The following is a 72,089-nucleotide window of genomic DNA, read 5'->3' on the forward strand; positions in this document are numbered from 1 at the left end:
TTAGGGAAGGCAACCGCCGACCAACATGTCCAAAATACGGCGATTGTCGGTTCGCGGCATACGTAATTTCGGCGACGATAACGATGACGCGTTGATACGCTTCTCCTGCCCGTTGACTCTTATCCTGGGCCCAAACGGCACGGGGAAGACGACCATCATAGAGGCACTCAAGTATGCTATGACCAGCGAGTTTCCACCGGGCTCGGAAAAAGGGAAGTCCTTCATACATGATCCCATGCTGACGACGACCGGCTCGGTACGGCAGCTGCAATTATACATAGAATGTTTATTACATACTGTTTGTATATTTGTCTACTCTCTCGGTTGCATTATGCTTGCGATATTTATATATATATATATTAAGTGATATATTCATAATTTTTTATATATATAATATATAATTATACAAAAATTGAAGCTCTTCAGATATACAATCAAAGAGATGTACAATCAAATTAAATATAAGAAACAAGTAAGAACCAACGTCGATGGTAAAGCAAAAGTTATATTACGCGGTAAGATAAATCACTTAAAATTATAATTACAAACATTTTAGTCTTAAAGTTTAGACCGTCTTCAGTGTGTGCAAAATTATGAATGCAGTTATTCTACTCTAGCATTATGACTGAGGAGAGTCCAAACTTTATGCTCGAAACATTTGTAATTGTTATTTTAAGAGATTTACCTTACTATATAATATAACTTTTGTTTCACATTTGGCGTTGGATCTTACTTGCCTCTTATATTTACTTTATCCTTTGCATATAATGTTTTAGATAATCAAATAATTTGGATATATAAGAATTTAGATTGGAACCATTATTGCTCTTTTAAAATACATATTAAATCTTCAATTATCCGGCTTGAGTGAGCCTTCTATCTTTTGTGATTTTTTACTTTTGTGATCATAAAGTATCTCTTATTATTTAAATATTCTAAAGGGTGTTAGGAATAAAGACAGATTCGTTGTCGTAGGTGAGAGGCATGGTCAAGGCTGAAATAGTCGATTCTGAAGGTAAAAGCTATATAGTAGCCAGAACAATTGAGTTGTCGAAAGGAGGGAAAAGGAATAATTTTAAAACTCTCGACAGTACTTTGACTACAATAAGCAGAGATAAGAAAAAGGTGAATGGTCTGCTTTGGAATATTTACTGTCTAGTTTTGTAGATTGTTTTATTCGAATTCTTTTATTTCAATTATTTTATTTGCCTATCAGAAAGCCTCGATAACCAGTCGATGTGCCAACGTTGATGAGGAAATTGGTGTGGCGTTGGGCGTTTCAAAATCGATCCTGAATTATGTCATATTTTGCCACCAAGACGAGCTTAATTGGCCATTTGACTCAGGGCAAACGTTAAAGCAGAGATTTGACGATATATTTAACAGTACTAGATACAGCAAAGCCTTGGATACTATTTTAAAGCTTCAAAAAGAGTTACAAAGCGATATTCGAAGTCTAACGGCAGAGAAAAAGACTTTCAAAGTATTAGTAGCCGAAGTAGAGGATAAAGAGAATAAACTCAAGGATCAAAAGAAAAGGTTGGATACCGCAAAGGAGAAAATAAGCGATATTGATAAACAACTCGACCCTGTGAAACAAAAGCTTGAAGAAGTGCAGCAATCTCATTCGGAATATAAGAATGTCCAGAGCGAGGAAGGTAAGTTAAACAAAAATTCGTTAATATACAGATAACGAGACAAAACCGTTCTTTTCTTTTTCTCCAGAGAAAAAGAAGATGGAATACAATATGCATAAGGATCGATACGACAAACTGAAGGAAACCATAAAAAACATCTTTGATGGGCCGACAGAGGAATTAAAGGAGCTCGTGGGATCATATGACTCTACACTGAAGGAAAAAAACTTCGAAATTACAGAGGTATAAATAAATTCTATGGCTACTAGTATCTTTGTACATATAAATAGATACTATGGCTATTAGTATCTTCGTATATATATTACATATTGGTTTATTGCTTCCAGAATGAAGCCGAGGTCAAAGGTATCTCCGAGAAGGGAAATAGGATCTCGAATATTTTAGCGACGCGAAGGGAAACGGTAGGCACATTGAAACAACAAGTAAAAGATCATGAAAAAAGAATGGTTCGTCGCAATCAATTGCTAAATGACGCACTGAAAGCTTGGAATTTTGATGCGGTGGAATCAGATGTATCTGAAATAGGTACTTATAAACTCAATTTCAAGTAATTTGTCGAAATTAAATTGCTTCATTCTTTTTCTTTCTGTATTGCTAAATCATGCAAAAATTTTTTGTGCAGAGGTGAAGGCTCGTACAAAAAGATTGGAAGAAAAGATGCGGACATTAGAGAAACAGGTAGAGGAAAATAGATTGACCATGCAAAGAGAGGAAAAAGAATTACAGAAGGAAGTTGATAAGCTGCGTAGCAATTATTCGAAGATCGAATCGGAGAAAGTTCTTAAAGAAAACGAAGTAACAGAGATAAGAGACGAAATAGACGCAATTCGAAAGCAGATAACACAGGTTAATAATATCTCATTAAGAATTCTTATAATAGAAATATTTAGTTTCTAAAAAAGTAATTTATATAGATTTTTTTTACTTTAGATTGGTGCAGCGGGAAATAAGTTAAAGTCCCTCGAACAAAAACTTCAAACGGCAAAGCAAAGAATTGACGAACTTAGCAACGCACTGGATGTAAATTCCGTTAAAGCTGATATTGGAGACAAGATAAAATCCAGGGATAAGATTGAAGCAAGTTTAAGCGCGATCGACGACGAAATTTCTTCTTTGCATAAATTAAGCTCGTTAACGGCGGAATTCGAATTAAAAAAGTCGGCATTACAAGCTAAGGAAGACGAGCTGGAGAATTTGAAGAAAAAGCACGGAGATAGCATCAAAGTATTGTTAAATATTCAAGAATTAGAAGAAACGAAATTGAAAGATACTTTGGAACGTGTTCATCAGAAATTGGTGTGTGATTTTAATTTTTCACTTATGTATGTTGTGTGTTTGTGAAATTTTACTGTGATCGTAAATTTCAGGAAAAAGAAACAAATTCGTTAACGCGAGAGATTCAAGCGCAAGAACGTAAAACTACTGCTCTTGAGACAACAGTACGGCACATAGAATCCGACATTAAGAAAAAGACGATAGAACTGCGCAGTAAGAAATTCTATATATGTACTTTTTATAATCGTAATAAATTATAAAATTTTTCTAATTAATTGTAACATAAAATTTTGTTCTTTTTTAGACGATAAAGAGAAGATATCTACAGTGTGCGATTATAAAGATTTCGATGAGACTTTGTTACTGCAATCTACTAAAGTAAAGGATCTTCAGGACAAGAGAGGAATCTATGCTTATCAAGCTACAGCCTACAAGGAATATGTCAAAAAATTATCCGTTAAGGATCCTTGTTGCCCTTTGTGTCATAGAAATTTTGAGGAGCAAAATAAAGTTGCAGATTTAATAAAAGAAATCGAAAGCGACATAATACGCAATCAACCTAATCGTTTAAAGTTGTGTGAGCGGGAACTAGCGACAGAGCAGGAAAAATATGATAATATGTTGCAATTGAAACCTATCGTTGAAAAAGTTATTCAATGTGAAGAAAATGACTTGAAAGTATTAGAGTGAGCGAGCTTAATTGTATATTATATTAATAAAACTTGAGACTTAAAAGTTATAAATTTTAATATACTTTTCGTTCATTTAGGGAAAAGTTAAAGAAGATGAAGAACGGCGTGGCGCAGTCAAAAATTGCCGTTAAGGATCTAGAAGCGTCGAAGGCAGAGCCTGAGAAGAAGTTGTTACTGTATAAAAATATGATCGGTGATATTAAATTCTGGGATCGGTGCATAGATGAAATACAGCAATCGAAGAGAGTAGTTAGAAACTTGGAAATTCAAATGGCCAATGCTGGTAATGTTGTTTTGATATTTCAATAATTTATGATTATCAATTGATGTTTCTTTCTGTATAAAGGAGTTAAGACCGAAAGGACTATAGAAGAAGCGCAGGCACAGCGAGAGTCCTTGAAAACATCTCTTAAAGAAGTTCGTAATCATATTGATGCATTGCAAATCAAATTGAGCAAGCATACCGAGAGATTGCAGGACGCTAGAGCGACGTATAATGGTTTACACGAGGAGCAATTAAAAATACATTCTGATATGCAGAAATTGAAACATTTGAAGGATAAGCAGGATGACTTGTACGCGCGAGAAATTACCGTAGGAGAAACGGTGGAGAAACTACGGAAGGATTTGGCACATGCTGAGACTCAATTGGATTCCAGAAGTCGGCAGTTGGAGAAGACCAAGGTATTCATAGTCGTTTCTTACGTTAAAAACTGTCTTAAGTACAATCTTGAGATGTCGTAAACCAATCAGAGTCATGTTAGCATCTTAAGATATTACTTAAGACGATCTAGAAATAAAATCTGACTTATAAATACCGATCCAAATTTTACTTTTCATAATATCTACGAATGGGATAATCGTTAATAAAATAAATTAAGAATATCGTACGCGAACATTTGGAACGTAAAAGGTTGAAAATATTTTTTTTTACAGACTGAGAACTGGCAAAAGCAAGAAGCCGATAGAAAATCAGTGTCCGAAAATGCCAAACGTTTGTCTGATTTGGATAAAATATCGGACGAGGTCAATTCTTTTGTCAATAGCAATGTACTCGAGAAACTCGCAAACTACGAGCGCGAGATAGAGACTTACAAGAACTCGCTAACGGAACTTATGGACAAGAAAAACGACGTAGAGCAAACGATAAGCAAGTTGAAGGAGGACATTGCCTCTCAAGAAATTAAAAAGCGAGAGTTACTTGACAATATGACGCTACGTAAAATTAAGGAAACGCTAGAAACCTTGAGAGAGCAATACAGAAAATTGAACGAAAAACTGAAAAATATGGATTATAAGGAAATGATGAAGAAATGGGAGCAATTGGAAAACGAGAAGCAAACATTACTTCGACAAGTAAGTAACGTGTTATAACTTGTTTTTAAGATTTATATATTTAATATTAATTAACGATTTTTTTTTTTTTTTTTTTTTTTGCTCAATCGCATTTTTAGAGGAACGTAGCGGTGGGAAATCAGGAAGAGTTGGAGAGAGTAATCAAACAGTACACGCATGAATTACGAAAAGAGGAATACCGATCAGCTCGTCAGAATTATACTAAAAAGTGCATTGAATTAACAGTAAGTATTATTTTGTATACGAAATATAATATACGTTATAATATCTTTTATATCGGCTTGTTACAGTGATTGAAAATGCTAATTGTGATTTTGAATATTAAATCTGATTTGCATAATTTCTTTTACTAGGTTCAAGAAGATACTATAACTAATCTGAAAGCTTACAACAAAATATTGGATACCGCGATGATCGAATACCACGAGGAGCGTATGTCGACGGTCAATACGATAATGAGAAAGCTGTGGAAGCACGTTTACAAGGGCACGGATACAAGCAGCATAGAGATCTGCACGGAACCTACAGAACAGGGAGCCAACAAAAGGAACTACAACTACAAATTGGTTCAAACTAAACACGGTTGTAAAATGGATATGAGAGGACGTTGCAGTGCTGGACAGAAGGTAATTGGTATTCGGGCAATTAGCGCACATGATCAGTGAAATGCACACACATTACAATTAATATCCGAATTTTTCATAGGTATTGGCGTCGATAATTATAAGACTCGCTTTGGCAGAAACGTTCTGCAAGAATTGCGGCATTCTCGCGTTAGATGAACCAACGACAAATCTGGATGAAGAAAACGCGAACAGTTTAGCGGATACGTTAACTAAGTACGTATGCACTTTTGTTGGGGACAATTGATTAAAATAATTGAATAACTATAAATGACGTAATGTAACGCATGTGTGTTGCAGAGTGGTCGAGTTGCGAGCAAAACATCAGAAGAATTTCCAGTTGATTATAATCAGCCACGATGAAAAGTTCCTACAGAAGCTTGCCAATTTGAATAATTACAAGCAATTCCACGAGCTTTATCGTAAACACAAGTACGTAATATGAGAACACGTGTTTTTTTTGTTTGTAAGAAATTAGACTGTTAGAAATAAAAAGCTGAACTCTTTTTCGTAGCGGGATGACCGCGATAAAGCTCTCTGCCTTCAACGAGCCTATGAGTTCTCTATTGCACATTAAGGATGAAGATGAATCTGACGATGAAGAGCGAGCTAATGAGATTCAAGAGTCGACCAGTGGTACATCTAGAGATACATCGAGTAAAAAGAGATACAATCTGGATGACAACGAAGATAATAGACCGCCCGCTAAAAAAAAGTATTGCTTCACCTAGTAATTTAAAATACACGTTCCGTTTTTTATACCAAACATATATTTCGTTTATATAACATATACATACATATATACATTATATGTATTTTTTTATATAATATATATTTTATTTTTCATATATGATAATGTTCCTGTAATTGATACAGTATATTCGTAACATGTTAGTGTGTATTATGAAAGAAATAACCAAACAAAAGTTATATGTGCTAAAAATACCTCAAGTAATATGATAAGAACATGAAAATTATTTTGTAATTACTCCGAAGGAGATTTAGTGTTGGTTATTAAATAAATTTAATTTTCAGATGATATTGAATTGTATATGTTATTATAAGTTTCGTGTTCTTCAAAAATATTGATGTTTTAAATTAATATTAATATTTAAATATAGTTATAATGCAATTATACGACTATTATACAAAGAAATTTTACAAGAAAGATTTCTCAAGGAAATTAATATGATAAACCGAGATAAAGAAAGAAAATAGTAAATTTGGAGTAACATTTGGCATGCTCGAGAAGTGTTGACTTTTTGCATTTGATAACAATAGAATTCGACATTTTCTCATTGCGTCTTAATTAAAGAGCCGTAAATTTTTTCTAATTAACGTGATGATTCATATCACAAACGTGACATTAATATTCTCATACCAAGATTTTAAAAAAATTTTCATTTATTTTTATACCAAATTGCTGTGAATGTAAATAATATACTATCGGAGCTTTACAATTAGGATATATCTCGAAGGGGGTATCGTCAGGGACGTTAAAAAGCGCCGAGTTTCCAACCTGGGACCGCCAATTGAAGCGGGAGATTCGTTCGAACGCGGTGTAACGAGAATCAATCGGGAAGTCGGCCGCGGGCGGGCATTCCAGTATTGTCTCTCTCCGGCGAGAGTCTCGATGACCGCTATAGTTAACGAGTTATCGCGAATCGAGTGCCTGGGGGAGGGGGAGCCGGCAACGTAATGGGCTGCTGCTGCTCGGGTAGTCGTAACGTCATAATAGAATAGCGATGTTAGTAATGCCATCGCGCGATACCGCCGCGACTGGAGGCAACCGACCGGGCGATTGACTGGCCCGGCGCGGCATACCGAGTCTATAACCAATTTGCATCGCATTGTGTACTCGTTACGGCCTCCATCTGCGCCCGCGCTCGCGCGCATACATCGCCGAGGCCGAGGCGACGGCGACGGGGAGGCCCCTTGGACCTCCTTTCATTAACGTTCCCTACTTTCCTTTTCTTCTCTTAACGGACATTTACATTTTTAATTATTCTCATCTCGTTACTTTAGTATTTTTCCACATTACGTATTTTTCTTCTTGAATACAACTTCCAGAAAATTATGAAACAAATATATTTCTTTAAATTTAAAATGTTAATTTTTTAAAAAGGATTGTCTGGAAATTGCTCCAAGAATTAAACGGATAGAGGAGAAGGATGGGGCGGGTTTGTTACGTAAAATAAAAATTGACCTCAGACTGATTCGATTGGGGTTGGGATGTCCTGCATTTAAATTAGCGCATCGGGGGTTTACATTTCGGCGGGCGGCAGCGCGGTAGCGATTGCCGGGCGAGAGACGGCGGCGTTCGCCGCCGTCGCGCTGAATGCCTGAATGCATTCGCATGCATCCCGACGGCGAAACCGAGCGCCGCACCAGTTCCAGCAATCAGCGCCCTGGGAGAATCGTGGAAACCGCGGAAACCCCCAACTCTATTATCGTTTCTGGCATCGTTATCGTTATTAGCCGCTCCATCGCCCGGCCATCCTATACCCCGGAGAGAGCGAAACTACCCCCGATGCGTTTTCGTTATGGATCTCGAGGCTCACGAATTAAGATACATAGTCGATATAATTTAATACATTTTTAATAATACTATATACACATAAATTTAATATAGAGTTATACATATAAAACTCTATATTAATAAGTCTATAATACCGAAAAAAATAAAGACGAAATGTTCAGCAGCTCTTTACGCGTTTCTTTCATCTCGCCCAAGCAGTTCTATTCACCTAGCATCCCTAATGATTTTCTTCAATATTATACTTCAATGAAAACAAAATGTTTGGCAGGATTTTATTGCGTTTCTTTCATCTTGCTCAAATTCCACTGATCCACAACATCCCTAATGATTTTCTTTAATGCTATAATAAGTTCGGATATTGTCATGATATATCCATTATAATGATTTTATAACTATTTCCATTTTGTATTCGCTCTTCTTTCGCGAATTGTTTCATTGTTTTCTCCGCGAGAAACAATGAAACATTCCGAGCTCGCAACAATGCTGGTAATATGATTAAACTAAAAGGTTTAATAATATTGTGATTGATATTGTTGCGCTATCGATACGCCGCGCGCCGCCCGTGTGATTCGCGGCCGGGCTATCTCGAGCAATTGAAGCGCAGAAATGTAACGAGAGGACGGATCTCCCCTGGCCTTCATCTCCGATCCGCTTTGATCCCTTTCTCACTCCGATCCCTCGGCGAGGAGAGGAAAGGCAGGCGGGGAATTTCCGTCCGCGCCCCCTCTTCAAAATATCAACTAAACGATAACCGTATTTATTATTCATTCGGCCGCCTCTCGTTCCTTCCCTTCTCGTGCCGCGTCCCCAATTTTACGAAGTAGTTTTTCAAAGAATTCCGCGGAGCCGGTCTGCATCGCCCATGAGACAGCAAGGGACGAGCGTGCATAGGGCGCGGAAAGTGCTTGGATCGGCGATAGAAGGGCCCTCAAACTCCGCGAGCTTATCATATCCGATACGATATCTTTAAGAAAAAGTGACGAGGACAATTATTCGTGCGTGTACAATGCGCTACAAAGAACGGTGATTATAAAGTTTGAGCCCAATCTCAGCGAATAAGAAGTCCTTATCGAAAGCACCCAGCACTGATAAAAAACGAATTAGGAACTTTGTCGCGGGTTACATTTTCCGAGACGCGTTTGCACGTTACAAAAAATAATAATAATGTACAGAGCTATCCCGATCGGAGTTGGGGAAGCGTTGTACGCGAGCAGCGTATTCGTCGGCGAAAAAAAAAATAAAAAAAGAACGGAAGAACGTAGTGTATAATCGAGGCGAGAGTCGAAGTGTACGCAATTTCGGCGGAAAATCGAGCCTGAAACAATCCCGGACAGACAACGAGGAGAAGAAAGACGTGATCGAGTTATCGAGATTAACGCGAATGCATCGAACCCGCGCACCATGATCTTCCCCCGCGTCAAAGCTCGAAAACGCACCCCCGGATCGGATTCACCGATATCAATTGCCCTCTTCGACGTCGCGCCGCAATATCGATGCGGATGTTAGACGCGCCCGGCGGCAGGCTCCGAGAATCTCCATTTGATCCTGATTCAAGCTCGCTTCGCGAGGCGCGCAACGAGATTCGCAATATATATCTGGTCTTCGCGATACACTTTTGAGGCCGGAATTTATTTTGTCGTAAAATTTAAGCGCAAATTCAATCGCGGGAATATAAAAAAATAAAGAATTAATATATATCTATTATAAACATCAAGATTTATATATAGTGTGTTATATATAATGCTATATAATTTAGGATTTATGATAATTCTCAAGATTTTAAACAAACTTTAAGCCATTTTGATATTACGACCCGTAACGCGTCACGCTGTCTGCAATTTCATTTCGCTTATTTTATTTCAGATATTTAGCAACGCGCGCGTCAAAGTGAATTCAATAAGTAAACGGCGAAGTGTCAATATCGATGACGTCGCCTGGTTTCCCGGATGTAATTTCGCTCTCGTCTTCATCCTTCACGATCTTGTTACTCCTCGCGCGTTACATCCTCTTCCGAGATCAGACGCCACTTTTCTTTTCCGTTTCCTATCGGCCCGCCCTCGCCCGCCTATGACCAAGTCCCCGAGGATAAAAGGGATCGGAGGAAAAAGGGGGATATGGATTGACACTCGAATTCCACCGGTAAAGGATCTCCCTCTTCCGGCCGGTCATTTTTCTTACCCTCGCCACACCCCTCGCGAGCCCCACCCCACACCCTCGGCCCGGCTCGAATCCCGCTCGCGGTTTAACAAACTAGATTCATCAAATTCGACACCGATCGTCCATCCGCCGGTCGGTCGATTTCTCGTTCTGGATTTCGCGTCCGTCAGGTCCCATACAGCGCGATAGGATGAATATATAGCGTAACTTGTCAGCGCAGCGAAATGTTTTTACGTGGGAATATTTCCCGCGAGAGATCCTAATTCATTTGGAATTTGTATTTCAAACGATGCATTATTTATTAATTTTGAGAAAGAAAGAATCTAAGAGAGAGAAAAAATTTATACACATATAAATTAAAAACACACAAGGATACAATATTAATTAAATTTATAATTATACCATATTTATTTAATTTGATTATATTATATATAAATATATGTATACGTTAAGGTATAGGTATATTAAAATATGTCGTATCTATCGTTTCTAGAAGCATTCACGCGTTGCTTTTTAACGTGCTGCACGAAAGGAAATTAATTTAATTAACATCAAATTGTTATTATATAACTCACGTCGCTCTTGTATCTGGATTAGGAACGGGACGATGGGAAAACGAGGACATTCGTGTATGGCCCACTTCGAGCGGGTAATTCCCCGTCTACGATGTTATATTGACACGGGGAATATCGGCGCTAAATCATCTGTCACCCTCGAGTTCGCCCCCGTAACATCACCCGGGAAACTCCAAAGTCTCCGGCTGTCTATCTGCCGTCACTCACGAAAGCCCTCGCGCCGTGTTACGAGGCATCGTCCCCTCGCGTGCCCTTCCTCCCTTAAAACAGGGTGTTTACACGTAATCGCATTTCGAAGGTTCAATTTATTAAAAAGACGCCGTCCGACTTGACGAGCCATTTTAACATCGACTTTTTACGGATGGCGTTTGTTAAAACCGATTTCACGGAAATCCTAAACAATCCGTTACTTTAAAGCGCGATGACTTTATCTCTCGCCGTCTCGACCAAATTAGTTTAGCACGAAGTTTACGTTATTTCGCTCTTCTCTCTCCTCCTCTCTCTCTCTCTCTCTCTCTCTCTCAGTCTCTTTCTCTCTTTCTCTATAAGAGCGCCCGATGTAATTCAATTTGTCCGAAACGATTAGCAGGTAATCTGGACTTATCGAGTAATCTAAAGCGCATGAGTTCGCAAGTTCTAGAATTTATCGAGTTATCGGATATATTGTTGGGCTACTCGAATTTATCGGGCGATCAAACGCGAAGCGCCGCGCCGTCGCATCCCTACAAAATTTAGGATTCGATATTTTGGTACACATTATATTATTTACATAATATACTATCCTTACGCGTAATAATGATTCGTTTTCGCATAAATCTGGTGATTACATTATTAGTAAGTTTCGTATTAAAATAAAATCGACGTTGTCTAAAGTTCGATTATTTCAATTCCTTTCAGTCACTCTTTTATAGTTTATCGGTTAAAAGATAGAGAAAATTCAATGTTTACTTTAATTACGTTAAGATACATACGAATATTTTGGCTAATCTTCGGCATTGTTACTACTATATGTATATAATTTTACAGTTCTATTAGATAATTAAATCATATATATAGCTACATTTTAGAGATTATGATAAAGTGCTTCGAACATCAGAGATTCAGCAGCGTGCTAACGATCAAATTTACGCAAGGGAGAGTCTTCGCTCTCGCGACGAAAAAAAAGAGATAAATCGCGGGCGAGAGAGCTGAGAGGGTTGACCTGATAAGAGATTATTGCGCCTCCGACAGTGGAAGGGAAGGGCCGAGGCATCGCGACGGGAAAGAATGGAAAGAGCAACAACAAAGTAGACATCGGAGGGCCAAAGTTGCCAGTCGATGCGGCACGTTGCAGGATCGTCCGCGAAAGAATTTCGCCCCCGTCGTTTCCCACTATCTTCCCCTTCAGCCTCCGGAGCACCCTCCTCGTGGATGTGTGGATGTGTGGAAGCTTTCTACGGCATCGGTGGGCACCACCACCATCATCGTCGTCGCCGCCACCGCCGCCGACGCCGCCACCTTCTACTCTTCTTCGTTTTCTTCCTCCCTCCCCCGTCCTCGCCACCCTCCTCTGTGTCCCCTTCCGTTCCTCGCAGGAGGAACATGGCTCCCAGGCAGGAGATCCGTCCGTCCACACCCTCGCTCTCGTAGCAACCCCGCGCGGTCCCCCCCTCTTTCCCTCCGGACACTTCCCTTCCTCTTCCTCGCTTCTTTCCTCCCTTCTCCGGTGCCAGTCTCTCCCCCCCTTCCCCCGATGCATTTTAAATCAAAGCCTCGGAGGTAACGCAATCACCAGGCATCACGACGCTTCCACAATTTTCTACTTTAAGCTACTTTATGTATTAGTACCCCTGCCGTGTCTCTCCCCCGTCCCTCTCGTTTCTCGTCGACGGCGCGCAGTACCCTCTCTCCCGTCACCCCCGCGTTATGTCAGTGCCCGTCACACCGGCGGCTTCGCAGCGTTGCTCTTCTGTCTCGGATCCCTCTCTCGCGCCCTCTCTTTGGCCCCCTCCTACCCTCAGCTCCGTCCTTCCGCCAACCAGGCTACCATCACCACCCCCTAGCACGGGACTGGTAACAAGGTTATTTTATTAAACGAACCTCCGCACCGCCCGCTCGCCAACGTCGCCGGAATTCGAGACGCGTAGCAGCTCGTCTAACCGCGAGCGAGGAACACCGTAGTCCTTGTAAAGGGAACGGGAGTGGGGAGAGCAAGTGCTCAGCTTCTTCGCGCGGTGTGAAGCAACGAGGATACTAAATTAGGTTGTTAGGAAAAATAGGGCGTGGAGGGAAAGAGCGATTCATTAATTTGAATCACTCATCTTTGTTCCCGCAAGAGACGTTGAGCGAGAGAAGCGGAAAAAATGGACGTAGGAATGACGAAACTCGATTCGTTAATTCAGTCGCCCGTTTTAAAAAGTGCTTTTTACAAACCTGTCGTAGATGGCTTTCAACCGTGCATATAATTTCATTTGGAAAATATTTCTTCTTATGACTACCGCCGATAAGAATAGAAACCGATCGGAGCGTTAATTAATGTTTGCCGAAGCCCTAAATTCACTCGCGCGACACCGCGACACCGCGACGAGGGGAAAAAAAAGTCGACTTTCAAATTCGTCAAAGGGCCCGTCGTGAAAATTTAACGCGATAGGAGCGGTGCTCTCTGTAAACTCGCGAGAATGAAATCTATTTTTCACGTAAACGAATAACGCGTTTACGTCTCTCTCGCGTATGCTCTCTCTCTCTCTCTCTCTTTTTCCCCCAGCCCTCTTTTTTACGACACGCGTCATTCCCTTCCCCCCCGCGAAAGTTTGCCGCGTCCGTTGAGGTTCCGGCCGCGTGAAACGACAGGAATTCGCTTAATGCGCTTCGCGCGGAAATGTCCTCGCGTCAACGCGCTTTATATATCCGCGCGAAAGAAAGCTGCCAGTGAATAATGAGAAGAAAAAAATATCCTAGGATAAAAGATTTATTTTCGACGGCATTCTCTTGCCCTCTTCCTTTCTCCACACGTCAAACGGGCTGGACGGTCGGATGACGTCCCGGGGTGGTTACTTATACCGGAGGGGGATGCACGTGTGTTCGCGGCGTGCAATTCGCAAACGTGGCGCGGTGTAATCCAGTCACCACGTAACGCGATTACTCTCCTAACTCAGCCTGTCGCTTTGTCTCTCTCTCTCTCTCTCTCTCTCTCTCTCTCTCTCTCTCTCTCTCTCGCTCTCGCTTTTTCAGAGTTCTCCCTCTTTCTCTTCTTCCCATCGCTCGCAGTCTCACCTCCTGTCGCAACTCTCGGCCATCCCTGGAGGCCGAGTAACGCGGAACCAGCGGGACGGGAAGCTGATGTAGTAGCGGGTAGCGGGTACCGTATGCGGGTAGTTACGCGGCATTAATAACGGGTTGGAGGAAATCTTCGGCGCGCGGGTGTCGTTATTTCCCCCCCCCCTGGATAATGGAAACGTCTATTATCGCCTCGCCCGCCGTTCGTAACGCGCGGCTTGAATTAAGATTAATTTTGACATTAACGTTGAAAAGCCCCACCGACATTTGCAGCATTTATACCTATGTATATTTTAAGAGGGATATTTCTCGATGCTCTCGATTAATTTTAATCGGTTACAAAATAGATATCTGTTACACAGATCGTTTCAGTATAAACGCACGTACACACGTTGTTTTATTTCATTATTTTTATACTTTGGAAAAAAGAACGCTCTCCGCCGTCCATAACGGGAAAATTCATCGTAATTCTCCATTAGCGGTTGAATCTATTTTTAAGCAGCCGTTCTTGTAATTTTTAAGACAACTGGAGTAATTAATCACTCTTTAAAACTGTACTTAAAATTATACGCTGCGTAGGGCGTGAAATAAAAATGAAATGAATTAAAAAGAAATATAAGAAAACCCGCGGTCAAATATTTTTTATATATTTTTCAACTCGAAAGGAAGGCGGTTATAAAGATGCAGATAATATAACGAGATTAATATATTTATTATAATTACTGGTCCCTGGCGGCGATTTAATAATTTTCGTAAATTATCGAGTCATTCGAGTCGAGAAGAATCGAAACGGGCTACGGAGAAAAAAAGATATTACATAACAAATGATATATCAGAATCGGCTCAAACGTGGAAAAGGGAAAGACGATGCAAAGGGGGAAGATCAAGCTGGAAAGGATACTTTGTACGGGCAATGTAAACCGAAATTACGTTATACTCTGTGCGTCGCCCGCATAAAGTGAATCGTATAGTAGTCCCGTCAGACGGTGGCTATACGAGGATTTGTGAGCTATTAATCGATAATTCTAATTCCCCTCGATGTTCTAACGCAACATCGCGGAAGAAAAATTTTATTAACATCTCAAAAAATCCATCCCTCCTCCAATACTTCTTCCCTTCACTTTTATACAAACTCACGGAAATTGAAAGAAACAATTACACCAATGTTACTTTTATCTTATATAAAGGATAATGATCAGGCCAGAGTCTAATCGTCTGCGCACGATTCTAAATCCGTGCCCGGTCGCATTTAAAATCGCGTTAAAAAAAGTGGATGTTATTGTCAAGGGCGGCTGTGGTCGCGAAGAACGAGCGAGCGTGCGAACGCGCAGAGAACGAGAAGCCGCGCGCGGCTAACACGCGCTCTGCCAAAGATCGCCATGGACTTGTGAGGGGCAAAGAGGAGGCTGAAACGCGATTTACACCATGACGACTATCGCCTCTCTTCTCGCGCAAAGTGCCTACGTGCAGCCGCGAAAAAGCGCGAGGTGGAGAGAAAGAGCACGAGAGAGAAAGAGAGAGAGAGAGAGAGAGAGAGAGAGAGAGAGAGAGAGAGAGAGAGAGAGAGGGAGGGAGGGAGGGAGGAAGGGAGAGTTGTTACGACACACCGGCGGGTGACAGGACTGACAGAAGATTCTGCGCTCCGCGGGAGGACGGGGCCGGGGGTGGCGGGGAAGACGGGAGGGCGAGAGGGATGAAAGTAGGGATGTTTGTCGTACGCGTTATTTGGCCAATAAAACCACGTGGCGGCGCACGGAGGGCATCGGGCGTCGCGCCGCCGTTCGCGGATAGACGATCGTCGGGGAGAGGCGCGCCGGCCGCCGCCGAAGCGACGACGGCGGAGGGTGCGAAGGGCGCGCGCGGAAGAAAGAGATGGGTAGCGGTGCACACGACGGTGCGTAGACCACGCCTCGCCGCGTGCTCGGCGCACGCGTGGTTCCGCCTATTCGCCGTGCACGCTTCCCGTCGCGGCCCGCGACGGAACGGCGACCGTCCGCGACTCCACCGCGGCCGCGACACGTCGTCGTCACGCGACGCACTATCGGCTTGGAGGTCCTGTCGCCTTGCGGCTCGCGTGTCGATATTCGGAGCAGGCAAAGAGAGAAAGAGAGGAGAGAGAGAGAGAGAGAGAGAGAGAAAGGGAGAGAAAAGAAGTCCCCGTCCTGTCATTCGCTGTCGCAGTGCTCCCCGCGTGCTCATCCACGAGAAACAACGAGATCAAGCACCACGCGAAGCTGGCTCCTAACTCGACTCGACTGATGCATCGGAATTTCACCCTGGATTCCGCCTTGGTCGCGTGGATACCCATTGAGCTGTCGCTCCGAAGAGGATTCCGTGAAGATCCAGTCACGGTTTGTCTCAAACACACGTAGGAATTCGTTCGTTTGTTCTCCTCTCGCGCGGAAGTGTTACTCAAAGAGAGAGGAAAACGTTCCTTCGGTTTCTCTCTACAAGTGTTTCTATCAACTTCGCGCCTTCGTCAGGATTCCTACGATACGCTTCGTCCTGATTTAACATACTGACGATAAGTTTTTTCGCCATCCGCGTCAATGTCGCTCGAAAGAACATCGTGATCATCGTTAAGTTCCTATCGCGTGTGACTGTCAAATCTATACATGACAGAAGCGAAACTCTCGACTGTTACTTTTGGCAGAAGTTCGACGTATTCGTACGCGACGGGTTGCCTGCTCGCTTCATCGTTCAGAACTCTCGCGAGAATTCACCGAGATCGACGATCTCGTGATCATTTTATCAATAAATAGATATATAAGAAGAAATACGCCTAATTCGTCTTTGCACGCAGAGCACACGTCAAGTGTTTCTTTTCGTTACTCCAAATTGTTGGTTACGACAAGCGCGGAACAGTGATCTAACGCCGCGATACACCCGGAAGGTATCGCCAACGTGATCCCGCAGGTTGAACCCCCGAACGAGACTTGCGAAAGGCACACGCATGCGGAGTTAAGGACAAAGTCGAAACAACGACACGAGGTCGGGAAAGTGTGGCGGGAAGTGGCGGGATCGGCGTATCGATCGGAGATCAGACGCGGACACTCTCCAGAGCGTCCGTCGACCGGCTGATATTCGCGGGGAGAGGGGATCCGCGGCGGTGCGGAAGAGATCGGGAAGGTGTTGTTCAGCCACGAGTCCAGGATTCTCACCCCCGGAGGCAGTGCCATCTCGCCCGGGGGCGCGGGGCCACCCGCGAGCCCATCGCCGGGACACTATCATCCCCCTGCGCACAGTCCGCCCCTGGTCAAGGTAAGCCCCTTGTTTTCATCGGGGATACCGAAAAACAAAAATCGGTTCGTGAATGAAACTGGCCCAAAGTGCGCTTGAACGAGTACGAAGTCGATCGAAGAAACTGTTGCATTAATTTATATCATTACTAACGCAGTAATATGTATTTTTATTCGATAATTATAATTAAATTGGTCAGTAACATGAATTTCTTCATCGATGAATGATGCCGATTGCGACATTTGCGAAAGTAATAATTAATTCTGCCCGCCGATTGTTGAGTTTAGCTATGATTTTTTAACGAAAAGATAAAAGATGTTTTGCACACACACACACACAATCCTAAATATATATATAATATATATAATTTATATATATATATATATATAATATATATATATATATATATATATATATACACGATCTAAATATACGAAATATATACACGATTTATAATTATGCGACGAAGTAATAGCTTGTCGGTGCACTGTTAAATGCTGCACGTATTCTGACGCTTTCATACTATATGTATGTACCTATATTAAATCACTCGATCGCGGTCTCGGGAATACTTGAAATAAATAAATGAAACACGAGCGCTATTTATTAAATTATTCATTTTGTCAGCGTGACAGATAACGAAGAGATTGAAACAATTGAATAATAGTGGCATGATTACAAGCAAGAGCACTGTTTTATCTGTAACTAACGCATTTCGGACGTCCGGCTTTTGAAGTAATATATACGTACTTAAATCCCGTCCGCGCACTTACAGATTGACAAAGTTTTTGCGATAAGCAATGTTGTTCAACGTGTTTTTACGACAGGGGGAGACGCGTTGAAAAATGTAATTCAAATTCTAAGAGGAAATTCTTGTTTTAAGAAAAAAGAACGAGAACGTTTATCCGGATAACAATCAATTATTTCACATAAATCGTTGAGTTAAATTAAATGGCTTTGTTATATTAAGCGCGCCTTGTTCATATTTTGGCTTAACAACACGGGTGCGCGCGCGGTTACATTTTACATGTATAATGCCTTACGATAATCGCGCTGAGAAATTATTAATGCGTCAGAGGTTTAAATTCGATCGCTGTTTCAAAGTCGATCAGAATTATTCTGTCACATTTAAGTGCTGGCCTGATATATAGGGTAGAGCGGACGAACGTAATGAATGCCATAAAACACATTTATGTCGTCACGTTAAATAATGAAGACAAATGTGATATCGATAGGTTTCCTTTGTGCTTTTCGCTTCGCTCAAGATTGCTTCTCCCTCTCGCAAATCTGATATTTTTTATTACATTTGTGAGAGACTCATATATTATTCATTCTTTTTTATATATTTTTACTTTTACATATAAATTTTGTTTTTTTAAACGGTTCTTTGTAAAAAGATTTATTGTTATTATTTTATATCATCTTTTAACAAATTTTTTGTGTAAAAAGATTTATTATTATTACTATTTCATATCGTGCGTACAATCGCGCGGGACTCGCGTCGCATTCGACTGTCACATGAGTCAGAAAAAATTATGTTAAAAATAACTTTCGACGATCATCGAATTAATTTAAAATTAACTATTAAGTACCGTATGCGAACTAGTACGTGACGTAATAAAGCTTTGAGTAGAAAATTGGTGCGATTTGTTCCCCGTTCTATTTTCCATAAATAGTTCGCGATGCGATCAGCGTATAATATGCATTAATGTATTAGGATAGGTATCTATAAAGAACGGAAAGTACCGGGATATATTCGATCTTAAACATGATAAGAAAAATAGGAAGAAAATAGTATTAATAACTATGTTTCTCATTTTGTGTGAATGGAGAAAAAAAGTATCTCGATGTTCTGTTCATTTCTTCATAACTTCAGAAATTATAATATCGAAGTAAAGTCGGAAATTAGTAAAAATATACGATAGAATGCTACAGGTTACACACTTTGCCTCTTTAAGTTCATTTTTATAAACGTTGTGACAAATAGAAGTTGGCGGTATTCAATGCATTATTTTTAACATTATGAAGAGACGATGTCGATCTCAAACGACAGCTATAATTGCCTACCAATACAATTCCGCGCGTCTCCGTAGTCTACATTGTTAACTGTAAGACCCCACGGCATCTGTTGAGAGTTACGCGCTTAAATTGTCACGGCGGAAACTTGTCAGCGATCACATTATAATCCAGGGATATATGTAGCAATTACGGCATTAGACCCGAATAGCCGATAATTCCGTTTTAGGTTTGAACTAGACTTTGCCGTAATAGGATTAGAATTTGCGGCACGTTCAGGTGACCGTCTATTCTAGACGCGCACCCTCCAAGCTACCCTGCGAGCTATATCAGCTGCATTTAATCCCGTGAATACTAATTTCAAGTCGATTTCTTTCTCAACATGAGATAATAGTTTCATTGAATCAAGATCGAATCTGCACCAACAATATATTTCTCTTTCGATTAATCACTATTAAATGAAAGACCTTAATGGCAAAATAATGTGAGTCAGTTTTCGTAAAACTTGTACAATTGTTCTGTACTTACGACTTTATTCTCTTTCTTGTTTCGATAAACGTCTAAATGTCAGAATGAAGAAAAACTGGGTTATATCACTATGCTTTTGTAACTCTTTAAATCCGCCTAAATAAATGAAATATCAACTTACGTTCGTCGTTACCCAACCGAGCGTTCTCTCCTTCTTCGTTTTATCGGCGACTTTCAGCCCCATCATCCGACATGTCCCGGATTTTCTCTCTCCCTCCCTCTCGGCGTTACTTCCGGAATCAAGTGCGATCTCGGAATTTGACGCGACAAGCGCAATACGATATCGTCCTCGGAAAAGCGACTGCTCTTTATGGTCACGTAATAACTGCGTGGGACTGCCGCCGAGCGGGGAAGCGGGAATGGCGGGGTTTCGCGAACCGTAAGGAAGGCAAAGGGAGGAACGGAGGTGGAGAGAGAGAGAGAGAGAGAGAGAGAGAGAGAGAGAGAGAGAGAGAGAGAGAGAGAGAGAGAGATCGATATAAGAGCTATTCCTCTAGAGAGATATCTATAGACTCTCGCTATCTAAGCTGCTATGCTATCTCTCTTCTTCTCTCGAATCTATCGCTCTTCTCTCTCTCTCTCGCCTCTCTGATCTCGCTCCCACTCCCCTCTTCCGATCCTCAACCGACGATGATGATGGGTGTATAAGGGCGGCTGTCCGAGCTCGTTTTCGTCAGCCGCCGCCGTGAATCCCTCTGGGGACTCCGCGCGGCAGCTGTCTACGGACTGCCGTTGGAGAAGCCCCGGTCGAAACTTAACGTGGAACGATTCCTGGTCCGTGCCCTGCTCCGTTGAACCGCGCGTTTATATCATTTCTGAATTAATAAAAAAAAAAAAAAAAAGAGTGATAGGGGAAAAAGATAGACGACGCATCCGATGTTAGAATGAATCTGGTCCGTAATCTACGAGGTATATTTTAGATATGCGCTTTCATATTTAAAAGCTGATCTTACGAGATCCGGACTTGATCCGTTTTAGCACTATAAATGTCCCGTGATTACATCTAAAAAAAAAAAATGAGACGTGCTATTATTACGAATTATGCATGGGCTCGCGGAGCATTATCAACGAGACGGAACATTATCTATTTCTATTCGCGATAAGCGGCCTTAATGCGCGATACGGACTTGTTAGCCTTAGAACGTGAGAAGGGAGAAGGGTGAAGGGCCGTGCGGCCCTGCTCGAGGACGCTCGCACGCACGCGCCCGACACTTTCGCTCCGATTAAGCTTAATTCATTCCGCCGACGTGGAGCGAGGCAGAGGAGAAGACGTTAACGCTAAACTGCTCCGAGAGCGCTCGCCGGCTTGCGCTGTCTGCCAGTCCAATCCTGCCAAGTTAACCTCATTAATAAATTAATTAGATATTATTGTGTTGGAAGCCACGGGGCGGCAGCTGCGGGTACGCTTTCCTCGTCCTCCCTGTGATCTCCCTCTCCTTCTTTCTTCTGCCGTCTTCTTGCTCTCGAATACGGCAACGGGGGAAGGGAGAGTGAGGGGGGTCAGGACCCGTGACGTCACTTCTTACGATGACAAAATGCGTGTTATAACCGCTCGCTCGCTACCCGCACATTTTTTTTCCCCTCGACGCGGAGTCTTCGAGCGACCGATCGATGACCATCCACGGTGTCTGTCCTCCAGTTTTCACGGTTTTTGATAAACCCCGTGATAAAATTTTCATTTTCGATTCTCCGACGAGAGATTTCCACAGATTCTAATTTTTTAAAATAAAAAAAGTTTTATCTGAAACTTTATTTCCACGATGCACTATTAGATTAAAGATCGAGAAGGCGCGCTAAGCTCTTAGAAAAAGATGCGTACAAAAAGGAAACTTTACCTCCGGCTGTAGGTAATTAAAGAAATGTAAAGAGCAGGTTGGTTCTAGGAAACACCTTGCGTGTCTAATTCCGCGAAAATATTTTCTCGACGCGGTCTTTCACCCGAAGAGAAGAAGAGACGTTGGATTAGAAAACGGAATTCTATTCCGAGTTATATGTAATGAGTGAAATATACATATAATTTTAAGATCGTGAGAAGCGCGCGCGAGAGAGAAAGAGAGAGAGAGAGAGAGGACCCTTTTCGTAATTTCTAGCGCGCTACCCAAGGAGCCCGGGCGGTCGGCGGCGCTCATTACGGGATAGCACGGCTCGTACTGGTAATGACAAAAAGCACACGCGGCATTATCATTGCGGAGTGTATGGCATTAAGCTGTAGGGGGCCAGGATTAGGATGTCGGCCATTACCGCGCGTCACTGACCGTTTATTCTACGCCGTGCGGTGACTTCCTCTAGACGCGCATATGTATGCCTGGCGATAAACGGAGGATGAGGACGCTCGCGAGGCCGCCGCGCCGCCCCGGCCGGATCGTGCATTCTCTACATGCGTGATTCACCTTTCGATATCAATGTCAATTCAGCGTGATCGCTCGCCTTTATTTTAGCGGCCGATCTCTCTTGCGGGGCGAAGAAAACGATTCTGCCTGTCTTGAGAATGTAGAAGCTTCATGCACTTTCTTGGCGAAAAAATATTCCATCGGTTTTTTCTCGTTGCAGACTTTTAATATATTAATGTATTGTTATTCGATCGTAAAAGTTGTCTATATTTTCTGTTTAATTTTTATCTTTCGTATCATAATTTTTTTAAAACAATTATTTCAGAAAAATCTCGCCAATAAATTTGGAAAATTGTACATACATATTTTTATGTATTTAAAAGTAAATAATTTTACGCGCACTGTTTGTTTTCTTAAATTATTTAAATGTTAGCTGTGACAATAAAGTAATAAATTTATCGATTATTATATTAAATAAAAGAGTAATTATTATTTATGCAATATTAAATATATAAATCTTCATTCCCCTACTTAACGATTCTTCCACTTCCCTCTTTATATATACTTCTCTCTTTTCTTCCTACTCTTCGTCTCACCCTAGAAAATTATATTAAATTTTTCCTTTCAATTCCAATATAGCCTTCAATTAATAATGAACAGTATATTTATTGATATCTGCTGGTATATGCAATCGATTTAACAATACATAATAAAGCAATACATAAAGCACGTTATTTATACCGCAATCAGATTCGCCCGCGAATATTCCCCCTAAGATATTGATCGCGATCGAATTCGATTAACCGCAATCTATAACGCGCGTATAAACCAACCGATTGTCGACATAGTATACGAAAGGCGAGCGGAAAGGAAGAAAGATCTAATTACGGCCGTGAATCATGGCGGCCGTCGTCGCGAGCCGCCGCCACCGTCGCCGTTCGCGAATCCGGCAGATTTAATGGAAGGAATGTTTGTGTGCGAGAGGAATCTTCTGCAGCGCGCTCGCGCGCTCTCTCATGATCGTCGGGATCGAAATTGACCTTTAATCGCAGTGGCGCCACGCGAACATGAATAATTGGCCGCGTCAGGAGCGAATTCGACGACGGATAATGCCGCAATAGGCCGAATCGGCGCGTATCATTTATTCATTCGGCCGGCCGGCCGCGCCGCGCCGGGCCGACGATGCCGCGATGGCCGAGCCGCGAATTTGCAAATCGCATTAAGCTGCGCGTGGGGACGAAAAAAAAGGAAGGAAAAAAGATGAAAAAAAAGAGAGGGACAGGGAGAGAAAAAATACGGCGAAAGAGAGAGGACTCTCCGTTTCGCGAGGATCAAAGTGCCCGCAATTTTCACTTACCGCCAACGGCATTCCGCCGCCGCGCCGGTGTGACTCCCGCAATCCCGCACCGACCGCTGTTTTTCGATCGGCGCACCGCGCGCGCGAGCGTTCCCCGGATATTCCGCGCCGAAATTGTCCGAGGCATATAAAGATCTTTTACATAATTTTATTGTCGTACAAATGTGACAATAAGAACGGAATCAGAAATATCTGAAACTTTTTCGTTCGGAGAATCCGCAGAAGAAGGGTGATCCCAGAGTCTGGGATGCTGTTTTTTTTATTTAATCGCGAGAACGACGTTCGAGATATGAGGTGGCAATAACGGACGAAACCATGGCCCGCGAATCGAAATTCTCGCGTCGACGGGCCACGTATTAAACGTATGTAAATAAATAACGCGCATTCTTATAATTAAAGGGAATTTCTTTGGGAGGCGAGGAGGCGCGACAGAGACTAGAGAAAAAGAAAAAAAAGAAAGAGAGACAGCGAGAAGGAGCGTAATGTAATGCGGAGGAGCGCTTACGGATACGAGAAATGCACATACGCGCTTTTCGCGCGCGCGGACACGCCTCCTTTTCATCCTTTTCCTGAGGTGCACGGGGGCAGAAAACGACCGAGAGAAAGGAGATGCGGGGGCACGGCGGCGCCGAACGTACGAGGGGGGGAGAGGGGGGTAAAGAGAGGGAACCGCGGGGGAGTATATGGGCATAGGGCGGTTGCAGTAGCGGCGAGGGGCAGGTAAGTGAGAAGAGAGCAAGGATCGCGAGGGTTTACCCGGTATATATATATCGGGGTAAGGAGCGCGAGACTCCTCTTTTCGCCCCCCTTTGCCTTCCTCTCGTTTCTCCCCGTTGCCCCTCAGCCTCCGGCGGCTGCGGGCGACGGCGACGGCGGCGGCGGCTCCTGTTTTACGCTTTTCGACTTTTTCAAGATTTATCTTTACCGCTTCCTCGCTAAATCGCTTTCCGGGCGGAATTTACGGTCGGGCAATAATACAGGAGAAGCGAGCCCGGGCGAGTTGCACACAGTCCGCGATGGTGTAAGGGGCGAACGGGGGGAGGACGGGGGTGCAGGAAGGAGCGAAGAGCCCGGGCTCTCTGCGGCCGTTCAGTCGAGTAACGGGGATCCCACATACATTCCCGGCACGTTCCCGGCTTCTTCTCTACCTGACTGACTGCTTCCATCCCCCTCTCCGGTTACCTCGCGCGCTTTCTTTACGAGCTTCCTCTTTACCCTATCTAACCCCCGCGCGCGCCGCTCCTCTCGGCCGGATCCATTCCGCGCCTCCGGGGGTGGCTATGATCGTTCGGCGTGTCGTCGCCGTAGTGCCCGTGATTTTGCGAGAGATTTAACGTGGTATTTTCGTATGCTTCGGCAATAGTCATCGTCAACTTTGAGCAAACACCGACGCAAGGCTTCGATGATGGTAACGTTGAAATTTTACGTAAAATTTAGACGTATATTGTCATGGAATTTCTTGTACAAAATGGATCGAACACGTTAATGTAGAAATATTAAAATAAATAAGAATGAACGATCTTTTGCAATTATTCATACTCCACAACGCGCGTCAGTCGTATACAAAAATACACGGCGGTGCCTCTGTAGTTCTGTATTAAAGAACAGCTACAGAAATTTCAGAGGAAGATAAGAATAACGACGTAAATTCCGATACGCTCTCGGAAGATGCGGAAAAATGTTTACTGCATAACGATCCCTCGCGAGTCTCGGGGTAGTTCGCGGAATATGAGATTACTCGGAAACGAGGTTTATGCGCTATGCGGCAAAGTTGTAAGCGCGTCGCGAATTTGGCAACTCGGCCGCGACGCGGAGACGCAGGACCGTTCCTCTTTCAAATGGCGTAACACGCTCGTGCACATTGTGTCAGTTCTCGTCTCGGCGCAACTTTATCATCTATCCGGCAGGCCGTCCGGGATTGACTGCAACTGCACGTTCGGGACAAGCGCCAAATCCGCAGTAGCGGTTTATATATAATAGATACAAATACGAGGAGTCATACACGTGTACACATACGTCCACGTGCGCGCGCGCATGCCAAGTGGACGATTGCACGGGCGGTTGAACGAACGATAATTCCACGTGTGCTTTATTCCCGCGCGCCTCTGCAGATTCGTAAAAATGAATCTCACGGAAATATGGCGCGGAGTCGCTCGATTCTGTTGAATAATGTATATGCACGACAATGGTATATCTGATGCACGATTCATGAAAGCTATTAGCGAATGTATCGGCAAATGCTTATTTGTTTACAGTTACCTGATTTCTGTCTTTTTAACGGTCTAATGGCTGAAAACTGAGAAAGCGAGCTTGAAGCTTTATCGCGTTTTGAGAGACGAAAAAATAATCACGGATAAAATACATGACGACAGATTGAAAATTTCAATTTTTCTAAATGTATTGTACTTGTACCATAGAAAATGATTACGCTAATAAGTTGGATCGAAAGAACTGACACGTTTGATGATAAAAAACGATTCGGAAGATCTAAGTAGTGAAAAGATATATCTCATAAGACGCAATCGTCAATCGTGAAATTAATAATTTACCTCAAACGCCACCGTCCACCGTGTACGCAATCGGATCAGCCAGTCGCTCCGTATAGCCATCCGTTTGCGCGTTAGAGAGCGCCGAGTATAAACACGCGCCGGACACATCTCGCCGACGCCTTTCGCCGGATCCTTCCCGCGCGGAAAAGCCGGGCGATAAATAATATAAATGGACCTCAAACGTGACGACGCGACAAGTATCATCGAGGAAGAGAGCGAGTGGTCACTCGGCAGCACGTGACCACCCGCGATCATCCCGCACGCCGGGGATTCCCTCGCGTACGGCCGGCCGGAGATACCGGCGTAAGTAAGGGTACGGCCCACATCAGAAAGAAAAAGAAACAAACAAGTAAAGGGGGAAGAAAAAGATACAAATAACAAAAAAAAATCTTACATGTATAAGATATTTTTTAAACGGGGAAACTCAGATAGAAAAATAAAGCTAAGGAAAAGAGATATAAAAATGTTAAAAAAAAAATATATACGTGTAATAGTTTATATAATTTGATTTTAATTTGATGCTTAATTTCACCGATTTCATCAGATCGACGCAAGAATGGGTGTCCCGTATATTTTTACCCTTTACTTGGACCGGCCGCCGAGGGAGAAAGACGTTGCGACCGCAAGCTCGCCGGTACAGAGAGTACGGGTGAATCGAGTCGTCTAAGGGGCGCGACATATTGGATGAAATTGGCGCATATCAAACAGGGAAGCAATTGGAATAGCGGCGGGATCCGGGGATCCCCGCGTCCCCGTGGCTCGCGCGCGCTCTCGGTTCCGCTGGAAATGGTGCCCTCGGGGCTCGAAGCCGGGCTCGGAAACGAAACCCTCGACTGCGCATCCCCTATTCCCTCTCGCAGCCCGCGGCTTCGGGCCTCCTCCTCCTCCTTCGTCCCCCGTTCGCGCATCGAGTGATATTACACCGCCTAGGAGTCTATCCGCTCGGTCTCTTTCTAACGCAGACGCGCGCGAGACCGACGATACTCGTCTCGGAACAAACCTAACTTTGGCTTGATATAACTTTGCCGCGGCAAATGCAATAATGCCGCGTGCTTGCGTGCAATGACCTACAATAGGGTGGCGATGATCCGTGGCATCTTTTGGTGTATCTCACGCTCGCTCGCAAAAGTCGGTAATCTATATACAAGTTTTTGCAATATATAAGAGATAAATTATACAGGTGATTGAACGTTCGAATATTCGTGTTTTTCTAAGGAAAAAGATTAGCGTTGGTGCGACAATTTTCATCTGGACGAATGTGATTTACGGAAATAATGGGAAATCAGACTGCGCTCCTGATTCAATATCGGCGAACCTGACGTTTGCTCCTGCCTCTTCTCGCGGCATCCAGTCGGAGCGATTGTGAAGGCTTTATTTTTCGCGCGCACAGCGTCTCGAGCGGAGGCCGACGGGGATTCTTGCTCGAGGCAGAAGTCAAGCTCGTCTCGTATAGCTCTGTCGCGGGTCTGCGTAACCGGAGAATCAATACGATCCTCCTCCTCTTCCTCCTCTTCTGCGTTCGGCTGCGCCAATTGAGCTCGTTGAATCTGTGCACCGAGCCACGCGGTTACGTATGGCGCGCGAGTGCACGCGTACGTGTGCACGCACGCACGCACGCACGTGCGTCGCACGCCACCGTGCGACTTCACGCTGCGCACCACGCGCGCGGAGAACCCCGAATCCAACCAATCCGCCGATCCGCTCGCGATCGATGAACGGATGAGACGCGCCGGCGTGCCGCGGCCACCAAACAAACTCATCCGTGTAATTGGCAAATTGACAGATTAATTCAATCACACCGTCGATGCTGCTTCTTCGTCTCGGTGCTCGCGCTCGTCCGCTTTCGGCTCGGCACCGTGTTAATGTGTTCCGCCGACGAGCAGACGCCCCCGTCATTTCCGCCCCAACATTGGCTCGTATATTTCGTCGGATTATCAAATCGCTGTTTTATGTAATACAAAATAAAATGGAACTTCTGTTACCTCTGACAAAAATCTTCTGTGTGAAGATATTTGTTCTGCGTTTTAATAATACTCTTCGTCCTTTTTTTTTTGTAAGATAAAAGCAACATCTCTCGAACATCAAGGCAACATGTGTCGAAAAAGTTTAACAGTATTAGGGAAATGTTAGAATGATAACTATCATTTTATTGTACCTATTTGCGTCCAGCTATAATCTCATCAGGCTGGCGCTGCCGATACGTTTCTTTCCACAATCGGTGGTGTGATAATCGAAGCGCATCACCCGCAGCGCGGTGCGCGACAGACGGAATAAATCAAATGTCGAGTGGATAAGCGGGAAATAAACCGAAAACCGCCGGTCGCTCTGTAAATCGAGAGCAGAGAGAGCTAAAAGGAGAGAAAGAGGCAGAGGCAATGAGAGAACGGCGAGAACGTGCGAGTGAAGGATATAAACACGAGTCGCTTCTCTCCCCTTTCTGTAAAAAGGGCGACAAAAAGAGAGATTGGGGGGGACGGAGAGTGTTCTCTCGAGTGTGCACGTCGAGAAGGGCGTGTGCAATGCGGTGGAATCGAGTGGAGCGAAAAGTCAAATGGAGTCGACCTGCGCCGGTGTGTCGGGAGAGACGAGAGAAAGAAAGAGAAAGAGAGAGGGGGGAGAAGAAAGAGATAGACGAGCGGAAGAAGAGAGTGCTATCGGATAAAGTGAGCGCACAAGCGCGATTTTGAATTAGCTATATACCCTTTTCGACATCTCTCGCCACTTGCAACTTCCGAGAGACGTACGTGTCGCCCTTTTCACGACGAAATCATCGGGAACGAAGACGATTTTTGCGTCGTCGAAATTACAATCGCGGTTAATTGAAACGTTTATGAATAATCACAATGGAATAATTGCGATAAAATATTTGTGGATAATTACGGTAGAACTATAATATAAAATTATAACGAAATAATTACATAAATAGAATTATAATGAAATAATTACGTCGGATAATCGCGGAGTGTTATATTCGCCGTGATTGTTTCCGTATTCATGCGTATTCGTCACGTACCGATACCCTCGTTTCAATGAGAGAGAGAGAGTGGCGCTTTTATATCCCTGCACGGAGAAAGGGCGACCGGACGTGATTTTGTCCTGGTGAATGGGTCGAAAGGTTCCGTTTCCGGATGCCGTGGCATGCATTTATGGTCCTTTGTAGATGGGAGAGGCCAACACAAAAAGCTCTTCGTGATTGACTGCCACTGTGTGTGATACGGTGTATGAAAATAATATTAATCTTTTAAACCGTCCAACGACGCTCCATACCTCCACCTACTCTTTTTAAAAATATATTTATATATTTATATTTATATATCAGAAACTTTTTACTTTGCCAGTAATTAATTAATATTGCAATAAAGATTTTTTATTCGACCCAACTTTATAATATTTTTGCATATTTGTTATATTAAAACGCGTTTTCTAATAATAGCGCCTCATTTTGTATTAAAGATATACGATAAATCGAAATCAATTAGAATTAACTTGTATTTTCATCTACGATTTAAAAGTGCCGTCTCCGAAGAGATTAAACTTGGAATCGGCAATTGGCCTGAATAAAGAGATTCAGTTACGATCTCGGGACCGCAAGTTAAGTTAAGACTGTAAAACTTACGGTGCGGCGCAGTCTTAATCAACTTTCAATTAAAACTTGTCTTTACAGACCAGCGCTCGGAAAAGGAAGCGACGCGGTATAAAGCAGAGTCAACGTATATCAATAATCAGTTCAAATTCAATCGCGGCGAGTTCCATTTTCTTACTCGATAACGAGAATCTCTTGTGATGCACATCATACTTATAATGAAGTCGCCTTACCCCTCCTCCCCCGTCGTCGTTCCAATCTAGAAGTAGATCAGCTCGCAAACTATAACGGTCTTAATTCTGTATTCCTAAACAAACTTGCCGTTACAACCCGATTTACGTATTTTACTTCTATCTCATTATGAGCCGTATTTATATTGTTCGGTAAATATTAAAATCCGATAAGGGAATATCTCGGAATTTTTTGATGAGCGCGGCGCGATTTTATTTTCTTAAATTAATATCACCGCTAATTACACACACACACGTATATTACGTTACTCCAATTATCTCTCTACCGCGATATCTGCACGCAGACCGCCGCCGGTTCTTCTTATTTTTAATCTGCGGGCGCATTGCAATAACTATTTTCGGAGATTTCACGAATCCCTGCGTAATGCACGAGATAATGATTGCTGTTTAACGGCCGTATTTATTATTTAATGCTGTTGTTGTTGGTATCACATAACCGCCCGTCGTTCCAAATGGCATAGGGATCGCGTCGCTACGGTTCGCTCATTACATGCTATTAATTTATAATCAGTTATTCAATTCGGTCGAATTAATTTATTTACACATTTAACATGGGAGTTATAACGATACCCGGATTCTATATTTGCGGCTTTCACGCTTCGGCCTTGCCGAAAACGATTTTACATCGCCGATATATATGCGTACGGCGTTATTTTAAATCGCTCGTAATTTAGATTTAAAAATTTATTAAAAGCCACCATGGTCCTTCTTCTTCCGCCTCCGATCGGTTCTTCTCAACTTTCTTTCAGAGTTACGCGACGAACTCTTATTTCAACACTGCTTAAGGAACTTCGTATTTTTTTTTAGATATAATAGATTAGATTCAATGGTAATAAAGTAATAATAATTTTATTAGCCACTGACCGTTCAGGATTATACCGTCGGTAATGAACGGATTAAATCAAGGCGTACAATTTGATAGTACAATAATATCACGTCGCTTGGTAATCCGCTTAACCCTTCCCGGCCCAGCGATTTCAATTGGAATCACATACGCTTTGTCTTATGCAAAACAAATCCGTTTAATCTGAGAGCAGCTGCAGCGTTTTCTTCGAGCTTTCTTTAATGATTAACTCTCTCGGAGCTCCAAGAACCGCGGAAAAGCACGATTGAATTTCCATTTTTTTCAGCAGCAGAAACAGCGGCCTGTTCGCCAAACGCGCGATAGTAGATTCTATTATCGAACGCTTTGCATTACTGACGGAGTATATAAAATGCCACGGAAACGTTCACAACGTTTTCCGGTGTTAAGCATGCACGTCTCTGCGCGAGGAGCGTGTCTGCCGCGATGTTCGCAAAGTGATATACCGAAGGAGCTATCTTCGAGGAGGAGGAGAAATAGGAGGAGGATGAGGACGAGAGAAGCAAGCTCAGGGCGCACTTACGAAAGTTTACGTGCAGCGGCGCGAATAGTTTTACATTATTACATGCGTGGGGAAGGAGATGAGGCGAAGAAGCTACTGAGAGAAGGGAAAGGGCGGCAGAAGGGGGAGGAAGAGGGAGGGGAAGGGTACGTAAGATCGATCAAGCCGCCTCGTAATTATCCGCTTTGTATCGCATAATTCCCGGTTAGTTTGGACGCCGGCGTCGCGCGTTCGATACCGTCGAGTGCGCCGCGCCAGTAAAGGGGTTACGGCACGGGGGAGCAATACCATATGCAAAGTTAACCTCCATTAAATGCGTTAACTCGGCGACGAGCATGCTCCGATGCGCTTAACCAAAGTACATTACACCGATGCTCGATGCGAGAGCGATCCCGTCGCGTGGAGAACGACCGAGCGAAAGCTCGTTTCTCTGCACAGGATGTCCCGTGGCGTCTCTCACGTCGTTCGTGGGTTCTCCCACTGAATATTGGACTTACTTAACGTTTTCCTCTTTTTTCCAAGATCAGAAATTTTTCAAGATCAATATACACGTAATCGGAATGATAAACAAAATTTGAGGAATTTTATAAAATATTTTACACAACGATTATATATATTTTATTTATTATTATAATTAATTATTTGATTATTTATTATTATTATATACATTATATATTATTATTTTAAGATTTTAGTTATTTGTTGTTAGTTAATAAATAAAAATGCTCGATAATTAATTGAAAAGAAAATCGAATATCAGCCTATGATACCCTGTGTGTCTGCGTCACTCGCCTTTAATTGCTCTCGCTGAGACGAGAAGGCGGCCGCGGCGTATTTACCCACAGCTCGTTTCGTCCTCGATTTCTTTTTGACGAGACGACAATGCGGCCCGTTAACCCCGCGACCGTCCATGCCGTAATACTTATTATCGAAGGAGCCAATGTACAATCATATCGTGGATGACACGATATTACATTCTGGGACACGCTCTTCCCTCTTGACCCGCGGCGATCGACGCATTGTTGCTGCTGCTGCTGCTGCTGCATGAGCATTAAAGTTCCTTTCGTTGAAGACGATTCGCTGATGGTAGCTATGCGCGAATGAAAACGAAAGAGAGAGAGAGAGAGAGAAAGAGAGAGAGAGAGAAGAAGAAGATGAGCAAGAGAATACACGCTTTTCTACATCTTTCAGCACGAGAACACACTTTGCGAACTTTGCACAAAAACTGAATCGTGTAATAAACTGACAAATAAATATTTTAGTTCAATTTTATATATACAAACTTATACTTATATATAGACAAACTATACTTTGCAAATAATTCTTTATTTGCAAATTATCTTTTCAATATGTTTTTTTTGTCAGACATATACATTGTATACGTTATTGTATAATTAAGATTACAAGAATTTCGACTCTACTATAGTCGCTTCGGATTAAATCTTATTAAATATGTTAATTTGTCGCATCACATAATTTTGATGATGACATCCATCATCTCTTCAACGACATCTCCGTCCCGCATGCTCTCGTTCGTTTTGAAGGGCCCGCGGGCCGGAGCGGAGCCCGCGGTTCTCTTTCTCCACGCCTCTCGGTTCACGTTAGAAGATACTTATTAAATTGTGTCATCCACGAATAAGGGCTAACGCGCTGCATCCAATTTGTGCCGCTTAATTAATTCCCTCCAATTTATTCCCCGAGACCGGCCAATAAAGAAACCCGGGACCCGCGTCGCTCGCCGGTCAACGAGCGCCGCCGATGCCACCGCAATATTGTCCCTAATGAAATCTTCGTTAATCGCGAGAGAGAGAGAGAGAGAGAGAGAGAGAGAGAGAGAGAGAGAGAGAGAGAGAGAGAGAGAGAGAGAGAGAGAGAGAGAGAGACTCTTCGCCGGCGAGTTTTCCGACGTAACTTGCGACGTCAAATTGTTGCAGCCATATGCTCCACGAATTTCTCGCGCGGCTGCTCGGCCGCTCGGCCGGCCGCGCCGCACGCGATGCACAATGATGCGCACGATGTTGCATTGATACCATCATCCGCCGTTTCTCGATTCGAGAAAAAAGAGAACGGGCAACACTGCACGGAACAACATATTAGTTAGCGCTGTTTTCACGGAAACTGAAGTTTATTTGCTCTTGTGAATATGCCACGCTGTCTTCCAGTTCCTCCGCATTATTTTTTATAAAATTATAAAAAATCTGAAAAATATTATTTGTCGAGTTATTCTGTGTTTGTCCGTCGTTTAACTATCACGAAAGTAATAATTTAAAATTTATTGCTGCATGACATTATACTTTTTTTACTATTACCGGCTTGGCCAGAAATATCTTTCAATATTATGTACACTGTTGTGTTGGTGCAAAAGATTTTATCCTTGATTTATTACAGCGAGCAACAGCGTCGTTGCAAAGTATCAGCCTTTCGGAGAAAAGAATGCGTATATTTGTTTTACTTGACACTAACTGAGTATATAACAGTGCATGTTTAAAATTCTATTAGAATCAAGCATCCCTGAATATTTGATTGCGTGCAGATCGAGTGTCTCTCGCGTTCGCGTTGGCATGGAAGCGAGAAGAGGAAAGAGAACCCGACGCCGACGGGAAGCTAATTACAGAATTATCGCTTTTAATTGCGATTCCCGCTATTTGCGCAATGGCGCGGTGGAAGCGTGCGATTGTCGTCGCGTGCCGAATTATTGGATGTTGACGTCACCGACCGCCGGCGCCGCCGCCGCTGCCGACGAGCCCCGATGCGGCACCGCTTTGCTCGTAATTGCCGGCACCAATTATGCAATTAGCGCCGCGCTCTAATGAGCGCGCAGTGTTATACGCGCGGAATCTAAACACCCGGCTATCCGACACCCACTCGGCGCGCGGCACACCGAACCGTGTCTTTGTTCACCCCTAAAGCGCGATACGCCCCTATCCGGTTTAACTTTCATTAACGCATTATATATTATCACGAACGATACTAACTCGCAAGATTATTCCCCGGATGACGTGCGTTTAATGCTCCAACACAAATACATACGCGAATTGGACTATTAATTATCGCGTGTCTTGAATCAGCCGCTTTCGTCTGCAGTTTTTAATTAATCTGGAGCCTACCTTACGTAATGTTTGATTCGTGCCTTTCGCGATGTTCTAAACTCCAACTCATTAAATATTTATGTAATGGAATTTCAGAATAATATCGTGTTACAGCGACAAATTAGCGAGGGGGCCAGCGCAAGAGTTCTCCATTCTATTCGTAATCGGTCGCTCTTCATTCCAAATGCCGTTGTAGCCTCCTTCAGAATCGGCTCCGGGTAAACGCGAACGCGCCTCGCATAACGAGCGTGTAACAAATCCGACAGCGTGTGCCAACGTGTAAACACTTACCGCAACACTCGTAGCCGCAATCCCTTCGCCCTCGCGCGCAGTGGGGCACCGCCGTCGGGATGATCGCACAATAAAACACTGGCATAATATTTCGCCCGGCTGGTTGAACACCACAAATACACTCTAAGACCACATGCCGACCCTATTTCGCGCGGGGTGAAAAGAAACGAGGTGGGAAGAGGGGGCGAGAGGAAGACGCGTATGCCAGGGCGCTAGCGAGGGTGAGATCGGCGAGCGCAAGCCCCCGCGAGGTTCCATCGCGTGCCGCAGGGACACCCGCGGGCCCCGTGTTCCCCCTCGCGGATTAGCCTCGCTACATTTCGTCCCTTCTGTCGGTGCGTATGTCCCGTCATTATGTCTCTAACTCTCGGCAAACGCAAAACCAATAGCACCGCCACCCACAGCGGACGAATTTATGGGGCACGAAAAATGAACAGATCGCGATTGTTTCCTCGAGCTATTGGTATTGCGATAAATCGGTTACTTGTTCGCGATTAATTGTCGGGTACTTTTGATAAAATGTTTATAATTTTTTCAAACATATTGGCACACGTTTTTCACAGAATTTGGTACTTATTCATTATATACGAACGCTATATATAGATATATAATGTATATATTATATATTTAATAGTATATAATTATATATATATATGTATTGTATATATGTATACACATATGAAATATAGAATTGGAAGTGACGCCCGTATTAAGTACCCAGGATTTTTTTAAGATAAGAAATATATTTTTCTTTAATTTTTAGAGTCCCAGATTCGACGAGAAATATATATGCTCTTTATTCCATTAATATATAATAAAGAATAGTAACTGAAAAAAATAGATTTATACTACATGTGTAAATAATAATTTAATTAAGTCGAAGTGAAGGCTCCAGTAATGATAATTATGAGTCGAGCGAATTATGGCTCAGCTCATAATTAGCCCGTTCCTTCCAATAATTTAATTTTTCGTAATATACTTCCGGTATCTAAATATCTAAAATTTGCCAAATTAAGGCGAGAAAATAATGCAACTGTTTGAAATTGCGCATTGAAGGGCGCGCTTTATTTAACTGATTTTGAGCTGGATGCGTCAATAGCTGGATGCTTTTATTGGGAACCTACTAGCGCGGACAACTAACACGATTTGGTATCACGTTAAAAGTATATTCCGTAGCAGTACGTATAAGCGTACATGTATCAGGGAAGGGACTGACTACAGTCGACGCGTCGTTTTCGCCGGAGGTCAGACGGCCGAAACGAGAATTGCTCGAATTTTGTTAAGTTTGGCAGCAATTACTTTTGATACCCGACACGCGGCCGTAATTGCGTTGGGCCAAGCAGAACGACGGGAGAGGGGTAATAATTCGCTAATATCAATTTCAAATTTCAATTAGTATCATCTCGACGTCCGCCTCTGCGCTTCTCTCTCCCCTTCTCTCTCTCTCTCTCTCTCTCTCTCTCTCTCTCTCTTTCCCTCTGTCCCTCTCTATTCGCGGACCCCACAGGAACACGCCATGATCTAAAATTCAATTTGTCCCTTCGTACCGGAGAGCCGCAAAAAGAGGAAGAGAGACAGTGCAGCAGTGGCGGATAAAGGGAGAAGCGAGAGATGAAGGGGAGACGCCGTGATGGAGCGAGCGAGATAAACAGCCGCATAGAGATAACGGGAGGGGGGCTAACGGCGGGCGCGGGCGGCCGGGGGAGGGTGGGTGGTCGTTGGTGATGAGGGGGACCGGGGGTATAGTTAGTGTACACCGGTTCTCTAAAGCCACTCGCGTGCACGCCGTTATATAACGGGAGAGAAACGGCGGGGCCCCGTAGGCACGCGCATGCGCGACATGCCGACCCATTATAAATTGATAACTCCGCCGTTTATTAAGTTCCACGACCGATGCCTGCTTAGGCAAAGAGCCCTCTACGCGCCGCGCCGCTTCTCTCTCTCTCTCTCTCTCTCTCTCTCTCTCTCTCTCTCTCTCTCTCTCTCTCTCTCTCTCTCTCTCTCTCTCTCTCCCCCTCCCTCTCTCTCATCCCGCGTGCAGCGCTCCTCTCTCGCCGATACATACATTATTTATTTACGCGAGTTTACAATCCCTCTAATGGGGATTGGCGTAATCGGCCACCCATCCGTTCTCCTCCGCGCCCTTCCTCTCCCCAGCATCCCGCCTGCCCCCCTCGTATAACCGCCCACCCCGCTGCAGCACGCCGCTGTCGCGCTCCCTCTTAATCATGTTTCACCCCGCTTTCGAAAATCCGCGCGTCGCACGGCGAAATCGGAAGTGGCTCCCGATGCTGCGCTTTTCGAGGGCCATCGCGATACTTCCCCGGCGGGTCCAGAAAAATCTGACCGGATGGAAGGGTGAGCATGACATAAGACGATTAGAGACGTGTCCATTGTTTAATTTGAAATGTTTAGAATTTTTATCAAGTCAATGTAGACAGAGCAAGTGAAACTGGAGTTAAGTTTCAGAATTAAATTTGAGTCTAACTCGATCTCTTCTCGAAGACGAAGCTCTGTATAAAGGAGTTTGATTTTTACACATCTCCGATTGGTCTTTTCATATTAAATTCCATTTATATTTTAACTTATTTTATAAAATAGGAAAGGAGAGTTTGTCAATAATTATTCACAATCGTGATCCAACAACAGCCTTATTTACGCCAGTACAAACCGCAAATTACCGATTTCTTCCTTGGATCTAATATTTATATTTTAATAAACCCCATTGAAGGCAAAAAACTATATCCTATAGCGATCTATTAAGATAAGCAGGAGTAACGTTTAAATTGAAGCGCATTCCATTCCTGAAAATATTATTTCGTGACGTAAAAAGGAGCAATTGTGGGGAAAAAAAAGCTCGCTTGAACCTCCGATTGTGGCGATCTTCCTTTCTCTCTCTCTCTCTCTCTCTCTCTCTCTCTCTCTCTCTCTCTCTCTCTCTCTCTCTCTCTCTCTCTCTCTCTTTTTACCACGGAAGAGATCATGAAATCAACTGACACTGACGGGTGGTTGCAGATTGGCGCGGTCCACGCCCACCAGCCGAACAATAACCACCACCAGCAACAGCAGCAACAGCAACAACAGCCGTCGAGTCAACCGCAGGTGTCGGGTGCTGGCGCGGGAGGAGCCGGCGGGCCGGGGGGCGGCGTGGCCAGGGCCGGAGGCATGTTCTGCTACCACTGCCCCCCGGGCCTCCCAGCGCCGCGATTACCACCATCCCTGGAGTATCCTTTCGCCCCGACTCACCCCTGTAAGTAAAAATTCGATTTCTTTTGCTGCGGGCGCGCGCACACGCACACGATATCTTCTTCTTTTTTACCTCACGACTCGCCCCCTCGTCGACTTTCGATCGCGAAAGGCATATACCGTGCAAAATGGCTGTAAAATGTTACAGGGAAATTTTTAGATTTATGCGCTGAGCAAGAAAAACAAGGAGGCAGTTGCGAACAGCAATCTTTCGAAAAATTATGTAAAACTTTCGCGTAAAACTTTAGGGACAAATAATATAAAGATGGAGAGAGAGAGAGAGAAGTGTCTAGATATTATATACGTAAATCGAATCAATACAAATAATCGATCATTTTTCTCTTTCAACTTCTTCAATTTCACATTGATAAATTCTTAAAAGATTTTATTTCTTACGTTATTGAGATTATTTTCACGAAAGAGACGCAAAGAAATCCTGGGAAGAAAACATGATGGATAGAACAGCGCAATCGAGACAGAAAGAGACACCGGGTATACAGCAAGGAAAGAGGCTTGGGGGAAGGTGAGGGGGAGCAGACTGATTGTACTGGCACTTGCTCTAGCGGAACACATCGATGAAGTTACATTACCGACTAGACCGAGTTACGCAAAGTGGACGCTACAAACTGGACGGCCGCTAAACTTAATTTGCACTTCGAGCCAACTTCCAGTTAAACCGCGTCCCGCCGGCAGTCGAGCCGAGTCACTACCCAGAACTTTGACGACAGTTTGCCTATTCACCGATCGTTTTCCAAGTCGCGTCTCATTCCCGATGACGAATTTCAGCGCGATCTGTCAAGCAACCTGATGTTCTCTCGACGTGTCTCCGGCCAGCGATGGTGATTTATCGTTATATATCGAATTATGGTTGCAAAATTTATTTCGCTAATTCCGGATTTCACTGAAACGGAAGGTATCTGATTTCGAAAATTTCATTTTTAATTACGACGAAATACAATATCAGGCTTAATAAATTATTATTATTAGTTACGACTTTATGATTATACGAAGCGACTTGTATATAATTTCGATAAAAATAGCGCTATATGTGTTATCAAAAATTTATATACTAACAAGAAGAGATTTTTTCTCATCCTCTTATATTGTTTTAATTATTTTTTTCATTATCAACACACACACACATTATTCGTAGGAATATAGTATTTGTTTTAGCTCAATGATGCAGTAGTATATTACAATTCTGACTTTAACATCCGAGCAAATCTAACAAAAGCAGCGAAGGGAGTTTGATCAAAAATCAATTTTCGCTATATTCTATCAATTTTATGCTGTCATAAAATATACATAAATATCCCAAAAATTATTACCATTTATTTCACTCTGTGCCCAAATCGCTATTAGCAAATCCAAGAACGTGGGAAGTGTGACGCGCGCCCTATTCTCTATATTCTCTTTAAAACACAATACCCATTGAGGCTCATATAAATGTGGGAGGCGCAGCGGTCTCTCTCCGGTAGATGATCGAACAGGGCGTCGAGGTAGACAGGGGGGAATTGGGGGTCCGGGGGAACGGGTGTCCTCAGGGACGTCCGGGCACCCTTCCAGCTCCCGATTGCCCCCTCGTCTGTCTCCCCCGGTCCCCGTTGGCTCGTAGCTCTCTATCTCTCCGTTCTCTCTCTCTCTCTCTCTCTCTCTTTCTCTCTCTCTCTCTCTCTCTCTCTCTCTCTGGCCTCCTCTACCCCCCGTTGGGATAAACAGATTAGGTAACTACGTGATAAGTCGGTAAGTGGGTTCCCTCGGCCCACGGTCCAGACCCACCGACATTCGCTCTAACATCTAACTACCTCGTTAGCGTCATTAGTAACGGTCGGGGTGTCATTAGATTTCGTTCTCTACGTGTAGTTTTTCCACGGGTCCACCACCGGTCCCCCCCTTCTTCTCTGGGTGCCTTCGAGACCTGCAGTCCGCAAGTGCAACGGATACGGGCGATCATGCGGAGGATCGTGACGCGCGTTTGGAATAATTTTGAATTGCTCGCCTACGCATGTAAAAATACAAAGTCAACGTAGACGGAGCAAATAAAATTAGAATTAAGTTTCAGAATTAAATTTTGAGTCTAACTCGATCTTTTCTCGAACACGAAGCTCCTGTTTAAAGGAGCCTGATTTTTACATCTTTGATTTATCTTTACACATATTGAGAAATCCTTTTATATATTTCAACTTATTTTAAATTAATTTATAAAAGAACTGATTACACGTGCAAATGTCCATGTCATATATGTGTGTGTGTGTGTGTGTGTGTGTGTGTGTGTGTGTGTGTGTGTGTGTGTGTGTGTGTGTGTGTGTGTGTTATGCTAAAAAATTTAAATAAGTAAAAAAATAAAAGCTACACGTATAGGGAATGAAATCCAGCAATCTTATAAGATATGAGATTTTGCTTTTTGTAAAAAACGCGTAAATTAATAATGTCCCGTGTTTTCCTTGCGCGAAAAATTGATCGTTTCCTTCACGTTCTCTGTAGGCAAAATCAACAACAACGAAGCGTGTCGCGAAAAGGAGTTGCACGTGCGTCCCGAGTGCAAAAGTCGCCAGCTCTTTCTCTCTCCTCCTCCCCCCTTTCTCCCTTTCTCTCTTTCTCCTCTGTACTCGAGATACTATACTAATAAATTGGATCAGACCGACTCCCGATGAGTTGTACGAGTTGTCTGGATCCGGGCTTTACTTCGGACCGACTCTAATCTAAGATCTTGAGTGGATTTCAGTTTGGGGCACCGGCAAATTTATTTAGCCACCGCGCGGTCGTCACCCGATTCTCTATCTTCGTTTTCTTTGCAGTCGCGGCAACAACGACGGTCGTTGCTTATCGATACACCGAGAATGGGGAAAAATTTTTTTTGCATTACGGCGTATACTTCGCAAGATGACTGTACAGCTTCGTGGTTCGTCAATTTGACATTACGCACGAAAGAACTTCTCTTCTATCTTTCACAATCAAATAGTGTCGTTTAAAAGGTTCCACATGCGTGCAAAATATGCCGAGCAAAATTATATTATCGGATCATGTGTATTATATAATTGTCGTTTCTTGATTGGAAACGGCGATTCTCCAGGCAATTACGCGACAAACAAACGCAACACCGTTCGTATATTACAACAAATCCGTATCGGGCACGATAATCATGCAGACAGGAGCGCGAGCGGAAACAAAGTTTTAAGTGCATCCGCGAGTCCGCAACGTTGTTAAACGCCCTGATAAAATACCGGCGGTCCGGGAAACCCGAATCGTTTATTTTCGCGTGCGTGGTTTAGAGCGAAAATCCTCGCGGATCCTCATTGATATTAATCTTGCAAACGTTACGGGAGATCGCGGCGACCGTAGCGTATAATTGCGCGTCCGTGACAGTTATGAAAGTTCAGCGGCATCGGGGCGAAGCATCTCGATGCGCCCCTGTTGATGCAACCATGTGGGTCTGCAACCGTTGATGGCGCAACACCATCATGCGTCGTTATCCCTATCTCGCTTTCTCTCTCCTTCTATCGCCGTTATCATCCTCTGTGTCGAAAGGATGAAAGGGAGAGAGAAAGAGAAAGAGAGAAAGAGCAAAAGAGAGACATAAAGGGAAGAGGGTAAAAGAGAGAAGGAAGAAGAGACATTGTGCGCGAGCGAAAGAGAGACGGCCGGAGAGAGAGAGTGGCATGAATTTTTATGAGCTTAGGAAATTAATTTGTGTTTTTCGCTAAGCCGGGGCTTAGCGCCGCGGTAATTAATTGCGCTGATTGCTCTGCATCATTGATGAGCGGTTCCGGCCGCGCTTCGTAACGTCTGCTCCCACTTCGCGTCTCGTTGTATGCGCGTGTATCCCGACCGATGCCTTTATATCGGCGCTACACTTTTCGATCCTTCGTGTGCGCGCGCGCGCGATCACCAGTTAACCACGTTTCCCTGAACATTTTTAATTAATATGCGCCCTGTCTGCTCGCGTAATTGCAACGGCGAGACAAAATACGCGTGCTGGAGTCGTACCAAAATAATACGCAGAAGCAATATAATTACGTGTATTAATAAATTTCTGTTGAAATGTCAAATCGAATATGAAATGATCATACTATGACCTTTCTGATGAAATATCCGAATTTCTATATTAATAGTTCCGAACGGCAGAAAGACGTTGAGAAAGATGTTTCTATACGAAGAATTCAATTATTGTATACGCTTGGTAAATTGAATTCAATTAAATTGAATTAATTTACGTTTACCGTGTACGGTTCTTCTATTATCCAATGGTACAACTAATTTGCATTAATATAAGCAATAATGTAAATTATCCCAAATTCCCTGCGAAAAAGCACGAAATTATGTTGATCATTTTATTTTGCAATAACGCTTGCCGTATAAATTTGAAAATTCCGCGAGATTGTCAGTAACTCACAAGTTTCTTGAAGTTACCGAGTTTTGCAAACCCTAGTCAAGCACAGGCAAATATGCGGAGTACCGAACTAAGTTCTCCTGGAACTTCGCAAATTCGAATCTATCAAGAATTAAAAGGCGAAACTTTGTCGAACTCGTCCCTCTGAAATGAAAATACTTTCTTTATATCGTCGCAACACGTATCATTAACATTAATTATAAAAACGTGTTAATTAATCTATTAACGCTATATAATTGAAATAAAAATTAATTCAAAATATTTTTGATATTTATTAATACCTATATATCGATTTACTATCGCTCGACTCGTGTAGTCGTTATCACTTGTTTTATCGACAACTATATAACTGTGTTTCGGGATCCTCGCGTGGGAAATTCGCGCAAATTAGCAATTAGGAATTACAGAAGCGATATTCTACAAACGTATACGAAATAAACAACTGCTTTGCAGTACTCTCCGGATTTGTTACAGATACTAGTTACTCCGCCTATCACCCAGCGCTGCACGGAGTTGGCGAGGATTCCTTCGTGCGGAGGAAGCAGCGCCGAAACAGGACAACTTTCACCCTCCAGCAACTGGAGGAACTCGAGTCTGCCTTCGCGCAGACTCACTATCCGGACGTCTTCACGAGGGAAGATCTGGCCATGAAGATTAATCTCACGGAGGCTAGAGTGCAGGTGAGCATGATAATGATACACGTGGAACTTTTCAATCCAATTGTCCTATACAACTATCCCATAAAAGTCTCGCGATCCTACAACCTAAATTAGATTTTCTTTTTTCGGATTATGAATATTTTTCAAGTACACAGAAAGCAGCCGGGTGCGTTGCCGAATTATCATATTAACATAATTATTTACTTTGTTCACTTTTATTTTCTCAGTTCTCATAAAGTATCTTGCTGCATGTAATGTAATAATGTCTATAATCCGGTGAAAATTATAAAAAAAAAGAAGGATCCATTAGAATAAGGGAAACGAATAAATTTATGGCAGAAACACTGTGCATTATATTTAAAGATATATTAAAACAGGTTACTTGAAAGTATGCTAATCACGTTGTATAATCACGTTTATTCGATAACATGAAAGCACGTGCATTAAAACTTCACATGAATGTTCGCATGCTCGCGCCCCGAGCATTGGCAGCAGCGAGCTTAATCTTTTAATGCGTCTCAGCGCATTGAGATTGGATTCCGCGTTTTAATGCGATGAGAAAATTACGCGCGGCAACCCGGTAATTTTTTGTTCTCTTTCGTAGAGCGCTAAGTAGAGAAATTTCGAGAACATTTTTCGCGCTTTACGTTTTTCGCGTAATATTTCCGCGGAGCGCACAATAGAATGTATATTACCCGCCTACGTATCCATTAGTGTCCAAATGATTATATCGCGAAAAATATGCGTAAACCGGATTTCCGCGATTCAAAGCGAAATTTCGACAATTTTTTTTAATCGATTTTTGTCCTTTGCCACTCCCGGATTTTAAAAATTTGCCATATTTATAATTTATCGTACGAAAAATAACGCGTCGTATATTTTATGCATGATGTTGCGCGACGGGAAACACGCGAGATTTAGTCGCAGGATGAAAATGTTTTGGGGCTTCAGTAACTGATTGAAAATTAAAAAGAAAATCTGTAAAAGATCGCGATTATGATCGATTGTCTGCGGCTGGTACGGTGTTGCCGCAAAAGCGAGAGCGTATGTGTACAGAGGAGCGAATCGGGCAGAATGGGAGGACGGAGGGGGAGCCCTGGACCCCCAAGAGGCGCGCTGACACCCTCGACCTGACGTAATCTTCTGACAGAGTAAGCCGGTAATCTCCGGGATTACTTTGTACTCCCGGCTACGTCCTCACGGCCATATTTACTCACGCCGCGGTAATTCGCGCTGAGAATCCCTGCAGCGTAACAGCGATTCCAGCCTTAATTCCTGTCGGAACATCTGCAGAGGATATCTGATTACCAATGGCGGGCTTTTGATTTCTCGGCAGACGCCAACATGCATCTCCGTTAAGTTTCGGACGATACCTTTTGACAGCTTTCGCAATTTCCAACTCAAATATACCTCGATAATCAAAACTCCTGCTGTATTTGTAACACTATATCAATTCGATTTTCTACTATAATTATTTCACGCAACGATTTTTTTTTTTTTTTTTTTTTTTTTTTTATTTACACATAGTGTATAGAACATAGCTCGTGTGTTCTGACAAACCCGAAAGAGTTGTATCTCGGCGCTTTTGCCCTTCCGTCATTAATATCCTGACTCGCGAAGGATCCTCGATCACAAAGTCTAAGAGGCAGCCTGGCGTGCATTGTGCGGATTTACGAAGCCGAGGAGGCTGCAATCTTTACGAGAGAGACGACGGTGTGTACACATGACAATGAAAGAGACAGAAGGGAGGCGGATGAGGAACAGAGGAGGAGAGAGAGAGAAAGAGAGAGAGAGAAGCGGTTGGTCTGACTGTGACGCAATTACGGCGCAGACTCATTGTTTCATTAGCGAAGACAAAGGGAATCTGGAATAATGGACAAATAGGCGCGTTTACGTAGCGCCCGTCCTCTTCTCCAGGCTCCAATTAGAACCTCCTAGAGGGGCGACGGGCGGGGGAGGGTTGAAGGAGGGTCCATTGTATCGTCGAGGCACGTACCACACGACATCTCGTCACATACGGCGGGCGTGCGTATATCTCCTCGCACACGCAACGCGTGTACGTGTGTGCGTAACGTTTGCTCGCACACGTACGTGCACGCATGTGCGAGGCGGCAATTACCGGCGTACGTGAATTAGACGCGCCGCGCCGCGCCGCGTCAAACGCCGCTCGCACCTGCGCTCGTGCGACGCGATCCCTGGACCGGGGGATGCTGGGCACCGCCGATTACATTGGCTCTCCTATTTTCGGCGATTGGATTTCGCGAAACTCTTCACTTCTCTTCACGTGGTTATCTACGCTACTTTGAAGTTATAAAATGCAGAAAATTTTTACGAACCGCGGATCGAGTGCCTCGAGAAAAGTAGTTTATCAGTATGAATCGGTATGAAAATATTAGTATCTCCATCTGCACGACAGTTTTGAGGAAATTATTTGAATCCACGAATTGCGTTCGAGAATTGAGAAACGCGAAGAAAATTTTTGTAAACGTGAATTTATTAAAGAGCGAACATTTTTCAATTTACAAGCTGTTGAAAAAACAGCTTTCCGTGAATTAATCAGTAGTTATCGTTGTCGCACCGTTTTAAAAAGCGTATCACAATGATACGTGCGATCGGTAATCCCGCGACAAAGAGCGACATTGCACATTCGTTTAACGAGGGTGCGGCCGATTAAAAACATTTTACGCCCACTATCAACGAATTTCAGATTAAATTTGTATTGAAAAAAAAGTGGAAAGAGAAAATATCGCGCGAGGGTGGAAGAGAAAACGACGGTGATCCCCACGGAACCATGGCTTTTGTTCCCAGCTATTATTCGCCCCTCCTCCCCCGTAACCCTTAGGATATTATTATATCTCCCCGTCTGCCGCCCTAGCTATATCCTCCATCCTCCCGCGATGCTCGAGGTGGCGGTGAAGAGTCGTGCCCATCGTATTTATTTTATTAAACCATTTTCCGAGCTTCTCTCTCTCTCTCCTGCTCCTGCGAAAGTTCCGCGCTCGAATGTAAGATAATCATTTTCCAGACCCATTACACAGGATAAGATGTGCCAATCCTATTTCAGCTCTTCCTACTAAGGACGTTTTTTTGTGAAATCCGTAGTTTGTTCTTTTCTTAAACATTATTTTGCACAATCTTTCCCTTTCAAAATAATTTTCCTCGAAAACCGTGCAGTTGTCCGATGAAATTTACGCTATATTTTTCAACGCAATATCACTTTATATGGCACATCGGATATTTTCTATAGGCAACTAATTTTTACGTCCTATCAAACAATAGCTCTAATTACAAATAACGTTTTGCTTATACTAGTTGGCGTATCCGGCACGCCGAATGAGGATTCCGCGACAGTACCAAGTTATTGTGCACCCATTGTCGGGACAAAAGTCAGCGGCGGAGAACCGCTGGGTGTAATAAAGTCTATTTCAGCCGGTATTATGTCAAGTTAGCCTCGTTAGCGGAACTCGAGCTTTTTAAAAAACACTCGGCCGCCGTGGTTGCTGTCGGCTCGTTGAACATGCACGACGGAAAGTGCCCCCGGCCTCCCAACGACCCCCTCCCCTCCCCCCCCACACATTCGCCCAACCAACCTGCCGCACCCTCGTGCTTTTCTCTGCCTCAGAATGCCATCTCCCCCGCGCATGCAATTATCCTTGCACATTTGCGGACGTTGCGGAGTGCCGTAGGTACGACCGTCCGTCTCATTTTTCTCCATCACGGGTGTCTGCCTCTCGTCCGTCGCGTCGTTTCTGTGACTTTCGCGCGACTTAACCCTCTCGTCCGCCCGTGCGGTACAGTCAGATGACTGAGATGTTGAGAATTAAATCAGAGAATTATGCAAACTTCCGCGAAGTTGGCTTTTGAGAAGTTTAACTTCCCTGGATGCACGTATATATCGCGATATGATATATTTATTCATATTTAGTGTAATCCTAAAATTGTATTATGGAAAAGACATAAAACATAAATTAAAGCAGACAATTAAAATAAAAGCGCGGGGCAAAAGTTGTTATATTAGGGGGTGAGTGTGTGACAGATAATGTAACAGATTTGAATGTATTTCTTCTACATTTATGTATCAATTAACGACGAACTGAATATTAGCAATATATTTTTTGTGTAAAAAAAATTTATCGACTCATTAAAAAAAAAGTTAATTCGGTAACTTTACTTATAAAGTAGAAACTTCTGTATCAAAGTTACGCTTTCCACTTCCCACTATCGATTCCTCGAAGCTTAAGCATAAGATTAATCTATTCTAACGGCGGCGATCGTAATTTTCAGGTGTGGTTCCAAAATCGGCGGGCGAAATGGCGTAAGAGTGAACGACTGAAGGAGGAGCAACGCAAACGCGAGGGTGGAAACGGGAGTAGTGGCGGCAGCGGCGTTGGCGGCGGCAGCGGCGGCAGCGGCGGCGGCAGCGGTAACATAGAATCTTCCGCTTTGGCCGCGCCGACGTCCTCGTCGGCGGGCCCGAGTCCCACGGGGAACGATCCGGAGGGCACCACGACGAGCAGCAGCGCTGCCGACACGGAGGACGCCGTGGCGGAGGGGACCGGAGGCGGTGGTGGCGGCGGCGGCTCCAGGAGCCCCAGCACGACTTCCGCCTCGGTCAGTCCCCGGCCCCAGCCAAGTCAGCCGTCCCTGGGTGGCGTCTCGACGCCACCGCCGACCCCCATAAGGGCGCCGCCGCCGCCACCGAGCTCCGTGGGGGGCCTCGGACCACCCGCCGAGAGGTGAGCTCTTAGCTTCGTTTGTATTTACGTCTTTAGGAAATATCTTCCTCCTCCTTCCTGAGCTCCTCTCTCTACTACCACCCCTCCCCAACCCCTTATAAACTCTCGGACGATTTCAACGAATAAGTGGGTGCAAGCGCCGCTGAACATCGCCGGCCGGATGCTCGATACGCGCCATTAAACCACTCTACGTGACGGCATCGCTGCCCCCGACGCTGCCACCGGTTAAGCCGCTTCTTCTCCCGGCATCAGCTCCCCCTTCACCTCTCCCGCGCGTCGTTATCATATAGCCACTCGTATAATCGCGATAATCGTCGCCTCGTTAAACTGCAGCTTCCACGGGAGTCAGCGACGGCGGTAGTGGCGGGGGTGTGGCGAGGCGTTACGCGCGCCGCTTTTCGCTCTGGACTTTTGTCTCGTGAAACTAAATGGCGTCTCGCGTTTACGACTCCGCATGTCAACGGAAAGAAGCGTCGAGACGACGAGCTAAAGAGTTTGCAACGGATAAAAAGGTTAAAGAGCTGGCGACGGTTTTTCGCGGAAATTTCGCGGAAGTTCCGGAAGCAAGCGAATTAAAGTGTTTCGAAATTATTGACTTTTGCAAATGTGCAAATTGCCAGTCACATTAATATATAATTTCGCATTATATGGAAGAGCAACGTCATATGTTTCTTTCGTCTACGGACTTACATGATTTTACATAAATATTCTATAAATGCCATAGGTAATAACTTACTTATAAATAAATAAATAAAACAATTTTCCATGATAAAACGCATTTTGATATCTCTCTTCTTATGTCCTACAAAAATATTTGTTTGTATAAATATCTATTTATTTTAGCAATGTTTGAGATATTATAAAGAAGAGTTCGATGTAAGTGTGTGCACAGAAAATATAGAAAAATATTTGTACCACATAAAATATTTCTACGAGAGACGCGTTTCATCGGCCGCGTGCATAAGGGAGCCGGAGCACGAGTCCGAAGAATCGAAAAGGGGCGATTTATCGCGCTCGCGATTCTCTCTTTCCGCGGGGACGGAGCATTCGTTTATAATCCCCGAGACGACGACGGTGGGCTCTCTCTCTCCCTCTCGCTCTCTCTGCGGATCGACGTGGAGGCCGGGAACAAAAAATGCCGAAAAACACACGCGTATAGCAGACACGCGTAATACTTGCGAGAGGAGGGCACGTTAGATGTCGACAAGAACGACGAAGAGTGTAGGCGGGAGGGTTCAAGGGGGGACGGTGGGACTGGTACCGGGTCGAGGGAAAAGGTAAAGAAGAAACGGCAGGAAGATACTCCTTCGTCGTCCCCGCAGTTGTAATTTATTTAAAACCGCTCGCCGTAAATATATCCCCATCATTTATTCAGAGGAACGGCGAAGCTCCTGCCGGGGGTCGCGGGCGAAAAGGGCGGAGGACGGGGGAGAGGAGGGTGTAAGCTCTGCGTTCCTTCTTACCTTAGTTCTACCTAGCTACTTTAAGAGCGACTGACTTCGTGCTACTGTATATAGGGGCGGATCCGCGTCGCAAAGACGTTGTCTCGTCGCCAGATCGCTCTTTTGTCTCGCGATTCTCTTAGGAGGTTGCGTAAGAATTGATTACGCGTTACTCTTGTTAGCCCGGTGCGAAGCAGGTATACTTTGTTTCAGAAATTGCACCTGGTATTCGACTGATAAAACGACGCAACCCTTCCGAATCGAAAGATCGACTCAGCTGAGGTGGTCGTAAAGCCCGCGTCACACTACGTATCGCGGACGCGGATTGGATTGAGATTGCGGATCGCGGATCGTAATCTAGCCAATTATAGACGAGCAGCTCATCTGTGATTGGTTGACATCCGATCCGCGATCCGTAATCCCAATCCGATCCGTGTCCGCGATACGTAGTGTGACACGGGCTTAATACGAATGCAAAAGAGTTCGCCACCCTATCGATTAAAATTTGTATTTTAAAAACTAGTTAAATGCAATGTGTGTAAACGATATCACGATAATACATTCGTCTTGGAATCGTGCCCTATCACTTTTATTACTCGCTTTAATTCCACGTTATATTCGCTACCGGCGGAGCTGAAACCGTTTAATGTTATTGAATTTTAAATAAAGATTTTAATGGAGTCTTATTACGCGGGAAACGCGACCTCGTTTAGGTAATATCGTAGTTATCGACGTCGTTACTTGGTCTAGAAGCGATTATAGGATACAAAAACTAGATAAGTAAAATATATATATATATATATATATATATATATATATATATATGGAGCACATAAATATTAAATAAAATAACTAAAGTGATCACACACGTGTTCGACCGAATAACGGGCTCGATAATGAAAATTCGTGAAAATAATAGAAAAAAAATATTTTAAATTATCGAAACTTTGATGTTTTCCACTTAGAAAGATGTAAGAATTTAAATTTGCATTTAATATGCAGCTCGTATATATACAATTTGCTTTTAGCCGAATAATATCACAGTCGTAATTGATAAAGTCCATGTTTGATTTTGTAAATAGAGAATATAGTAAAATTAATGCAAAATTGATTGTCTAAAAATCTCATTCTATCTTAAGTTATTATTGTTTTCTCTTAAAAATGATTAGCGTTTCTTTTTTTCCTCGCAATAATTTTTTTCGTCCCAAAGAAGCGCGCGGATGCTAATCTTACGTCGTTTCTGCGAGAGGTAATCTGCGTTTCAGCCATCACCCCTCGTACACCGTAACTCGACACCGTAACTCAGTGCCGAGGCAAACGCGTCGATAAGATAGGAGAATATACTAAGTCGCGCTTCGTCCATCACGTCAGCGCGCGGCACCGGTGTGCACGTATATGCATTTGCATGTGTGTGCGCGCGCGCGCGGCAAGTAAACGAGCGCGCACGTAAGCAAGGCGCACGGTAGACTACGCGGCTAATTGCCGCTAATTATCGCGCTTACCGCGGTTCGGTTCTTCCTCTCGCCGTCGCCGTCGCCCCCGCGCGCGTCGCGGTTTACCACCCCTTTCCCTCTTCCCCGATTCAACCCCTCCCCCCCAGGCAACCACCTGAAATCCGTTACTCTGGCCTGCCGACGAACTGCGTCTTTCCTACCCCCGTCGCCCCGCACACCCCAGCACTAACGACCTAAATGCCGTGGGCTGCCTGCCCTAACTCCTGCCCGCCTCCACGCGTCCTCCGCCATCCTCTTCTCCTCCTTCCCTCCCCGCCCCCTCTCCCTGATCTCGGCTCCGACTCGAGTACCGACTCGAGCTCGTTACATTAATTAAACAATATTTGCGATTAATATTTGAGATAATCATCAGCGCCTCAAAGCAGCCTCCGCTCCTCTCGGAGGATGCGGAACATCGCGCGTGCTAATCGGATTAGCGCTTGTGAGGCTGCGGCTCCTTCTCTCTTTCTCTCTCTCTCTCTCTCTCCCTACCCCATCCGTTCTCGGTTTCCGTCTTTCTCTCGCACTTCATTCGCTACGCTGATACGCCGGTAGTTGGAATCGCGCGAAATTGCGACGTCCTTTTGGCGATAATCGCACCGCTTGAAATAGCGTTAATTCGCGGACGAGTTAAGGACCGTTTCCGACGTGACGATTGAGATGTTTCTGTGTCTACGTGTATCAGTGCGCGTCAATTGTGCTATTGTCGTTACTTTGAGATATTACGAAATAAGAAAGACGGAATAATATACTTTTGTCACTTTGAGAAACAAAAAGTATATCGTATTTTTTAAATATATCAGTCGAGGAGACAAGATCGCTTTGTTCTATCTTAAAAAAAAAATTAAGCTCTTACATCGAAATGTTTAATCAAACTCCATTACATTTTTGCATTAAATTCCCCATTGAAGTATATAACTTTCGATAATAAAACGAGAACATTTCATTGTGGTGGAAAATTATTCCTATCCTTGCCAGGTTTAAAAATTCATCCAGTCAGCGATTCTAATATTAAACACGAGAGAAGCGCATTCAACTCGAAACCATTTTTAAATTTAAAAATTAAATTTGTACTTTGTCGTATGTTTCGTATATTACGTGTTCTTAACGCTACCTTTATGACCTTTTATGTTTTTATGTTCCATTTATATTCATTTTTCCCTCTCGTCGAACTTTCAGTACCACGGGGATAGGCGCGGGCTTCAGGCCGGTGGAACCGCCGACGTCCATCTTCTTCTCGCCTCATCTGGCCGCCCAGTTCTCGCCACCGCTCTTCGGTAACAAAGTCGTCAGCAGCGCGTCGACATCGCTGACCTCGACGACGCCATCGTTGTGGACCACCAGCGACCATCATCGGCCGAGCAGCCTTCAGGAAATGTTGTCTTGGTCGCCGACCGGCTGGCCCGGTTCAATTTGCGGCTGTTGCAAACCCGGCGCCGCCGGCACCGGCGCCACCGATCTCCATCGAAGTAACAGTCTGGCCGAGCTCCGGAGGAAAGCTCAGGAACACTCGACCGCCTCGGCTCTCCTCGGCGGCCTCGCCGGCTTCCCCGGAGGGTTACCCCTGCCTTTGCCCTTGCCACTGCTCCCGCCCCTGTTGGGTCTCTCCAGGCGGCCGGAGCATCACCACCATCATCACCTGCCTGGCGTGGTGCATCAAATACAACCCACCACCAAGGAAGATCCCTAGGATCGCCTCCACGAATGCCGGAATCGTCTCGTATTAGACGCGAGATATAAGTCGCAAAAGGATATTCCACGCGTATCGGACGGTCGCAAAGTCGAAGCTAGACAGCGATATAGCAATCTCGGTGAGTTCGGATCTCGATGCTATGTAGAAGCTGAAGAATGTTGTATAGGATGTTATAAATATATATATATATATATATAGAATGTTGTATGTTTCTGTGTTTTTTTCATATAAGGAGAATTATTTTTCTAACTTCTTTGAAGTAAATACTACCGGGAGAAGTAGTCTTTCAAAATTAGATTTAACGAAATTTAGTCCTTATTCTAAGTTGTTGATTTCATTGAGTTAATAATGATTTAAATTCTTCGAGAGTACAGCGTCGAAAATTGAACTCATCGATGTTACACCGCCAATCTTTGTAAGTGCTTTCCTTATTATAATTGCATTTTAATCTTCTCATATTTTTTTAAACGAAAAAAAAGTTTCTTTTATTTAAGTTTCGACGTTGTGATAGTTCAGGCGAGTTTAAGGGTCCCAATTCCGGAAGACGACGAAGAATTAACGAACCACAATGCTACGAAATGATAACTTTGGCTCGGTAAGGCGGCTCGTGCAAACACCGCAAACTGTATTTATATTGTCTTCGATTGCGACTTGTTGAAATAAACATGGCGCAAATTCTGTTAAAAACTTGCGCAAACCTGATGAAAACTTATTTTAGCTCACACAACGCGTTGATTATTAGAAGAAATTTCCACTTATTTACGACAAATTTGACAAACATCTTTATTTTTAGTTATATACAAGACGGAATCGATTTTGCAAAGTTTTCTATAAAGTGCCGTTTAATTTGCGCTTCTCTCTCTTTGAAAGTTACCAATTGATTATTTGTGGTTACTCCCGATGTTTATCGGCTCTCTATCGTTTTTGGATTTTAATAAAAATGGAAAACAAACAAGATACCATTAATACTCATTGCATATGCAATAAACCGTTGAATAATGCAGCACTATCAATTTGCAGATTATTTTGTTATATCCGCGAGCGATGTAAATAGGCGGGGTGCATTACAATAATCTTCCGTAGTATTCTCAGACACATAAAACTTTTTCTCACATATGTAATCAGCAATAGCGTCTAAAATCTCCATATTATGCAGAAACTTATATTTTATTTATTGCCCTAACTTGCGACCCAGACATAGTTTGCATCGCCACTATTCACTATCTACAAAACGTATGAAAATCGTTAAGTTCCAGATGTATCGTAACAAGTTTGGCGAATCCGTTAATCATAGCGAGGAGCATTTAAGAAAAATTCTGCGAAAGGAGGGAGCCAGATTTCTGACTGACTTTCTGAATTTGGAATGGCTAATACGCGTCGCGATACGTTTATATTGTACATAATGAGAACACATGCGCGCGCGCGGCGAGAACGGGGACGAGAACGACCTGTGCGGAGACTGTGTAGCAAAGTGTTTACGGATGGTTTCGTTTCTTTCCACGCGAGTAAGAAGACGCGACGGACCAACACGTGCCTGATGCGCTGTATATTCAATTGCTCGACATACTCCATCAGTCGATTCGTTCAAGCCACGCGGACAGGCTCGAGTGTGCATTCATCGTAAAATTCCTACGTGCGGGAGTTGAAACCGATGTAATCTCGCGGTTCAGATTTCGATACTGCTCTGTCAGAAAAAGAGAAAACGTCCTGGATATCCCTTGAATTTAATTAATCTCACGGAGATTATGTGGGTTTTAATCCCCGGCTATTAGGTAAAGCGAAGAAACTCGTTTCGAGTTGGCTACTACTCTTATATGCCTTACAAAAAAAAAAAATTCGTCGATCGCCCGGCAATATTAACCGATTTCAGATCTTTGCTACGTTTGCGAATATCGTAATTCGTCAAATAAAATCCGTCGTTTTGGCGCAAGGATCAAGGAACGAGCAGAAGAGAAGGCGGAATGATCACGGAACGGATTTGGTTTGATAATTACACGATAAATTCGACGAGATAACGATAATTCCATTTATGTCGTAATCTCACTGGATTTTCGCGAAGCGAAAGGAAAGCGTAGAAGCGAAACGGACGTAGTTGTTTGTAGAGACCTGTATATTACCTTCCGATAAATAGCCAGTGCTAATCAAAGATAGTCTAATGAGAAGTATAGTATAAGGTAGCGATTAACTGTGTAGAACTGTGGTAGCGATATATCGAATAAACTTGTTCTCTCATGTGATGAATTCTGATGTATATATAAATCATTCGTTCGCATAATTATTTTAGCCGTCCCCCCATATACGTGGGCTCACGTAAGGGTATCCGAACTCAGTTATCCCGGCATCTCGCTCCATCCGTCCGATTTTCCGTCCCGAAAATTCCGATTCCGTATATAACTTATTTTGCCGCTGTAGCACGTTACCGCAAGATTGCATATCGCGGATATCGCTCCGCGATTCGATCTCAGCGCAATAAGTTCCCCATCCTCGCGTCCGCCAATGGCATCGGAGCATCAAGAAGCGCTCTCCTTCGATCCCGTATAGACAAATAATTGTGCCATAACTGAGAACAGCCGAGGACCGACCCGCCGAGTAGAAATCAAGTAAAAACACAGGAGGTGGAAGAAATAATGCAACGGCGCGAGAGAAGAAGAGAGAATTAAAGAGAGAAAAGACGCGGCCCTCGCGGAAGTGGAAGCGAATCGCGGTAGAAGGGCGAAAGAAGGTAAAAGGGCGCGAGTCAGCGAAGGTAGCGGCAAGGGGCGAGGGGAGGACGGCGGGGGGCGGGAGAGGGTGTTGGCAATCAATGCTCCTCATAAGAAAAGCTCGCCCTCTCTTATGGGATCAACCCTCCTCGAGGGTACATGCCGAGTCTTCTCGCGGAGTAAAAAGAAAGGAGAGAAAGCACGCAGAGGGGTATAGGAGAAGGTATATGAAGGAGATGAGAGAGGATGGCGGTGGCGCGGGAGGGCGAGACGGAGAAGCGAGCGAGGGGGTTGTTCCCGGCTCGACCAACCAGCGGCAAGACGCCATTGATCGTCACGTGGCTCCCGGTTGGTGCAACGAATTCCGCCGGGGGTGGAAGGGAGGGCAGCTCTTCTGCTTCCGCGGCGGCGGCGACGGAGGTGGTGGTGGCGATGGCGAAGAAGACGGGGATGGTGAATAGAGAGAGGAAAGGCAGCAGCCGCCCCGCTGGAAGACGGAAGAGCGGCCGCTGCGGGGGAAGGGGGGAGGGAGCGCGCAAGAGGGTGGCGGACGCGCGTGTTCTGCACACTCCGTTACACTTACTGGTAAACCGTATTAATCAACGACATCATGGTTTATCCCCTATTCCTCTCCGCCTCCGCGCATCTACCTTCCTTAACCTCCTCTCCCTTCTCCGCCTCTGCGCCGTCTCTCGCTCTTGACTCCTTCCTCACTTCCTCCTTCCCTCCTTATCCCCCTTCACCACCACCTCCGCGGATTCCATCGCGATCTATAGCCAACGCGCACCGACATAGTCTTACAGCACCCTTGCCCAGTGGTGGCGCGAGATAGAAAGACGAGACAGAGAAAGCGGCGGGTGAGGAAGGTCAGGAGGACAGGGGAAGGTGAATCAAGGCGCCGGGCCACTTTGGGAGAGGCGATCGACGCTTAACGATGTCTCTCGATACCCATTACGCGGCTAGCCGAGATTCAACGAGCCGGTACCGTCGCTCTCGCGTCATTGTGCGCGCGGAGAGAGCGGACTAACGTTTCGCAGAAAAATCCGATTGATCCCTCGCCCCCCCCCCGCCCCTCGTACCCTACCCCGATACGTTCCTTCCTCGTAACTCGCCGGAACGGGATGGGCGGATTTTGCGGATACTCCCGTCTTTCCTTCTCCCCGCGCTACCGCTTAGTGGTCCTTTTACAATTCAGACAACGCGCGCGGAGTATCTCTTTTACGGCGAACACGATCTTCGCGGCCATGCGAATAAAATAGCTGTTGACGCGAAAGACGGTTCCTGCGAAGATTCGTTGTGATATTTTATCGAGAAAGGAAAGCGAATAAAATTGAATCCCTATATATACGCGTGCGGGAACAGATCGATCGAACGATATGTTCGAAAAATATTTGACAAAAGAAAATAATAGATCCTAATATGGAAAAGAAGAAACGCCCCCTTTTCATTTTATTTAAATATCGAAATCAGCATGGAATAGTTAATTAGGACGACCGCAAATAAGATTCTATTACTTCGCGCAATCTTGAAATTGAGTTCACAGTCTTCGATATTAAATGAAGACTATGCAGTTAAGCACACAGTACAACAGATTAAGATTTATTCCTATTTTTTTTTCTTTATAATCGGTATCTCTGATAAAATGACATTTCGCTGCGCGATACCGGGATCAATCTCAATCCGACCGCACGCGGGGGGGGGAGAGGGAAGGGTTCGTTTTAATCGGTCACGAGTAACTGATTTTCATAGCATCACGAGATTCACGCTTAACAGAGAGAAGATGGTTGAAGCTGCCTGACGCCGGTAGACAGTGATTAATACCGCGACGTCGTCTGGCGTCTCTCTCCCGTGCCATATCCCTCTCCCCTCCCCCTGCCCCCGCCGATGTATGCGTAGGGTCGTGCACAAGAGGGCGTGCTCCGTTTCACCTCTCTCTCGTCCCGTCTCGCCCCTGCGCCACCCCCGAAGCGCGCACTCCGCGGTAAAAGGTTTTACGAAATTCATTGTCAGGCAATTTGCATGTCAAAGCCGCTGAGAAACGTGGCGCTCCAGAACTCGGCAGCAGCAACAGCAGCAGGGGCGGCAGCAGTAGCAGAGGCAGAGGCAGAGGTGGGGGGTCCAGCTTAATAGAGGTGAGGCAGAGGCACCACCAGCAGCAGCAGCAGCTCTTAAGCTCTATGCTACCGTCGAGTGTCTATCTCTACTCTTCTTGGGCTTCGCCGCGCCGCCGCGTCGCCACTTTCAGTCTGATGGAATTAGGGGAAAAATAAGGCCACTTTGCGCGCGCGACGCCGCGAACGAAGACAATTGTTTATTAGACGGCTCGATCTTTCGGTTCGGGCCACCCGTGATATTGAGTTCCGCGCTAATGACGTTCCTCGGCATCTTTGATTATCGAGAAATGTTGCGCGCTAATTGTAAAATAACAAATATGATAATAATAATTCAGATTACGTCGATGTATCTCTTCTACGTTTGCTTTTAATTTGCTGAACAACTTAATCACATACTTCTATTATTTTTTAACAGACGAAGAAGAATATTAAAAAATTGATGTTCCAATTTTCATCTTAAAAGCTCTCCAGTATCTTTCTTAACTTTTCCGCAGACTCTCTTATTCCCTCTCAAAAGAAAACGTTTTAACGTGATTAAAGCTCCAAAATAAAAAAAAAGGGAGAAAACTTTCTTGCAAGCTTTCAATGGATAACATATATTTCTCTTCTATTGTTTTATTCATCGATGCTCGACCTCTTTAGCTTATAGTATTCTCTGTCTTAATGTACGGTTCTATCATTTATCTCGGCATAAGTAAAAAATGAAGCGATACAACCATTCTTCTCGACGAAACTTGAATGGTATAAATTACATTAACGTTTACGCAATTTGCGACGGCGACGGTAATAACGTATGCGTCGTTATGAGAGATGCAAAGGTTCAACCCGCCGGACAAAGAGCAGGAGGACGCGGGTGGAGAGAGCCGAAGGGAGGAGATGAGACCCTCCTTGGATCCTCCTCCGATATAACGCCTTATAAAGAATAAAGCCACGGGCGGCGAGGGCGAGCGAAGAATTTATTGAGGTTGTCTGGCGAAACTAAGGGGATCAGGAGCCGCAATGATTTTCAATTTTCGAATCCACTTCGCGGCCGTTCCTTCGTTCTCTTCCGACTCCGGCGCGGGGAGATCGGATCGACATATCTGGTTCACGTGTAACGTATACAGGATAGACGTAATCCCGCCCGCGGGAAAAACTTGTTCCCTCTCGCTTTGCTCCCGTTTCATCCCCCCCCGGTCGCGGGGATTGCGTTCGCGTGCTTGTTATAGAAGCGCGACGGTGGTTCGACTGCCATCGATCTCATTTATCCCGTTGGTCTCTAATTTATTTCCTATAATCCTTTTGTATCCCGATTGCGCGGAAACGGAAAATACGTATCGTCAAAAACTTGAGATATTATGTGTTAATAACAAAATGATTTGAGAACAGATTCTTCAATTAGAATATTAAAAGCGTAAAATACAGAAAGCATCAGAAGATTGTTACGTTATGGAAACTAAAGACTTTTTACGCATATAACTGATAGAAGAACGGATAGAGAGAAGAGAAATAAAAGAAACCATGTAATCGGCAATATTGTTTTTAAAAAGTATGACTGTAGAACATATAATAATATAAAATAATAATAATAAAGTTGTTTTTAGACAGTTGTCTCTTTTTACGTGAATTAAAATTACGTTTTTAATCGAGTTCGAAAGAAAGAGTCAGCCGCGGAGCAGCGGAGAGACCGTCGTGGAATTTTCAAATTCTACTTGCGCAGCGAGGCCGAAAATAGTGCGAGATGCTAAACGACCGGTTCGATCGGCACGGCGGCGTCGGCGTCGGCGGCACGTGGCGGTCGGTGCCGTGAAAGGCGAAGACGCGAAAATGATCGGGGAGCGGCGCGGTCCCTAATGGAATTATAAATTCAATACCGGCCGGCGCAGCGCGCACCTGAGTCTGTTTCCTGGTATTCGGGTAGATTTTCTCGCTCTGGGTGCACGCGGGATGTATGAGCGTCGCGCGCGCGCGTGGGTATGTGTGTGCAAAACGTAGGTAGGTATAGCTGCCTCGCGCATGTATCGCCGCCGCCACCGTAATTGCCATCCTAATAATTGTCACGGTGTACGGGCGCGTACCGCAGCGGCGCGCTCCTGCGCCGTGTGTGTTTCCGGGTAAATGATGGCCCGCTATCCAATCTACGTTCATCGGACGAAACCGCGTAACCGGCCGAAGATTAGTCGCGTACGTGTGAGAGCGTTACGCGCGTGTATGTATATATACGATCGCGCATGAATCACCCGCGTGACGTTTCTAATTGCGGATATTATTACCGCGCGCGAGATCTATCTGGGATATGGAGAATCGATGAGATGGTTCCGCATTTAGCGAAACTAATTTCACTCAGATTTTCTCTGTACGAGAAATAAGATACTTTTTTTTATTCTCCTAAACTTAAACTTTTTGAGAAAAATGTGCGTCTCGAGCACGTTGAAAATCGGAGGAGAGAAAATTCGTGTTGCAGCTTTTGTTAGGTAAAGAATTCACGCTGATGTTAAACAATTGAATACTTATTACACGATTACGCGGCGATGTGAGTGAAGAAGAAAATTAGCGAACTTGTTAATTCACTACTATATACTGCATATTCATTACTATTACATATTATTACATAAAATCATGTGAATTATTAGATACTTGATAAACTCGTTCGGTGCGTAACGAATATGGGAATGTGAATATTATTAGAGTTAGCAGAGCAAATAACTGTCGGTAAACCCCGAAAATAATCGAGTCGCATTGCACCAATTAAAATGTAAGAAAAATCACGCGGGCTTCTATGTACACGATCAATTTTGCAAATTTCACCAACGAATAAGGGATCTCTTTAAAAAATGTAAAGTCTTACAAAATCTGTCTTCTCTCTTTTAGTCAGAACGTCATGCAGACGATGGAATTAGTCATCCAACACTATTGCGTTCAACGTATTCCTTTTCCCGATCGTTTTAACATATTCACCAAGCCGAATTGAAGCATTCGAGTACATCGGCTTATTTGAAAATTAATAATCGCTGTCTTATTGTTGCTCGTGGCAAATCAATCCCGAGCGGTACATACACCCCTATCCTCAAGTATCTCGCACGCGTCAGGTCGTATCCTTCACTACGGTCGTATTATCGAGATTGGGCTCACCTCCTTCTGCCTCCCCCCCCGCTCACCCTCCTTGCCAACCGGCCATCACCCTCTCTCACCCTCTATCTCTCTCTCTCTCTCTCTCTTTCTCTCTCTCTCTCTCTCTCTCTCTCTCTCTCTCTCTCTCTCTCTCTCTCTCTCTCTCTCTCTCTCTCTCTCTCCCTCCCTCTCTACGGTTCTGTAGCCCCAATCACACCGGCAGCCGCTAAGTGCGATCCATTACGCGTAATGGAATGCGCCAATTATAACATTTGCTGAATAATTGGCGGACGCTCGGCTGCGCCTGCCGATGGTGCAGGCCGGCACACAGGGTATATACGCAGAGGTGGCTGAAAGGGACAGCGGGGGTGAGGGAGGACGGTCGTGGTGTGTGGGTGGTTGTGTGCGGCACCCGCTCGATACGCGCGCACACGCACGCACGCACGCACACGCGCACACATATACGCGCGCACACGTATGTGCGTACACGCGCGCGGCATGGCAAACATCAAATAAATCATTTAATAAATTTTGCGGAAGTGGTGGTGGTGGTGGTGGTAGTGGTGGTGATGGTGGCGGCGGCGATGGTAGTGGTAAACTCTAAAAGGCTAGTCCGTTATTTTGCAGTGACGTTCACGAGCGCCGTCAATGACGGCTAGTTTTTCTCGTCTCTCTCCCTCTCTCTCGCTCCTTTCTTATTGTACTTGTCGACACGATGGACAAGTAAAATAATATTTAATTTATTGATATCTTCGTTCGTTAAAAAAAATAAATATCGCGACACAATGCAGTTAAGATAATTTATGAAGAATAATATAGCGGCACGATGGAAAAAGTGCGAGTAATGTGTTGCGAGGTAGTAGAACAAGAAGATAATATAAAGATAAAACAGAAAGGCGATGAGAAAAAAAGAAAGGATGCTGCAGCAATGACAAAAATTACCGTAACAATTTTTCCAAATTGCGAGCAAGCGTAGAGAGGGCAAAGATAAACGAAAAGTGATGGCCGATATCACGTTTCGTTAAAAAAAATAATAATAAATAAAAAAAATCAAGACTTAAAAAATCTATGTTGAAACTACGGTATTCCTGCCATATTTTCTGCAATATTAAATTAAAAATATATTTTTTATACACGACGGGATTCTATAATAAATACTTTTATAGAACGCGCGTATCGTATCGTTCAATTTCCCGCTGACTCTGAAAATATTACGCGTGTTTTAAAACATATACGCTCCACTAGTAACGCAATTTTTCAATTATATCAATTAACTCTTCAAACATTTACATCGCTCGAGACTCGAACTTCCGCACGCTTTTTTCGTTCCCCCTCACCCCTCCACCCGCTGATGGCATCCGCGTTTCCACGGATTTCGCATCGACAGCGCGCGGATAAATTTGACGCGGAGAGAGAGAGCTGTATAAATATATTATATAAAAAAAAGCGAGTAAAAAGAGAAGATCGGATCGCTGTGTAACAAATCCGGCCTCAAAGCGTCAAAGGGCGTCGGCGCCGGCGATTAAGATCCTCATGCGAAATTGATGCTAATTGATTTAATCCGTCCGGTATTTACGGCGAGCAAATGAAACGAGTGTTTTCATCGTGACGTCAGATACCCGGTATAATATCTGTTCCCTCTCTCTCTCCCTCCCGCGCCCAACCCCCGGCATCGCCACCGCCGGCCGCCACACCGACATCGTCGTCGGGGATGCGTAAAAACGCTGCTCGCGTACACGCCGACGCGTGTGTGTGCGTGTGTGTGTGTGCAGTCTATAATCGAGTTATGCACGCCGCATTTTTCCATCAGCTCTGCCTCTCTCCCGTCGATCAAAGAGCGCGCGCGCGCGCTCGCGCGGGACAGGGGCGCGTGGGGAGACGTGAGAGGGTGCGCATAAAACGTTAGTAATGCATCCCGGTATATAAAATGCCCGCTCGTTCGCGCAACGCGCGATACACGCATCAAACGGTTTATAAATCAAAACTTATAAAAAATGGTTGCGTATACGATATTACCGCCGCCCGGCCGCGTTTTTCCCAGCCCGTTACTATGTCGGGAGCGCATTAACGCTCCCGATAACTCTTCCCGTTTTCCCTCCCCAATTTCCCCTTGGCCCTCCCCCCCCCCGCCTCACGAAACGTTTTCCGGCGGAAAGTAATCGCGGGCAGATCGCTCGCTTCATTTGTCGCTCGGCCGCACGATATAAAATGCCGAAAGTTGCGACGAAAGTGTTATAATGAGTATATCGTTACGCGCGCATTATTCGGGTTATCCGCGGAAAAACGCCCGTTGTCGACGTGATCGAGATATTAATTATAACTCGCTCTCTCGATCGACTCTCGCGGTCTCGCCTGACCGGTTCTCCAAATGCGGAGTAGCGCGCGAAATTTATTGAGAAGATTGTCATTGCTTGCTCGATCGAGAATTCTGATCGAAGATTCGATCTTGATTATCAAACGAGCTATTAAGTATACATTTAGCGACCTAGCTCCGATATTTCTAAAGAACCGCCGGATAGAGACCGAACGGATCGTGTCGGAAGGACCAGTATTAGCGTTTAATTGTTTAATTATCTATTCCTACACGTAACACGCGATCCTATTAATTCGCGCGACGCAATCTCAGTGCGCAATTTTAATCTTACTCGGATATTGCGGAGAAACTTTTTTTTTCAATAAGTTCGACCTAGATGTATCGCGTAATTGTTTCCAACGATTAGAAAGGTATTACAGATGAATGGTGACATGGATCCGTTACCTTGAAATGGATAGGCTGGAGCAGATGAAATTAAATATTTAATCCTGGATAAAACCTATATGATTATTGATCGATTTATTGCGCGCTCGCGAGGATGCATATTTCATGCGAACAATAAAGATTAGAACGAAATATTTAGGCGCGTATATATAATTGTGTGCAATATTGATAAGCATATCGTCTGGATAGGGAAAATAAGTTATTAAATTAGCTTGGTATACGTTTTGTCTTTTCTCCTATTTTCCCTCAAATGTATTGCCAGGGTTAAATATTTTATAAATTAGGACAAGAAAGCGATACTCAAATATTCTTTCGAGAGATATGCGCATGTATTATACATATAAATAATACATATATTAAATAAATGAAAAAGGTAAGGGGAATATAACGAAAATGATTATCGTACCTATAATTTATTGCATTTACTCTTATACATATTTAATTCGTCCATTTACCTTAATCTTGCCTAACCATTCATATTTATCAATAATTTAACGTTGCAATACTCGAAACAAAAAGTAGAAGATTTGAGATCGAATAAACATTTTATCACGGGACACAGAATTTTGTTACTATATATACGCGTTACGTTTTATAATTAAGTACTAAATTATATTAAAATACTTAATATATCAAAATACATGTACGAATAACAATAATTCTATAGTAGAGCGTGCAAAACGCAAGATATTTACAGGCATCAATATAAAAATGTATTAGAGAAAACAATCATATTGAGAGAGAAACAGAAAATCTTGATAGAAAAGTTTATTATCCGTTTTCAATCTCGCGCGCGTCATATCTCTCTTGTCGAGCGTTATCAACTGCGTTATATTATAATTATATAAAACTGTAGACGTTACGAGAAGTAAAGTTTTTCTCTCGCGGGCCTGCTTGTCGAGCATAATTCGACCACTTTTGTCATTATCATTCGCCGCATTCATTATTTCTGGGTAAACGATCTCGCGTCAATGGGCCGCGAATCAATATTAGCTGCATACAATACATTTTAGCGTTGATTATTAACCTGAATCAGAAATTCCCGAATTTATCTCGCGGCATAAAAAAATATCATTTAATCGCGCGCACACAAACCGTCCAATTTTGATTAAAAAGCTTTCGGTTGATACAGCATGTGCGGTATATTTATAATTGGTTACATCGGGTATTTTATTATATTTTAATTATGCAACACTGCGATACTACAGTATACTATAATATACATATAATTCAATTATAATTTAATTATTACGTAATTGAATTTAATTATATGATACTGTAGTGTGTTGCGCACACAAAGCACTTAAAACATTATATTTATACTAAAATTTAACGGACATTCTGAAATAGCATATAACGTTTACTTTCTTATAAATAATTTTATAATATATAATCAGTAGTTAATATTTAATATTTGAAGACAATTTCGTATCAACGCGATAGTGTAAAAATGTATGCGTAGAAAGAGGTTATATCATAATGAAATATAAACGGCGATAGACGTGACAGAAATGATCGAAGAAATGATCAAAGTTGAGCAAAGTATAATTTCTGCATTCGTGCTGTAAGTAAAGGACACGATATTCTTTTTGACTATAATAAGAAGTAATAAAAGCGCAGACATATACAGTTCTCATATGCATATAAATTATATTACGTATAAATTATAACAAAATTACAAATTATTGTTATTAGACGATAATTCAATCGCCGTGAATTTATCGGTGTCAATGGAAAGAGCATTAGGAAAATCATCGCAAATAGCCGGTTTCCGCTTATTTTCTTATCTATAATTAAAATCCGCGATAAGTAAAGAAGCGGAAACAATTACGCGATACATCTAGGTCGAACTTATTTAAAAAAAATATATATATATATGGAAAGAGCAGGGGGAAAAGTTTCTCCGCAATATCCGAGTAAGATTAAATTTGCGCACTGAGATTGCGTCGCGCGAATTAATAAATATAGGATCGCGTGTCACGTGTAGGACTATTCTATCGTTGTTAATTTAATATATTACATGTATATATCAATTTCAAAAACGCAAGATCCGTTATCTCGGTATAAAATAAAAAATTATTCACTCACCGAAACGATGTGCAGCAGCGGAGTTGTAACTGTATAGTCGTAACAACGTCGATCTGTAACACATAAGCATATATAGGAATTCAAATTATAACGGCGTCCAGAATATTTAAACATTATTATTGCATATCGAATTCCGCATTCATCTTTCAAACCAGGTGCTCGCGACGAGATTATACATAATTTTTTCTACAAATCTCTTTCTTCGATAAATTAGATTTAGGCTATACGGTCAACGTGACGCTACAAATGCTTCGAAGCATTCCTCTTCTCTTTCCTTTCAATGAAGAAGGAAAGAGAAGCGTCACGTTGACCGTAGCCTCAGTTAAGGGTAAGATGCTGAGGAAATTATGCGAAAGGAGAGGGACAAAAAATTGAAAACGAGGAAGGAATTAAATTAATGCCAAAGATAAAGCTGATAGGTTATGTTTTAAGTACAAAGCTTTGTAAATGTAAGCAGATAGTAGATTGGAAAGGTATGGATGAACGCGCGTATGAGTAAGGATTTATTTTGTAAACCAAGTCCCTTCCCGATGGCAATTGTAAGCTGAAGTAATAAATTCTTTAGAAATCTCTTTCTTTCGTAAGATTTCGTACATAAAATTCCTCTTCTCTTTAACTCTCGTTCATGCCGAATTAACAGTTCGTATAAATCGGAAGAGACTAATAATAAATAATGTGATAAATGATTGAATGCGACACTTACCCCGAGGTTGCTCCGCCGTTGCCCGACGCCTCCCAGGCCTCCTCCTCTCAGGTGATCCCCCAGGTTGCACGATTACGCAGCACACAGCAGTCGGCACGGCACGGCACGGCACGGCACGGCACTCGCGAGAAAACACGCTCGATTATACGATCGCACGCGAAGCCGCGAAATGATTGTCGAGCGCGGAAAGAAATATGGCGCGACGCGCGACGGCGCGACATTTGCGCGGGACACTTTGCACTTGCACGGCACTTCAAGGCCATCGCGCACATAAAAACATAAGGCTTGCGTATGCATAGCATGAGACCGTCTGGACCAATGAGCATCTTATGTAAATTACTTAATATGGCGATTTTATGCCGGATGCTCATTGGTTCAGCGGTCTTATGCTATGCATACATGCGGCCTATGCAATTTTGTGCGCGATAGATAGCCTTCGATTGGACACACGATGAGAGGCAGGTTAATCGCTAATCGCAAGGAGCGGTACCTGATTCGTGGCCAATTCGAACCCCGGGAGGGGATCGGTGCCATCTGCCATCTTGAGAAGAAGAGAAGCAAGAAGCAAGAAACGGTCGCGCGTTTGGCTCGCTCCGCGTAACCCTCGTAATTCTCTCGACACTTCCAGGACACCGTCGAGTTTAGATTCAGGACTGAAGTTTTGTTCGCCGTTGAAATTGGTTTGTACATGTACCATTTGGTCTTTCAATGCATCTTTATATATATTTTTTTTAGATTAATACCGTCTTACCGTCTACCGAAAGGCGCTCACACCGCGATCGCGTCTCCAAGTCTCCAAGAATAATGACGGAACGTCGCGCGTCGCGTGCCGTCCCCGCGTCCACCGACTCGAGTCTCGTCACGCGAATGATATTTGCACGGCGACCTTACCGTGAAGTGTAAACCGCGCGGTGCGTCCGCGTCGCGAGAAACGGGCGACGGGTATCAAAACCGTTATGAAATATTTTTGTCGCGTATATAAGTGCCTTCTAATACCTTGCGTCTCGAACTGATTTGCTATAATGAACGATGCGCTACGACGGGCACGACGGTTCTACTCGCGTTCGATACGGCGATTCGCGTATCACTTCACGCTTATGTGATCTGAAATGAGGGGCGAGTTGCGTCTCAGCGTCAGCGCGACGTTCAAAGCGCGAGGGGTATCTCGCGAGTCAACGAGCCAACCGTTTGGTTATCGCGCGTCCGTAAAAATCACGATGAAACACAACAATCTGTAAATTTTCTCCTTCGAATTGATAAACTGCGATATTTGCTCCAATAAATAGCTCTGGTTTTAATACGCTCACTCGAATTTCCAATTCTGAGGGAACGATCAGTCCGTTAATCGCTTGTTGTAAGAATCAATTGCGCGATCGCGCATCAATCGTGTCTCGAAGCGTATGTATACGGTCGATCCGACGATGTACTTCTTCTTCTTCTTTTAGATGGCTCCGATTTCCAATACGGGCTCGACATGGGATTCGACGATGTATACGGAACGATTCGCGCATCGCGACTTGTCCGCTCGAGCTCCGACGTACGAATAATGCTATAGCTATAGCGCGGCGACCTTGCGTAAACAACCTCGCGGCGCGTCACGAGAAACAGGTGACGCGTATCGATACCGTTACAAAACATTTAAAACGTTGTAAAATATAAAATATTGTATGTATCTTCTATTCTATAGCTTGAGTCTCGTACCAATTGCTAATGAACGATCCGCTACAACGGCTCTCCGTTACTCGTTCGATTCGACGATTCGAACATATCGATTAAGAATGAGATTAACTCCTGTTTTTCTCTAATTTCTTAATATTATTTTGATTATTTCGACTTATTAAGGCTACGCAACTTCACTTCTTTAAAATAAAATATTGAAAAGAAATGTAAGAATATATTATAATAATAATAGAAAAGTGTATTATATAATTCCTAAAATATAATTTGCAGGATTCAAAATACAGATATGAATATTGTTCTCCAAATAATTATAAAATTCAATAAATCTTTTTGTAAAGAGAAAGTTAATTAATTATTCTCATTAAATTAATTTTAATATAAATTTAAATAATTTACGTGTTAGTGTAAAACTTATTAATCAGCATTATTAATTAACTTGTTCATCAGTTAATCGTTATCTCTATTAAGTGAAGGCTCACTTAATACATGTATGCAAATATATACCGATTCTGTGTTTCATATATTATACTTCTCCGCAGATGTATTTTCGACACTCCGACAGTAGCCGCCTGAACGGTATATAAGCTCTTCGCAAACGGCGCGGTTGCGCGCGTTATCTCGAGAAAGTGGGAACGGAATCGGATAAAGAGAGCATGAACGGAGCGGTATCGTCGGCTCGAAGAGTAACGTAACGAGGTTTCCCTCGGTTGGTTAATCCGCCGCGGATTGGATCGCGCGAAAACACGCGCGCTAACGCGATTTTCGGCGGGCTCTCGCCCTCTCTCGCCCTCGTTTCTCGCCAGCCGGAAGTAGCGGAACCGTGGCGGCCGCGACGCGGCGCGGCGTCGGTGACACCCCGATCGTGCATCGTTTCGCTTTCGATGAGAAAAAAATGCGAGCCGCGCACAGCGGCCGAAAGCCGCTCCCAGATTCCAGGACAGCGAACCTGAACGCCGCTCCAGAATCCGTGACTCTTTTCAACCCTTTTAGTTTCTCGAGACCTACGACGCCGACGTGTTATTCGATTCCGGAGACTCCGAATTAATGACGATTGACGCGAATTAACGACAAATCGAGCGCTTAGTGCAATCGTCAGCAATTTCCGAGCGTGCGGTTGAAATCTATTGAAACTACATTATAACTCCTATTAATTAAGAATCTATTATTTTTAATTGTTTGTGACATTACGATATAGTGATTCATGATGAATAGATTATCTGTTTTATCTGTTTTATAGCGTTATAATGGCGTACACGGCACACGGCTCTCGTATATGCAAATGAATAGGATGGATTCTACGCCGAGTATTGTATTACTCCGGGCGCAACGGATCGTCAACGGCAACCGGAAATATTTACGGGACACCCTTCGGAGCACGGACGCCGCCCTATCATTATCGGCCGCTTTGCCGGATTTATCGAAAGCGATCCGGCACGTGCCAAATGATCATTACGCCCCGGTCGTTAAGAGCCAGCACATGCTCATGTTTGTGTCGCGGCGCATTTCCGCACTCGTCTCTCCCGTAAGTATAACTGCGAAAGACAATTGTGTGTCTACAATCCTCAAAACATATCGAGTTCCAAAATTTTCTTTTTCGAAATCGCGTTCTCGAAACTTCGAGAAACTGTACTATTATGACGTTTATCATAAAATTACAATGAGCAACATTAAATGTTTATACTACATAACAATTTCCGTTACAAAGCTATGAAATTCCGTATCCTAAATAAGTCGAAGTAACATTCAGAAATCGTGAAAATAAAATTAATTTCTATTCTAAAGTGTGGCAGAGGTTAATACTCATTCTTAGTCATTCGTAATCTCTTTATGTGCAAATCGTCGGATCGAGCGACTCGAGTAACGGAGAGCCGTTGTAGCGCATCGTTCATTTATAATTAGTTTAAGACGCAAACTATAAGAAGATACATATATTTTATAACGTTTTAAATGTTTCGTAACAGGCAACGGTATCGATACACGTCGCCTGTTTCTCGTGATTTTTTTATCGTGATTTTTACGGACGACGATGCGATAATCATTTCTCTAAACTATTAACAAAAAATAATAAAATGTCAGAATAATAACGATAAAATATATGTATTATATAATTCCTAAAATATAATTTTTCGGGGCTCAAAATATAGATATGAATTATTCTTCAAAATATTATGAAATTTAATAAATCTTCTTGTAAAAAGAAAAAGTTAATTAATTATTCTCATTGAGTATAAATTTAAATAATTACAATTATATACATTTCCCGTTCGGTCGGCTAAGTGATTTTGATTTTAGACAGATCTGTCCGAGACTCGGCACGAGAGCAACCCAAAATTTCCTCTATCGACTGGCGCGAGTCCACGTATGAGGAAGGCGAGCGAGAGTGTGGTAAGAAACGCGGAGTTGGAGAGGAGCAGCGAGCGGGTACGGGGAGAGAGAGAAAGAGAGAGAGAGAAATCAACTTTTATTTGCCCGGAACGTCGTTAGGGGTAAGTGGAGGACCGAAGGGTGGCCGGACGTAATGGCGCCTCTCAACCCAACCTCGGCTCTTGCCTTCCGGTATCCGTAGCGTGTCTACCGTGCTTCTTCATCTCGCTCTCCCGGTCCACCTCGCTCCCCATCTTCCTATACTTTCCCTTTTTTTATCTCTCGATCTGTGAAGCACCCGCGTGTCTCTGTCCGCCTATCTATTGGCGAGTGTTCGGCCGTTATCAAATTGGCGATGTCTCGGCCGGGAGTTTCACCGGAAGTGAAGCGTCGGACTTCGACGTGAACGAAATTGTAGAATTAAAAAAGATTTTCCGTAAGTTTGGACTCTCTTGTTAAATATCTAATATCTGATATCGCGAAATATACCTCTCCGGGTAATTCGATCTGACTGAGTCTGACATTATCTACTTGATAGCGATTAAAAGTGTTTTTATTTGGACCTAGGATCGAGTGCCTGATTTTTACATTTAAAAGTCATTGTTCTGAGGGCAGTATGTATATATAGATTTACTCAATATTTTCTGGAAAAAGAGTAAGGAAAAACCAAAAAGTATTTAAAAACGAAACAAGCACATTAAAATTACTGCAGAGCTTTATTTTTTCGATACTGGGGTGTAAAAATTACCCTAGGTGCCCGTCCTCAGGTTAAATCGTAAATCATTAATTTTGGTCACATATCAGCGACGTTCATTGCTGCAAAGAGTATTTTTAACTGAAGAAGCGACCGGCGCGCTTGCGGTCGCAATTTAATAGACCGTGGAAGAAGCGATTAATTCTCGAATGACATAGCTCCCGACCCTGATTCCCGACCAGACGTATTACCATCACAATGGCGCACGTCGAGTGGCACGGAAAAGAAGGGTGGGCGGGACGACGAGATTGCGACGTCCGGCGTCCCGACGCCCCGAAATGCCACCACTCTCTTCCGCTTCTCTCGTCCGCGACGCCCAGTCGATTACGCGTATCGTATCCCAAATACGTTTGACTTAACCGTATCTACTGGCGAAATGGATTTCGTGCGTTTGTCCGCGTCGTATACAATTCCGCGAAAACGGACATAGTCCGCGTGCGATCTTCTCAAATTTTAAATTATTAATAAAATTATCGCAATTTTTGACAATAAAACCAGAGAAATTTGTCACTATTTTAGTAGCCATTCAATTACCTTGGACTAATATTAAAAAAAAAAAACCAAATCAGAAACTTTTACTTCGCCAGTAAATAATTAACACAGTAAATTAAAAAAAAACTTTACCCATATATATCATAGAATAAAGTTAAACGCAATATATATTTATGTATAATTTATATATGCGTTGTTTTTTTTTTTTTTTAGCGAAATATGACTTTGCGACGTTTCCTTCGCAAGCGATAATCAATTGATCGCTCTTCTCGATGTTCTCCACGATCTTACGACCCGTAAGCTTGACACGGTAAATTTGGCGCGTTAGATACACTCGGTAAAAGCTACCGGGTGACCGCTCGGCAGCGTCTTTCACCCGTCACGCGTATGGTCACGTGCCGTCTGCTTCGCGTGCGTATACACATTTAATAGCTGTCGGGACATTATGTCGAAAACCCTGCGACGCCCCGCGCCATCACGGGGGCCTTTGTGTATAAAATAAGACGTTCTCCCATCTACGGCTGAAGAGCTAGGAGGGGCACGGAGGAGGAAGGACGGAACTCGTTCAGGGGGACGAGAGAAGGATGGCTCGGCAGATATTACGACGAGTAGTTCCAACCCCAGACTTCCGTCGTGATAAATTAACAGGCTTACGACGCTCTTCTCTCTTTCTCCCTCCTCTTCTCTCTTCCTCTCTTGTCTCTTTGTCGAAGAGCGAGGCGTCGCAAAGACGCTCAATCGGCATTGATAACAATCAGCTATTGTTCTTCTTTCAAAGTATCGCGAATCTTCTTTAGCGATTTTGTAGTATATATAATTAATCGTTTATTTCCCAACAAATATTTCCCAATTAACCCCGGTTTTCTTTTTTTTTTCTTCAGTTTAGCCTTAATTTACCGTATTCTATTTTACATATCAAAAAATGCGATACTCGCTAAGAGAAAACTTAGAGAGAAG

General features: G+C 43.7%; 2 protein-coding genes across 3 annotated transcripts in view; both read left to right on the forward strand.

Moving 5' to 3' along the window:
* The window catches only part of Rad50 (DNA repair protein rad50), a 6,942-nt gene extending 299 nt beyond the window's left edge, over nt 1–6,643 (forward strand). The window contains exons 2-18 of the mRNA XM_077413108.1: nt 1–256; nt 976–1,125; nt 1,217–1,658; nt 1,726–1,880; nt 1,985–2,183; nt 2,281–2,504; nt 2,589–2,954; nt 3,026–3,146; nt 3,238–3,619; nt 3,703–3,908; nt 3,972–4,309; nt 4,562–4,981; nt 5,080–5,205; nt 5,335–5,607; nt 5,687–5,820; nt 5,905–6,036; nt 6,119–6,643. The exon at nt 1–256 is cut by the window's left edge and continues 67 nt beyond it. Coding sequence (XP_077269234.1) covers nt 26–256; nt 976–1,125; nt 1,217–1,658; nt 1,726–1,880; nt 1,985–2,183; nt 2,281–2,504; nt 2,589–2,954; nt 3,026–3,146; nt 3,238–3,619; nt 3,703–3,908; nt 3,972–4,309; nt 4,562–4,981; nt 5,080–5,205; nt 5,335–5,607; nt 5,687–5,820; nt 5,905–6,036; nt 6,119–6,335 — 4,116 coding nt within the window. The 5' untranslated portion in view covers nt 1–25 and the 3' untranslated portion in view covers nt 6,336–6,643. The remainder of the gene's footprint in view (nt 257–975; nt 1,126–1,216; nt 1,659–1,725; nt 1,881–1,984; nt 2,184–2,280; nt 2,505–2,588; nt 2,955–3,025; nt 3,147–3,237; nt 3,620–3,702; nt 3,909–3,971; nt 4,310–4,561; nt 4,982–5,079; nt 5,206–5,334; nt 5,608–5,686; nt 5,821–5,904; nt 6,037–6,118) is intronic.
* Nucleotides 6,644–16,101: 9,458 nt separating this feature from the next.
* On the forward strand, nt 16,102–54,628 carry Drgx (Dorsal root ganglia homeobox). 2 transcript variants are annotated; one of them, XM_077413097.1, is made up of 5 exons: nt 16,102–17,391; nt 37,744–37,978; nt 42,818–43,044; nt 47,308–47,759; nt 51,874–54,628. In XM_077413097.1, exons 2-5 carry the CDS (start codon nt 37,894–37,896, stop codon nt 52,382–52,384), a joined length of 1,275 nt encoding a protein of 424 aa, XP_077269223.1. In that variant the 5' UTR covers nt 16,102–17,391; nt 37,744–37,893; the 3' UTR covers nt 52,385–54,628. The 2 variants fall into 2 exon arrangements, with proteins under 2 accessions (XP_077269223.1, XP_077269225.1); XM_077413099.1 differs by having other exon boundaries at nt 16,105–17,391; nt 42,839–43,044.
* Nucleotides 54,629–72,089: the final 17,461 nt, after the last annotated feature.

The sequence above is a fragment of the Temnothorax americanus genome, unplaced genomic scaffold (assembly GCF_048541705.1).
Source record: "Temnothorax americanus isolate GAGA-0224 unplaced genomic scaffold, ASM4854170v1 Scaffold32, whole genome shotgun sequence".
NCBI classification, from domain to species: domain Eukaryota; kingdom Metazoa; phylum Arthropoda; class Insecta; order Hymenoptera; family Formicidae; genus Temnothorax; species Temnothorax americanus.

Excerpts from the sequence above, each read along its gene's own strand:
- Drgx (XM_077413097.1), top strand. The coding sequence starts at position 37,894 with ATGTTCTGCTACCACTGCCCCCCGGGCCTCCCAGCGCCGCGATTACCA. Across the intron at positions 43,045-47,307 it reads TCACGGAGGCTAGAGTGCAG|GTGTGGTTCCAAAATCGGCG; the intron begins GTGAGCATGATA and ends CGTAATTTTCAG. Across the intron at positions 47,760-51,873 it reads CTCGGACCACCCGCCGAGAG|TACCACGGGGATAGGCGCGG; the intron begins GTGAGCTCTTAG and ends TCGAACTTTCAG.